Here is a 72089-nt window from a genome sequence, read left to right as displayed (position 1 = left end):
GTCCACACACTGTTTCAACACAAAATAAAGGGTTTCAGATAAATTAAGAGCGAGCTTATCTAAATTTGCTTGACTTGGAACATAAAGGGATAAATAATTTATAGTTTTCCTTTTAAATGTAGGTTCTATTAAAAGCTGTTAGTATCTTACCTGCAGCGGAAAACTAAACTATCCTTATTGGAAATTCATAAAATATATGCCCAAATTAAGGGAATGTTAATTCCAGCCTGCTGCAGCTATCCTTTTTTTTTTCAGCGTTATTATTTTCATTTCGCCATCATAAGTACAGAGCAACAAAATTAACTCATTTAAAATTGTTATTCCTTATTCCATTATTTTTTTTTTACTTGCATTTTTAAATCCTTCTTTAAATTGCATTTTCTTTTTGCATTACCCATTCTGCTAACCTTTTCCGTGACCCTTCAGGATCTAAACATGAGAGTATCTTGACTGTTCTTTTCATGGGCGTAGGTTTGCATAGGGACCATAGGGACAAGTCCCTACTACACTGGAAAAACTATCTAAAAATGAGCAAAAATGTCTTAAATTAATGGATTTGCTCTTAATTTGAGTAGGTAAATGAAATGATTTGCCAATGGAATGAGTATTTTTACTCCTAAAATTAGATATTTGGATAAAATGCACTTGAAATAAGACAATGCAATTGTGTTTTCTTATTTTAAATGTAAATTGTCTTATTCCATTGGCAACGTATCTCAGTTACCTCCTCAATTCAAGAACAAATGCACTTATTTTAAGAAAAAATGACTTGTCTAGATTTCGATTTTTTTCCAGTGTAAAACGTTGGACGGACCTACCTGTCCCTACCAACAATTAGATGCGAATACGATGTTTATAATTCAAAATACAGCTTTTTTGCAGCAGTAGAGGAGTTCTGGAAAGGGGGATATTCACAGACAAAAACAGGTTTTATCTAAAATGGAAAATTTTTATTCATTTTTTTTTTACAATTTCGGTATAATTCTTGCTCTTAGTTGGTCACTCTGTGAGCTAAAGACATCTTTTAGATTCTTGATACGCCATTATGATCAATCATTATTAAATTTGTTGACATTATGTGAATAATTGATTAATCCAATAAATTGTTTCAGCCATAAATAAAATACATGAAATGGGTTAGAGTAACTACAGCCTACATGTAGAGCTTGTAGAGTGAAGTTAATATATTAAAATCAGTTCCTCTTCTATTTCCAGGGCTCATGTAAATACAATACATTTATTTGGCGTCCCTTGAATCTATTATTTTGCTTTGTTTTAATGATACAAAGAGAACATTTAAAAGATAAGAGTGGGTTTTACCTCTGTTTACCTCTGCACAATTCTATATCTTGAAAAAAAAAGTATAAATCCACATATAACAGACATATTTAGACTATATTCTGTTGAATTGGCACAGATTTACCTACTGTCTTAGTCGCTGGTAATTTCAAATACAAACCTTTTAAAAGTGGAAAAAAGTCCTATTTCCTCTTTCATCAGAGCCAGTAAAGCGTCAGTCATTGATAAACAGCATCTGGTGTGTGTAGTGCTTATAAAATCTGTATAAATGTAGAAAGAAATGCTGCTTTTCTCTTTAAACGAAACACACCCTGATTTTCACGTCAAGCATAAAAAAACGAGCATGCGTATTTTTGCATAGGACCAATGACATCAGACCAACAGTTTCACTACCAAAGTTGAAATTAAACCTACGCCCTTGGTGTTCTTAAAATTTATTTTTCTAGTTAATTTATTTCAAATTTGATATTTCAGCACCAGAGATGGGAAGTAACATTTAAAATGTTACTTCCATTTAAAATGTAGGCAACGGCATGAAAAAAGTGGTTTCTACTTTTACTTTTATACTTTAAGTAAATTTACAAGCCTGTACTTTGTTACTTTTACTTGAGTAAAGAAGTTTAATCAGTACTTCCACTTTTACCAGAGTATTTTTTAACACAAGGATCTGTACTTTTACTCAAGTACGGAAAGTGAGTACTTTTGCCATCTCTGTTCAGCACATCCTTCTCACATCTGAGGGCGGGCTTTCCTCTGGATTGAGGTGCAAACACGCATTTCTATTGGTCCGCTGAACGTTAGCGACATTTTGATTGGTTGAGAAGCGGCGTTAGTATTGGGGATTGAATCGAAGAGAATATGATTTGTAAAACGCAGTTTTAAAAGAATTAACTTAGAAAAACTCAATCTGAAAAACTGAAATTTGGGGGGAAAAAAGGGAATATTTAATAATAAACTGTAAGAATAACACATTTTTCAAACTGACAATAACATATCATGTTACTGTGGAACAAAATCCCTTTACACACTGGAAAAATTTCAAATCTAGATGAGTTATTTTTTCTTAAAATAAGTGCATTTGTTCTTGAATTGAGGAGGTAAAAGAGACATTTTGCCAATGGAACGAGACAATTTACATTTAAAATAAGAAAACACAATTGCATTGTCTTATTTCAAGTTAATGTTATCTAATTATCTTATTTTAAGAGTAAAAATACTCATTCCATTGGCAAACTATATCATTTAACAACTCAAATTAAGGGTAAATACACTTAATTTAAGAATTTTTTACTTATTTCTAGATCGTTTTTCCAGTGTACACTTATTTCTGAGAATTTTTGACTAGATCCAAGATTGTAAGACTTGGTTACAAATCACTTGAAAAACAATCTAGAAATAAGTAAAAAAGTCTTAAATTGCGTATATTTACCCTTAATTTGAGTAGGTAAATTAGATGCTTTGCCAATGGAATGAGTATTTTTACTCTTAAAATAAGATATTTAGATAAAATGCACTTGAAATAAGACAATGCAATAGTGATTTCCTATTTTAAATGTGAATCGACTTGTTGCATTGGCAAAATGTTTCTTTTACCTCCTCGATCTAAGAATAAATGCACTTATTTTAAGAAAAAATTACTTAACTAGATTTTGATTTTGTTCCAGTGTATACACTTTTTGCAGTATCCTAGTCTGTGGTGGGTTTACTTCTCCCAAGCAGAAGCCTTATTTAACCAACAGATAATCATTTATATGGTAAAGGGGCCTGATTGTGGTATAATTGCTTGTTTCAGCTGCTTGTTCAGATTTCCCTTTTCTATCAAGCAGAACAGTATGCATAAAGCAGCAGCATAAAGTCATACATTAATTTACCCGTAGGCCATATTATGGATAATTAGGAGCATGCATGATAAAGTCACCCTGCTGTTCTCCACAGATCTTTCCAAGCATCCACATCCTAGTCGATCTTTTTATATATCTGAGTGGATATTATTTTCAGTGGGAATCTTGCTTTACTAGAAGCACGTTGAGCAGCACAGCTTCAGACAGGCCATTACCTGTCTGCATAGGAGCGTAGAACTGTGATTCCCAACACAAAGTACATCATGACTGAACACAGGATCATTCCCAGTCCTAGAAATATGGCTCGATCTTCCCCAGGCTTTAGAGCCGTCACCGTTTTCTTCTTGGCCAATACGTCCACATCACGAAATTTCTGGTAAATCGACCTGAAGACAGAATGTCAAACCGCATCATTCTTTGCATCTTTAATTAAATCAATTTTATTTTTAACCTCTGTGTAGTTAAAGTTTCTATTTTTATCATCCGAGATGTTAAAAATATCAGTTACCTGGTCTCGGCCCCTCTTCCTGCTCCTGCAGCATTCCTGGCCCCTGCTACAAAAAACATCTTCCCCGGTGACCTCGGGGCTCTTGTGCTCGCTGAAGCGGAGCAGAAATTGCTGTGAAAATTACAGCTTTTTATGAGCAGCTGTTACTGACTTTTACAACCCAGCCTACAAAATAAGCCAAGGGAATGTCAAAGAAGAATTTACCTCTGATGCATTTTTCCTGTGTAACACTATTTTATGACTCGATGGGCCCAGTTCAGTAGAGAATAAAGCTGTTTCTACCAACCCTGCACACGCTCCTTCATTATGATGTACTGGCATAGAAAGCGCTCCTCATACAGCCGACTCTACGTAAATATCTCATTTTGAGTATAAAGAAATGCTTCAAAAGGCAAACAAAATGATGGATCGCTACAGATGAAAGGTGTTCATGCTGATGGGTGTGCGGTACACACCATGTCACCAAAGAGCACAGTGAGTACCTGTAGCTCTAATTATAGAACCATTGACTGATCACAAGAGATGTTAATCACACCTGTGATGCTAATTAATGGACACGCCTTGATTTAACATGTTCCTTTGATCATATTACACTGCAAAAATAATCTAGAAATAAGTAAATAAATGTTTTTACCCTTAATTTTAGTAGGTAAATAATATGATTTGCCAATTGAATGAGTATTTTTACTCTTAAAATAAAATAATTAGATAATATGGGCTTGTAATAAGACAATGCAGTTGTTTTTTCTTATTTTAAATGTGAATTGTGTTGTTCCATTGGCAAACACTGGAAAAAGATCTAAATCTAGAAAAGTCATTTTTTCTTAAAATAAGTGCATTTGTTCTTAAATTGAGGAGATTAAAGAGACATTTTCCCAATGGAACAAGACAATTTAGATTTAAAATAAGAAAACACAATTGCATTGTCTTATTTCAAGTGCATATTATCTAATTATCTTATTTTAAGGCTAAAAATACTCATTCAATTGGCAAATTATCAAATTTACCTATTCAAATCAGGGTAAATACACTTAATTTAAGAAATTTTTACTTATTTCTAGATCATTTTTGCAGTGAAGGGTCTCACTTATCTCCTCCATCATAGACAAATTGCACTTATTTTAAGAAGAAATTACTTATTTAGATTATTATTTTCAGGGTATTCTAGGGGTACCATCATTTTCTGTAAATTTTGAACTATTTTATGGAAGAAGATTAGGGCCACTAAAAAATTTAAAAAGTTAACTGAAAATTTTATTTCTGTGTAACATGGGAAAAAAGTCAGAATTATGACTTAAACCACAGAATTCTGAATTTAATCTCAGAATTCTGACCATGAAGGAAGAGATTGTAGTATGGAAGACGATTTTTTTCAGGGCCACTGAAAAAAAAAAATAATATTGCAGTATAATATGGAAAAAAAGTTATAATTCTGAGGGGAAAAAAAAAATCAAAATTCTGAATTTTTCCCATATTACACTGAAAATTTTTTTTAAAAATCAGTTAACTTTTTTAATTTTTTCATTGGCCCTAATCCTCTTCTGTACTATTTCATGAGTTTATTTCGTAACACATTCTGCTGAAGCATGGATGAAAAGCAGTCTTTTCTGTCTCCTTGAACCCCAGTCGGCCTCGGCAGATGCCAACTCACACTGATTCTACGTTCACAGCGGACGCAGCAGGCGCTGCAGAAGCAGCGAGTTTACATGCATAGTCGATGGTTGATGCGCGTCAAGGCGCAGCAAAAGGTCCCACAACGCGTTTTGAGCAGCAGGCGCAGCGCGTATGAGCAGCTGAAGCAGCGCGCCGAGCGCGTTTAAGCATCTGATGCGCGTGACGCGCCACAAACGCTCTGCTGCTCGAGATGGAAAAATTTAACTTTTGCTGCTCGACGTGCCGCGTCAACCAATCAGAGAAGCTGATCTGGGAGCTGGCAGAAAGACAAACAGATCGCTGATGATACAGAGCGCTATGATCACTCCTAGTCAACAGTTTATTGATGCATAAATTAACTTCAAATGCAGAAATCTGCCGGCAGAATATGTTCGCTTTTATTATTCTGGTGCCTTCAGTTTAGATTATTTAAATGAAAAACACCTACCAGCCGCCGCGGTGAACCGCGAGGAGGCGACCCGGCCAGAGGCTGCTGATGAATGGGATTCCTACTGACAGCACCGCTGGTATGTGGGGGTCTGAGCGGCTCCGACAGAAATAATATTAGAAGGCAGGATAATAATCTGGATGAACTGACTGCAATGATTAAGTTTTCAGGTGGACTTTCTAACTTTAAAACATATTAAAACTACTTTATTCACACTGATCACAGCAAATATAGCTGCAAGGCAAAGAAAGGATGGAGTAGCTCCGCCCAACGCGCGTCAGACACACTTTTTCACCATACAGCCAGAACTAAACTGGTACAAGCAGCAAAAATGAAGCAGCAGACGCGATTTTGCTGCTCCTGCTGCATCCGGTGTGAACGTAGCATGAGCCTGGTTCTGATGGAGATTTCTTCCTGTTAGAAGGGAGTTTTCCTCCCCACTTTCACTGCATGCTTGCTAAGTGCGAGAGATTGTAGGGAGTCAATGAGTCACTGCAATCAGCTGGTTATCCTAAATTAAAAACATTTTTAAGAATATCACTTAAAAATACCTTTTATAGATAAATCTTATTTTTTCTCTGGGAGTCTCTCCATGTTGAATTACGATACCGCATGAAGGAGCATACTGTTTCAAGAAAGAAAGCGATGAACAAAACACTTTTTTGTTGTATACTTATTTTTACTATCATTTAATTGATAAAGTAAATGTATTTTACATTCCCTCTATACCTTTTAAATCAATGCACCCTTGTGGAATCCATCTAATTACTAAATCGGGGTGAACTGTTATTGCCAATCTACACATCTATATGTTTTGGGCTCCAGAAGAAGAGGGAAAGAAATGCACCAACTGGACTGAGACCAGGAGTCAAACCAAGCTCGACCCCTTCACGGTCTGCATGCCTCCTCAGTTCCATCCTGGGGTCTGCTGTCCTGCACCTTTTAGGCGTTTCTCTGCCCTAAAGCATCTGAATCAAATAATCTAGTCATTAGGAGGACTTTTTTAGAACATGACTACATGCTGTGGAGGTAATTCTGCAATTTGATTCAGATGGGGAAGCAGACACATCTAAAATGTGCAGGACACCAGACCTCGAGGCTGGAATTGAAGAAGCTGCTCTATAACCTCTGCAAATGAACGGCCTGCTCTGCCACCTGAGCCACCCAGTGCTATGAGGGGCATTTTAAAAATTATTTTACATTTCAATGCGTTTCCGCTGCTAAAACCACAACATTTTGCTGCACAAAATAAAGAGGAACATATTCTGCATCTAGTTGTATCTGAAATGGGAATTTTTGAAATATTTTTGCATATCATAATGATTCATCTCCATAAACATGCTGTTCTGAATGATCTTTTGCAGCCTTTTGAAAGCTGGAACTGTTAATTAATTTGAAAAATCATAATGTATTCTACCTTACACCTACAGATCATGGCAAATTTCTAGATGGCCTGGTTTTTCTGTGATCACTGTCTTAACAAGCTCCTATTTCCTCCCAAACCTTTAAAATATGTCCCCATCTGTGCCAAGAGACATCAGCTGAAATGAAGGAAAGGTGGTAATACATACAATCAGAGGGAATCCACCTCCTGTCGCTGAACTGCTCTGATAATCCGGTTTTGGGACTACAAGTGTCAGCAGTGGCTCTCCCAACAAGGTCTGGGTGGTAAGAGGTAGCAGCTGGCCGCCTCTGATTTAAACTCTTACCCCAAGTGATCTGGATGCCTGTCATGCCCCTGACTGTCATGTGAGTTCTCTCTACAATGCACGACAGACTGAAAAGCAGACTGGTCTTGCACAATCACTGCCCAATATGTGAGCGTGCCTGTTTGTGGCCCGTTCTATATTTGTTGGAGGCGCTGCTCCATAGCCAGGATCCAGGATTTGAAATATCACTAATGCAGAACTTCAATATCAAACACTGGGGGATACGAGAATCAGCCACAAGGTGTCAGTGCAGCACAAACGTTTTAAGTTTTTTTTTATCTGTTTGATTTTAGCTCAGTTTTCTATTCATAACTGCAGATGGAGTTGTGTTTACATGCTGCTTTAACAAGAAGACTTAAAAGTAACCTGATTTTTACTTTATTTTGAAAATTTTACAAGAAATACAACAAATAGCTTTTGTGTTTTTTACCCTCATCAGATGCAGAAGCTCAAACTGCACCAGAGAGCAGGTTAACATGGTCTGTACACTGATTTGTGTTCAGTCTCCATGGTAACCAGAGATTGACTGATGCGGTTTTTCTGAGGCTGATGGAGACGCGTCATTATTATTATGTTATTTTGACACCAGTCAAACCGATCCCCGATATGTGCTTCCAACTTTCAACCAATTCTTGAAGCGAATATTCATTTTTCGTCTCCTGTTTGCATAATACAATGATGTGAAATAATATGCATGTCTCAGTTTAGATAAAAGAGAATCATGAACAATCTCTAAACAAACATTGTTTGTCTCTGCAAAACCTTCATAACAAAAACAGAAGGTTTACACAAAAAAGAGAGTCTCCTCTTCCTATGTTCTCCATAAATCTGTGTGTATATATATATATATATATATATATATATTTGCAGATTTCTTTTTCAGGGAAATTGCTGTCAGGAGTCAGCTCAGCAGACCGAGGCTCCATTCCTACCCTGGATAGAGTTCTTACTGTTTGCCCCAGGAAATGTAAAGAGATATTAGCCAGAAACAGGAAGTACGAGCTATAATTTGAGGTATTCATATTGAGCCAAAAGCTTAGCCTGAATGCATCTTGGGATTTTTTTATAGATGTTGTATGCATCGTGCAGAGAGGCGGAGTTATAGAACCAACAGGGAGCAAGAAGTAGTGATCATCTGTCCGAACGGCCAGTTAACTGAGCTCACTATAAAGGCCACTATTTAATCCTCACCCTATATAGCGATTGAGGGATCTAGGGGTTAGGACAGATGTTAGGACACAGCCAAAGTTTTGATTTTTGTAGAACAGGTGATATTAAGCTCTACATCTAATCTACTTAGAGTGAAGCGGGAGAAAGAGCAATAAAAAGTCCCCTTCAATGGAATGTAGATAACGTGGTTCACCATAACAGCAGGACAGAGGCCTCCAACTACTCCATTTGTGGCAAAAAAAACCCATGGCATACGGAATGTGGAGTAAGCGTTAGAGAAAAGTGCTGAAATAGCTCAGTTGGGAGAGCGTCCCACTGAAGAATTAAAGGTCCCCGGTTCAATCTTGGATTTTGGCAAATACCTATCAGGCTCTTCAGAGGTGGCAGAGTACTTGCTCCTCCAAAGGAGGGATGAATTCTTCAAAGGATACCCTCTTTCCTTGTTGTTTCCTGTTCCCTGGGTGGCGTGGCCATAAACAGAGCTGTTAAAAGTCCATGGTTATTGTATATCTTTAAAATTTGTCTGAGATCTAAGTTTTAATATAAAATTTATATTTAAATCCATTCATTTTCCATCACACTTATTATTACTGGGGTTCTGAGGGTCGCTGGAGCATCTCCAACACCCCTTGGCTCCCCTCAGCTGTTAATGGGAGAGAGGCGGGTTATAACCTGGACAGGTCACCAGTCACCAATGACAATTTAGAAAAGCCAATTATCCTAACAATCATGTTTTGGACCATGGGAGGAAGCCGGAGTATCCGGAGAGAACCCACGCATGCACAGGGAGAACATGCAAACTCCATGCATTTAAATTCAAGATTTATATCTAACATATATATTAATATTCAAGATATATTTATTATATGTAAGACTATCATATATAGATATATGATGTAGAACTACATTTAGAGATATATATACATATAGAATTTAGATTTAAAATTTTGATTTAAAAGTTGTAACTAAATATGTAAGAAAAATCCAAACAATTTAAAAAGATGTGTTAAATAACATACATTTCTTTTTACTAATTTTTTTTTTACATTATGTCATAATTTTTGTATGTGCATTGAATATGTGTCTGGGTTCAAACATAAGAGCCAGCTATTAATGATTAATGTAAAGTGTAGCACGCCATTATGGAGGATAAAAAGTGCCAAAATTAAATAAATGAATACAGCATTAAAAAAATAATTAAATGTGTCAATAATTAATTAAATGTGGAATTAAATAAATAAATGTGTCATTCATTAATTAAAATCACGTCACTAATATAAAATACCACAATTAAATAAATAAATACAGCGATAAACAATTAATTAAATGTGTAATTCATTAAATAAATAAGGAATTAAATATATAAATGTGTCATTAATTTAATAAAATACGTCTTCATTTTATTAAAAATATATATATAATTATTTCAGTGTGCATTTAATTATTTCATGGTCCTGTGTCGCAGTGCATCGAAACCATTAAAAGAATCTGTCAAACTAACCCATCAAAATTAGGGGGCGGGGTTAACGCAAATCTAGTCGCCACCTACTTTATCAGAGTATGTTCACAACCTGTGGATCACAGTCTCTGTAATCGATTTGCTTCGCCTTAATGTGCAGGGTGACCAATCAGGTGTTAGATAACCGCCCCCTAACTTTGATGGGTGAGTTTGACAGATTCTTTTAATGGTTTCATTAAATAGCAGATTCCTTAATAACACAAGATTTATATTTTATATTTTTTTTTTTACTTAAACATATTGTTAATATATCTATTTTAATTCCTATTAACAAACCTCAATATACCTATTTTATTAACCTACTCTATTGGATGCAGATGTTTAATACTGCTTGACAGACTTTTGGGTTGTTTTCTCTAACAATCAAATTGGTAAGAACGGAACAATGTATAGCAATACTAGGTTAGTGCCTATGGAATAAATACCCATTTCAAATCCACAAATATTCAATTCAGTTTATTTATATAGCGCCAAATCACAACACATTTTATCTCAAGTCACTTTACAGTTCAACCAGATCATACAGTCAAATTGATTAAAAGGGCCGGATTTATCAAGATCCAATTTTGCGTGCAGTAATTTGCGCTCGCAAACTGGAAATTTGCGCGAGGGGCTGAACCATGGTTTGCGAGTGATTTAACAAGAGTGATTGTGTAACTGGTGGCAGGTGCAAAACTGTTGGAGACGCCCTATTTAAATGATTGTTTTGCGCGTTTTGTGGTTTGCGGCAAAGTAGTTTGTACAAACTAGTGAATTAAGAAATTTAAATCTTACAGTGACACCCCCACCCCCTCCAAAAAAAAAAAAAAAAAAAAATATATATATATATATATATATATATATATATAAATATATATATATATATATATATATATATATATATATATATATATATATATATATATATATATGTAAATATATATATATATATAAACTTTGGCAACCTTTATTCCCTAAGGTGGTATGTGGCTGAATGTCTACTTCAATGCAGTAAAAAAAAAAAAAAAAACTGGTGTAGAAAAATGCACATATCAACTGGCTCACAAGAAGTGACTGTGGATGAGATGACTACGCGTACGCATCCCCGCAGCATTGGCATGTTGCTCCACAGGCTCAGGGGGGAGGTCGGGGTTCTCCGTTAGGGCATCAGGGCGACATGGCATTTAGAACATCAGACAGCACTTCTGAAAAACGAGATTGGGAGATCCCAGCTCTCGCTGCAACCGTACGCTGGAATGACCCAGATGCAAAAAAGTGCAATGTTGCAAGGAGTTTTGTGATATCTGGTATTGCGTGGGTCCTCCTTGTGGCTGGCTCCAAATCCATTCGGAGTTCCCCCAACAGCTCCAAAATGGCAATGCTGGATAAACGATATGTTTTGATGATCGTTTCCTCCTTCATTCCAAAAATATTCACACGGAGTGAAAAAATGCGTTCTCTGCGTCTCCTTGCTTCATTTCCATGTCTCCTTCTTGCGACAATAACCGCTGCCATGTGTGCGCAATTACGCATACAGACCATTTGCACCTTCTTTTGAAACGTGTTAAATATAGAGTCAGATACCGTTAGCAAAATTGCTTTCAGGTTTGATAAATCACTTTGCGAGTGCTAAATTAATATATTTACATGTTCTCCTCCCACAAGTCGCACTTTTGCGTGTAAACGCCCCATATTGCATATTCATTGCAGACAAAGTACTAAATGGATAAGAGGCGCTATTTAGCACGTTTTAAAGACCAAATCCTTTTAGCACGCTGTTGATAGATCAGTTTGTACATTTTTTAGTGTGCGCAGTGAAATAGCTCACGTTTTTATACACGCAAACCTTTGATAGATCCGGCCCTAAGTTTTCTATCTAAGGAAAGCCAGTTGATTGCATCGACTCATCGACAGTGGAGAGGAAAAACTCCCTTTTAACAGTAAGAAACCTCCAGCAGTGTCATGGTGTTTTTAAGAGATCTGACCCACATGCAGAAAACCACTCAGAGAAACCAAAGTAAAAGTTTAGCAGGTTTATAGAGGAGTTCAAGTGGGTTAGATTCAGGGGAACTCAGAGAGCTGGTGGTGCCACTTAGAGTTTTGTAAAAATAGCCAATAGTTGCAAAAAATGTGCTTAAGCCTTCAGAAAAAAAACTGCAATTCATCTCGAAACCCGAGGGTGGCAGCAGTGATAATCTTAGGTGGAATACTTGATTAATTTGACGTTTTAATTTTAAGTGTTTCAGCCATAAACAATGCAGCAAAGATTGTTTCCCATCATTTTACTAACACAAAAGATCACTTAGGCTACGTTCACACTGCAGGCCTTAATGCTCAATTCCGATTTTTTTGTGAAATCGGATTTTTTTTGCATGTCCGTTCACACTTCCAAGTATATGCGACTTGTATGTGATCTACTGTGTGAACTGAAAGCGTTCAACCGAAGTGTCCCGCATGCGCACTCGAGGACGCGATGACGTCACATGTAGCAAGCGTCCTCAGTGTTAGCGGAAGTAAACACGACTTGTAATACCGCAGCGTATATTGCGTTCTTTAAGTTCTTCTCCAACAGGAGCAGGCACATTACGAACGAAATCTTTTTAAGAAGATCAAAAAGAAAGAGAGCCAGATTTCTTGCAATGGCGTTTTGTGGGGCAGTAATAGCAATGTCCATACAGAGCTCTCACTGAGCTCTCTATTGACTGCTCTCTGTGTTATCTTCCGCCATGGTTGTTAGTTTTTCCCACCTCCGCTTAGTAGGACGCAGATTAGTAACGTTTAGTAAAATTTGTCAAGTATCAATGACGTGTAGGTCGGATGAATGCGACCTGGCCGTACAGACACAGGTCGCATTTGAAAAGATCAGATACGTATCGGATTCAGGACCACATATCCAAGTGGCCTGGGTCGCATTTGAAAAAATCCGATCTGTGTCGTTCAGACTGTCATAAAAAGATCAGATACAGGTCACATATGGGCAAAAAAATCAGAATTGGGTCACTTCAGGCTGCAGTGTGAACGTAGCCTAAGTAGAGTAAATATGATGCATGTGATGTGGTGCATCCGGACCAGGACCAGCAGACTGAAGTTTTTCCCCAGAGCTGTCTCTTTATTCAACTCTAGTCCTCACTGATCCCACTCCGCTCATATATTGATAGACTTTCCTCTCCCACCTGCCTCCATTTTGTTATTTGCAATACTGTACGTTAACTTCTGACTATTACTACAGTAACAACTGTTTAAATGCATCTTTCACTACTTACCTTGACTGGAATATTGATTTGCACCGCTGACTGTTTATTTACAGAACCAATGTTTACATATACGTCTGCAATACCCTACTTTAATATGTAATATGCAATTACCTTCCACTGCACTTTAATTCGGAAAGCTTCTGTCCAAGTTTTTAGTTTTATTTATTCATTTTATAGTGATAGCATTGTATATCCTGCTCTTGCTGCTATTGCACTTCTGGTTAGACCTAAACTGCATGTTGTTGCCTTGTACCTGTACCTGTGTAATGACAATAACGTTTAATCTAATCTAATCTAATTTTTGGCCACCTTTACTTGTAGTTGAGTAAGATTTGACCATGAGTATAATTACTTTTACTCAAATACTAAAGTTGAGTACTTCGTCCATCACTGTCTAAATGTGTGAAATGCTCTTGCGGATACAGTGGGAGTCTTTCATGCATTGACAGAACTTTCCCATTTGCCATGAGTGTCATGATCTGGCCTGTTTGCTCTCCCTTTATTAGTCATTCCTTTCACCTGTCGTTTTCCCTCCCTGCCTCAATTATAATTTATTCCTCTCACCTGTTTCCTCTTGGTTATATTCAGTTCAACCTGAGAATTTAGGGCCAGATCATTACTTGTCTTTCTGTTAGCCTGTCTGTTCAGTTGATTTTCCGGTTCATGTCCTGGATCCTGGTGGCCAGTGGAAAGAGGGTTTTTGTGTTTGTCTCGTCTCCTGATCGTCCACTGTCCCTCCCCCGCTGAGTCCTCTGGGTTTTTGGCTCTGTACGCGGGGAGGTTCAGTTTTTATCCAAGTAAGCCTGGCTCCAAGGTGGAGACCAGTTTAAAGGTCCTGCAGCAAGTTCTGGTTCCACGTCCTGTCTCTGCTACCCTTTTCCACTGAGCCTGCTCATCTGTCTGCTCCTGTGTGTGACCACCTGTTTCTGTTGCTGCCTGATCTGGATCCTGTTCCTGTCTGTTCTGGATCCCTGACCAGGATCAGCTTCCAGCATGTCCTCTGGGACTGCAGCTCTTGGGGACAATCTAAGACTGGATTGTTAAACCAGGTAAGTGGCCAACTCAGATGATCATCTTCTGTCAGATGATCGTGGTCACTTACCTGTGTTTCTTCTGCAGAGTGTCTGTGATTGGGCGGTGCCCCGCTCCCCATCCTGCAGTGTCTGCGAGCCACAGCTCCGCTTTAGCTTTTGTTAATTTAATAAACCTTTTTGAACTTTCCTACTGACTGTCTTTCCTTGAATACTGGGTCCGTCTGTCCCTGTTTTATGACAATGAGACTGCAAGGATAAAAAGATGCAGAGGAAAGGTTGGAAATGTGCAACCTTTGCAAAGATGTTATGCGAAACAGTTGCAAGGGTTATTACAGTGAATGGTTCCTTTAGATTGTCTCAGTGGATGAAAAAAGCAATAAAAAAGTCTGACAACTCTACACTTGTTTATAAGAATAAGATCATGTTCCTTCCACTGCACAGATGTCTGCTGCTTTATGGTTGTCAGTCACAAAAAATCTCAGTAGAAACCAGTGGTGGTTGTAAAAAATATTATTTATTTATAATAAAATTGAAATCTTGATGTGTTTTTTTCAGTGTGCCTGTGGGTGTTCTGTTCTATCTATGTTTGATGCAAACTGCAATCGAGGAAAACATCCTATGCTCGTCCATCTGGACACCTGGGTTCTTAAAATCCACACTAAGTTTCCAGCAACTATTCGGCTCAAAGCCACATTGGGTTTCCCAGGTGCATACAACTGCACACACAAGCTTTCCAGTGTTTCTCTTATAATTAGAGGAAGTTGCTCTGTTCCATGCCTGCTCTGCAGAAGCCTCTGGGAGGATTTCTTTCAGGCATCTCGCATGCTTCCCATCCCCCAGCTGGGCTTAAAGCCACTGAAGCTTGTAACGACTTTGTGGACCTATATCCCATAACGCACCACAGCACTTTTGTTAGTTTATTGGAATGTTAAAAGGAATGTTGCAAAGTTTCAGGAGTGTAAGCAAAAAGTCACTTATTGACAACAAAATTCTATTTATTTAGAAGTAAATATGACTACTTCCTGTTCTTAGAGAGCAGAAAGATCTTTGCTGACAAAACAGGCCTCATACTTTTGTCAGTAGACATTTCTTTCCTCTAGTGGTGTTGTGAAAATCGAAGCGTAAGATTTATGGTGACAAAGGTGAAGTGAGTCAACAGACAGTATCTCTCTGAAAAGTGAATAATGTTTTGCATAACGTCTGGCACTATATTAGGAATTGGCTCCAGATTTCTTCTTCTGATGCTGCCAAACCCTCTTCACACAGAGGACGTGGCTGTTGGCTTTGCCTGAATGTGGGGAATTTTCTCATGAACATCAGGCAAACTGAAACAGATGAATCGCTTTTTGTGCATTTCTTTCCCATGATTAAAGAAACACTGATGCGGTTGTTCTAAAATACCATGGATTAAGAAAAGCATTTCAAGCTGACAATATGATGGAAACAGCCGGCGGAGTTTTGTTAATGGGAGGTGTTGAGTGGTTCCAGTAGGGCGCAGGTCAAAAAAGCTGCAGAGGGCAGCGTGGTGTAATAAGATAGCCTTTACAAAAAGGATTTTCTTAAAATGTGTTTCTGTTGTCTGATTGCAAGCAGATGTTCTTCTTATTTATAACCAGGGCTGATTTAATAATAGAAGGATTCTGCGTTGTAATGAATTAGTAATTTCAGACTGGAAGGAATTTTGGACTTATGGCGGTGGCTTTCTGCCCAGGGTGTCGTAGTAATAAGTAATCCGTTAGTTTTGATGAGTGGGAATTTTTTATTGAGAAGTGGCGTCGAATACTGCTGAACACCAGGGTGTTGGTAAATAAGGGAAAACTTATTTTTCTATGCTTGTTAACATTCACCATAAAAAGTCTTCAAAAACTATAGAGATATGTCTAAATTAAATTAGATAGTTTAAAAAAAACAATAAAGAAAAAGCAGTAAAGGACTAATGGACTGAGTTTGTTATTATTATTACTTATTTTTTTTAAATAAAATTCTCAGTTTTATCCTATTTATTTTTATCCTATCTATCTATCTATCTATCTATCTATCTATCTATCTATCTATCTATCTATCTATCTATCTATCTATCTATCTATCTATCTATCTATCTATCTATCTATCTATCTATCTATCTATCTATCTATGTTGGGATCCTCAGACTTGCCCACCAGAGGGCGCCGAGGATCCTCTTCTGCTCTTTGTTGTTTTCTGTTAGGACTGGAGTTACTGTTGGGATCTGGAAATTACCATCTGTCTCCAGCAGAGTGCGCCGTGGGTCTCCTGGGGCTGGAATCTTCCAGCACACCTGTTATGCATCTACTCATCAGGAGACCTCCCCTTTATAAACACCTGCCAGACCTTGCTTCGACGCCGCAGTGTTGATCTTAGTTTGGTTAGCAACCTGAGCCTCTGAAACTGAAAGAATCTTAGTTGTCTCAAGTGAGAGATCAGATTCTAACTCTCCTCTGTTTTTGCCTCACAGGGAACCTGTCTCTAGCCTGAAGCTCTGGGTGAGCTGCCTCACAGGAAACCTGTCTCTAGCCTGAAGCTCTGGGTGAGCTGCCTCACAGGAAACCTGTCTCTAGCCTGAAGCTCTGGGTGAGCTGCCTCACAGGAAACCTGTCTCTAGCCTGAAGCTCTGGGTGAGCTGCCTCACAGGAAACCTGTCTCTAGCCTGAAGCTCTGGGTGAGCTGCCTCACAGGAAACCTGTCTCTAGCCTGAAGCTCTGGGTGAGCTTAACCTGCCAATCAGCCCTGGTGAGCCAACCTGAAGATTCCTATCTGGAATTAACCTGAAGATTCCTATGTGGATATCCCCTGCTGCTCTCTGTGAAGAGCTGGAAACTCAGATCAAAGTCTGCCATGCTAAGTCAGAAGCTAGACGCTGCAGCTCCTCATGTACTCTGCTAACCAACAGTCTCTGGTCCCAGTCAAGACTTCAGTGAACCAGCCCGGACCAGTTCCAGATCCAGTTCATGATCTTGTGTTTTTGTTTCATCACCTTTAATAAACTCTGTTAAACTTTTACCCAGCCTCCATTGTGTTCTGCATATGGGCTTGCATCCTTAACCCATCATGACTATCTATCTATCTATCTATCTATCTATCTATCTATCTATCTATCTATCTATCTATCTATCTATCTATCTATCTATCTATCTATCTATCTATCTATCTATCTATCTATCTATCTGTCATGATCTGGCCTGTTTGCTCCTCCCTAATTAGTAATTTCTCTCACCTGCCCTCTTCCTTCCCTGCCTCAATTATAATTTATTCCTCTCACCTGTTTCCTCCTGGTTATATTCTGTTCAGCCTGAGCATTCAGCGCCAGATCATTTCTTGTCTTTCTGTCAGCCTGTCTGTTAGTTTTATTTTATGGTTCATGTCCTGGATCCTAGCTGCCAGTGGAAAGAGGGTTTTGTGTTTGTCTCGTCTCCTGATCGTCCACTGTTCCTCCCCCGTGGAGTCCTCTGGGGTTTTGGGCTCAATATGTGGGCAGGTTCAGTTTTTATGCAAGTAAGCCTGGCTCCAGGGAGGAGACCAGTTTAAAGTCCTGCTTCAAGTTCCGGTTCCTACGTCCTGTCTCAGCTACCCTCTTCCACTGAGCCTGCCTGTCTGCACCTGATCCTGTCTGCTCCTTTGCGTGACCACCTGGTCATGCTTCTGGTCCCAGTCAGACTCTGAACCCTCCTGGGAGCCTGTGGATGCCGGAAAGTCTGGATCCTGCCACCTGTTTCTGTTCCTGCCTGATCTGGATTCTGCCTGTTCCGTCTGTTCCTGTCTGTTCTGGATCCCTGACCAGGATCAGCTTCCAGCATGACCTCTGGGACTGCAGCACTGGGGACATTCTTGGTCTGGACTGTTAAACCAGGTAAGTGACCAACTCAGATAATCTTCTGTCAGTTGATCGTGTTTCTCCCCTAGAGTGTCTGAGATTGGGCGGTACCCCCCCCCCCCCCCCCCCCCCCCCCCCCGCCTGCACTGTCCTCGTTTCATGACACTATCTATCTATCTTTTATTTTACTTTATTTTCCTCTTTCCCTTTATTCCTTCATATCATTTTTTTATTGCTCATTGCCCAAAAAAAAATGAAATCATACCTTCCTCAATTGTATTTTTGGAATTCTTTCATTAAAAAAAAGGAATGTTGAAAGTAGTGCTTCTCTTACCTATATAGTTTTTTTGGTACTCTACCCCTCTCTGACTATATTTAGTTTGCGGTTATTAAAGTTGGAACCCACAGAAATCATATTTTTCTCCCCCGCTTGGATTGCTTTTTTGTTTGTTTCATTTCACTGTAAGTCAAATGGCATAGATACAAACCAAACCTACATAAGTTAAAATCTGATCAAAATAAAACACAAAATTGGATTTTCTAAGCGGAGAGCCTGATGTTTTTGTTCTCTATTAGTATTTCAAATATTATTAACAATATTATTTACTGATGTGACTGGTTCTTAAAGGAATAGTACACCCAAAACATGATTAGCCTTCATTTTCTACTCACCCCCATGCTGAACAACACTCTGGAGTACTTTTTTGATATCTCAAATGCATCTGGAGATCTGGGAGGCTTCTTGCTGTCTGCTGACATTCAAATAATGGAGGTCTATGGCGCCCGAGACAGAAAGGTCCATAAAAGTCCACAAAAAACGTGTCAATATTCCTCCATACTGCTCGTCCAATGTATTCCAAGTGTCCTGAGTGGGTAGCATCCAGAATTTACTCGAAACAAAGTCATTTAGAATGTTTTTAGAGCATAAACAGTAGTGTATAGGATTTCCTGAAAGCGCGCAGATGCGCGCTCACGACGCTACGGAAGCCGGCAGACCAAACCAGCGCATTCAGCTCGGCAAAGAACTCATGCTCTTCCTCAACACTGAAGTCCTCAGAAATTTTTCTTTCGTTGTTTCTTTCTTTGCACAGGTAAACAGCACATTTCTTCTTCTACGCTTGCATTATTGGCAGAGCAGACACTGAATGCGCACTTTCATCTGGCTTGGTCTGCCGGCTTCCGTAGTGTCGTGAGCGCGCTTTCAGGAAATCCTATACACTACTGTTTATGCTCTAAAAACATTCTAAATGACTTCGTTTCGAGTAAATTCTGGATGCTACCCACTCAGGACACTTGGAATACATTGGACGAGCAGTATGGAGGAATATTGACACGTTTTTTGTGGACTTTTATGGACCTATCTGTCTCGGGCGCCATAGACCTCCATTATTTGAATGTCAGCAGACAGCAAGAAGCCTCCCAGATCTCCAGATGCATTTGAGATATCAAAAAAGTACTCCAGAGTGTTGTTCAGCATGGGGGTGAGTAGAAAATGAAGGCTAATCATGTTTTGGGTGTACTATTCCTTTAAGTGACCATAGGTGGAAAAAGTTTGTTGACATTGGTGTCAATCAAAAGAAGTGAAGCTGGCCTCCACTTTGCTTGGTAGCTTGAGAAAATAATATGTGAAACATGAGTTTTGACATTAGGGTCACAATAATAGACTTCATAAAACACCTTTAGGGGAAATTAGGGCATATTCAATTCAATTCAGTTTATTTCTATAGCGCCAAATTCACAACACATGTCATCTCAAGGCACTTTACAGTTTAACCAGATCATCCAGTCAAATTGATACAAAGTTTTCTATCTAAGGAAAACCAGTTGATTGCATCGACTCATTGACTCGAATGCAATCCCTCACACTAAGCATGCTTGTAGCGACAGTGGAGAGGAAAAACTCCCTTTTAACAGGAAGAAACCTCCAGCAGAACCAGGCTCAGTGTGAGCGGCCATCTGCTGAGGCCGACTGGGGTTCAAATTCATTCATATTTCTGTGCTTTCTGTAGAATTTTTGCATTTAAACTTTAAAAGCCAAAGCTAATTGGCCCTTACTTCAATTCAGTTTACTTGACACATGTCCTGTCAAGGCACTTTACAAGGACACTTCAATCAGCTCGTGAAATCATGTTAGTTAAACATTTTCTATTTATGGAAAATCCGCTGATTACATCCAGTCATTGACTTGCAGGGTTCGTTCCTACTGGTTGAGCTTGTGGCAACAGTAGACATTTGTTCGGATTGAGTTGTTGACACTGAGCATGCTTGCAGCGACAGTGGAGAGGAAAAACTATGTGTAGCTGACCGTGACTTCTTTGGAAGGTTTGAGGCACTGAACAGCACTCCATCTTCCATCCTCCCCACCTTCTACAGAAGCACCATAGAGAGCGTTCTGACCAGCTGTCTCACTGTGTGGTGTGGAGGCTGCAGCGCCTCAGACTGGAAGAAGGTGAGAAGAGTGAGAACAGCAGAGAAGATCATCGGGGCTACTCTTCTCTCCATAATGGACATTTCATCCCAGCGTTGCGTGTCCCGAGCCCGTAACATCATCAATGACCCCTCACACCCCCACCATGGGCCGTTCTCCCTGCTGCTTTGCAGCATCTGCAGCAGGACCAGCAGGTTCTGGAACAGCTTTTTCCCTGCTGCCATCAGACTGTTAAACTGTTGAAACTCCAATCCAGGCTCTTCATCACACTTGCAACATCACATTTGCACTACAAACGTAGCTGATTTTTTATAATCGTTTTAACTAGAACACAACTCAATGTTCTACTACATTTTGCACCATATTTATTTATTTTGCACCCCACTGGAACTTTCCATAGCAACACATCTCCTACACTGTTTACATTATTGATCACTGCTGCACTTTATGCATCATCTTGCATAAAGTCAGTCTAAGTCTAAGTATTCTATGAGAATATTTCATTCATTCAGATCTAGGATGTGTTATTTGGGTTTTCCCTTTACAATTATGAGCAGTGTATTAAACTGCACTTAGAATATACACCACTGCATGCTTGGACTCGCAATGAATCCCCGGATACCCTAGCCTATGAAGGAAAAAAAGGACATTTGAAAGGGCGAAAATCGGCCGATTAATCTGGCCACTGGAGAACGAAGCCGGTGTAGGTACCAGATTGACTCGGGCTGCCAGATTGACTCGGGGGGCCTGCGCCTTTTGATGACGTCACAATACATAATTGTTTTAACGTTTGCACAATTGCGCAAAACATTTTGATTGGTCTGGACAGCTTACTAAAGTAATTATAGCGGGGTGTAGGTTTTATTCGAAAGCAGGATTGCGGTTTTTAAAAGGACAATTTTACGAAGAAATTCGCCATGGGCCTTGCGCCTCCCGATGACGTCACATTATGGCAACGCCACTCAAACAAACTACATTGAGCCCGCGGTCTGCATTTGTAACGACAATAAATTCAGGAGAATGAAGCTAAAGGGATACAAAAAATAAACTTGTAATATTACAAAAACAAAAATACTACGAATACAAAGTATATTCAGAGATTAAAGTCCCTCTGATACTGTTTAAGTGACTGAGAAACTGCAGATTTGCCACATTTAAGATGGCGGACGCTCTGACGCATCTCAGCATAGGCGCAGGCCCCCGAGTCAATCTGGCAGCCCGAGTCAATCTGGTACCTACACCGGCAGATTCAAATGCAGAAACTGGGCAGCTTATCCAATCTTGTTTATGTTTTCCCTAAGAGTTTGGTCACATATGAGTTACTGATCCCCTCCCCCTAGTGGTCTGGAGTCTAAAGTACTACTGTTATACAGAGATAGTATGAAACTATTCCTGTTTTTTTTTGTTTTTTTTTTTTTCATTTGTTAACATTTATTTCATTAACAGGAAGCCCATATTCTTACCTTCAGCTACCAGAGTATACATGTCAGATTAAATAATACTACTTATACTTAAGCAATAGTATCTAGGTGTTACTTTATTGTATGTCTCGCACCATGTCTGTTGGTTGTACTGTTCTTTTTACATCTCTCTGCAGGTGATGAAGCAGACAGAGGATGTTTTATCGTGATCTCCCTTTTATCTCCTCTTTCTTCTTTTTTTCTGATTTTCCTTTCCAGTTCTACTTACATTGCAGTGTGCATATAATCTGTAAAACTCCCTGCATAATTGTAATAAAGCAATTTATATGCATAAATCAAGCAGAACACTATGGCGATAGCCGTACTGCTCCACTTGTGAAAGTAAAATCTGTTGGTCTCTTTTTTGGCATAAAGACAGTTATTCTTATTGCCACAATGCCAGACAGGTCACTGTGTTTGTTTCTTTTTTTCCAGCATTTTCATTCGTATGTGTTTTGCGAGTTCATCTAGGTATTGTGTTGGCTACTCTAATTTTTATTTTTGCAATACATTTTACAATTGCCACACATTGTGCATTTGTAGTGTGTTGGCACTCCTCGTTCCCTACAATGAACAGCTTTTTTTAATTCAGCGTGCCTTATAAAATATTTGCCTGTTCAAAGAACTTGTCTTTTTTTTTTTTGGTTTTTAATGTCATTTGGTATCTTAGTATAAAAAAAAAAATCCACTTGAAAATATCTTTAAAATTAAGCGATTTAAGACAGGGGTCCAACAGAAGCCTGTGCCCCTCTGGCCCCTGTACTAGATACAAAATACAAAATAAATGTCTAATTATGATATGTGGTGGCATGGAAGCCGTAACTGATTAGATCCTTGGACCAATTCAATTTTTTCATTTTCTTTTTTTGTTTTAGGTTCATAATAGTAATGAGGTAATTATATAAACCTTCAGTTGTTCCACATTTAGCTTCTATCATATTGAGACAGACTTAAGTTTATCTGATGTCCATGGGTTCAAGGGGCACTTACATTTCAAATAATGAATTATTGTGCTGTTTATTGTTTGTTTCTTTTTTGTTGTTGTTGTTTTCATGCATTTGTTTACAGTCCCAATGAACAAAAACACCGGCCCCATGTTGGACCCCAGCTAAATCTTTAAAACTACTGGAATGTGAGAAAACATTTGTTACGATGAGATACAACATTGGCAAACAGATATGATCATCAGCATGAGAGCAGCCAAGAAAAAACAAATCAGTGTTAAATCCAATAGCAATGATGATGTAAGCTTGTTGTTGACGGGTGGGGGGGTGATTAATCCACTAGCGGTGACTTGCCAAGGAAAAATGAGGTGTAGTGGGGGATGGGAAGCCAGACTGTTATGACTGATTCATGATCTACTTATTAAAGCTGGTCCTTTGATTCAAATAATTGTATATATTTATCCTATATTCATTTTTATTATATATATGTAAATTTTTTAACATTTTTTTTACATGAAACTATGCTTTATTGTTTGTATAAACACGTTGAGCTTTATTTTTGTTAACCTTATGTAGGTGCCATTGAAGAAAACATTAGAGATACTAGAAAATACTTATTAAGCCCTAACTACATCACTTTATGTATATTTTCCGCGTCACTAACAGCCGCCGGTAAATAAAGCAGCAGACCATTTCAGCATGGCGGGTCGCTCCGCCGTTGCTGGCTTCTTACCGGCGGGTTTTAGCTTTAACGTTATAACCTCACCGTAGTTATGCTCTTCGCTGCAAGGAGCCGCCCTGCAATGGACTAAAGCGACAACATGGTCTGACTTTAACGTTAAAGTGAACAGAGGATACCGTGTGATGGGAGTGCTAGCACTAGTAGGTATGACGCTGTAGCTACACTGTTGTTAGCATAGCATGCTAGTTTGAGCCACTTAGCTAACTAGCTACTCCATGGGGGCAGCTGTCTGACAGCCTCATTTTGGTTAGGGGCAAACATTTATTGAAGCAGGAGGGGTTACATTACTTTAATAAGCTGTAATTATAAATAATTAATGTGCATAGAGTGTAATTAAAATAAAGTGCCCTGCATCAAAATAAATAAACTGACTGACTGGCATGTGTTGACGGCTACAAGCAGCGCCACGCCGAGCTGGTTACACACAGCATGGTCTCCTGTGAGCTTAGATTACATGCTTTCAGTTCACTTTACATGCAGCCCAATAAATAAAAATGCAACTTTCTGTCTAATAAACAATCGGCTTGCATTGGTTTACTGAACTATAAAGAGCTATAATAAATATAGGAATAAATAAGCTTTACTTCTTACCGCTTTCAGACAATTTCCATTAATATATGTCATTTCTCTGGCTGTTTATACTGACAGGTTTATTTGGTTTGATTCTATTTTATGTTCAGGTGAATTTAGTTAGTTTTGTTTGATTGATCTTAAATAGTCTCTTTTGTGCGTATTTGGTTGATTCATTTATTGTTTTTCCAGCTTTTTTATTGTCATTACTACGACGGAGTATTAGGGCCAGGCTAGAGATTTATTTATTTTTGATAATAAAGTCATAATAGTCATAATATTAGGAGAATAAAGTCCTAAAATTATGATGGAAGTCGCGACGAGAATAGTTATAAAATTAGAGAATACAAAAATAAAGTTATAAAATCATGAGAATAAAGTTGTAATATCATGAGAATAAAGTCATAAAATTACTAGAATAAAGTCGTAATATTACAAGAGTAAAGTTGTAAAATTACGAGAATATAGTCATATCATGACGAGAATAAAGTCATAAAATTACTAGAATAAAGTAACATTTTGAGAATAAAGTTGTAACATTACAAGAATAAAGTCATAACATTTTGAGAATCAAGTCGTAACATTACGAGAATAAAGTTGTAACATTTTGAGAATAAAGTCGTACATTACGAGAATAAAGTTGTAACATTTTGAGAATAAAGTCGTAACATTACGAGAATAAAGTTGTAATATTTTGAGAATAAAGTTGTAACATTACGAGAATAAAGTCGTAACATTTTGAGAATAAAGTCGTAACATTACGAGAATAAAGTTGTAATATTTTGAGAATAAAGTCATAGAATTACTAGAATAAATTCGTAACATTTTGAGAATAAAGTCGTAACAGTACGAGAACAAAGTTGAACATTTTGAGAATAAAGTCGTAACATTATGAGAATAAAGTCATAAAATTCCTAGAATAAAGTCGTAACATTACAAGAATAACTTAGACAAGTTTAATTTCAAAATTAGTGTGTGGTTTAAGGGTCTTACTCAGGGATCCAGAGTGGCAGTCTGTGGGAGTGGGGCTCGAACTCAGAACCTCAGGATTCTAAGCTCTATGCCCTAACCGCTAGGCCACAACTCCCCATATTTATTGATATTTGTCAAAATGTATTTGTCAAAAATTGTCTGAAATGAATTCCTATTCATTCATTAAAAAAAAATAAAAATAAAAAAAAGAGCTGAATACGATGCTGATTTTTATGGAATTTACAGCATCTGATTGTGGCACCATGAGTTAAGCTGCGAAATCTATGATTTGGTGTTTGATTTTTAACAAGTATAACACTTTGAATCATTCAAAGGTAATAAGCTTATGTATCAGATTATTAGGTACTTCATGCCTTATAATTTAATTAAAAGAAACTAATTCTAATTATTTCCCTAATGTTAGTAAGTTCTACATTACATCTTGTGGGATCTTCAAGTTTAACTAATTTAATGTGGGTGTTATTTAAAAAAAAGCAACAAAAGGTCATTGCTAAGGATGCTGGCAGTTCAGCTCTACATACTAACTGTAAAATTTAGTGGAAGGAAAAACTGCATCAGAAAGAGGTGCATGGGTAATATCTGATGAGAGCATTTAATGATTAAACATTGTTAATCCATGTTTGAATTAAATACCTCTTCAGAAGCGCCCTAGCTGTGTAAAGAGATACAGGCTTCCCAGAGATCCCTGAAATCCTGGAAAGTTGTTAAATTAGAAAGAATAAGCTGGAAAGTTTTTTGAAGATAGCAATAAAAATAGTGACTGCATTCATTATTCTCTGTTAGTTCAACATATTCTCATTATAAGTTCGTATGAAATCGTATGAAAAGTTATTCACAGTATTTCGTATGTTTTTGACGTTTTTCTTCCAAAAAATAGATCAGTGCGCATGCGCAGCCAGACAGACGAAAAAAGCAGATCCGCGGACGGATGTGAAACTGGGAAAAACAGTGCAATAATTACTTCTTGATATCTCTAACTACGTTGCTTGCTGTTTTGTATCTTAGGGTTAGGGTCAGGGTTAGGGTTAATTGTATGTTAAATTCTATTTTATTGAATGGTTCGTTAGATGCGCATGCGCAAGGATATCTTGTCTCGAGGCAAGACGTAAAAATACGACGAAATACCACGAAAAAAACGTCAAAAACATACGAAATTACTGTGCATAACTTTTCGTACGATTTCATACGAACTGATAATGAGAATACACTGGTTAGTTTGGCAGTGTGTGCTTGTACTTCCTGAACGTAGCTAACGTGTGCATAACAGGAAACAAATCAGTGCACGCTATCTTTGTGTTGACGAATTAAAGAAATGGAAATCACATTAAATTGGTGATCAGGTTAACATTTAATACTGGGCCTGGTAAAGGATGATTTCAGAGCGCATGGATGACCAAATGTGGCTGTTAGTTATGCTTTTTTCAGTGCTTAGAGATCATTTATTTCGCCTACGGGAAAAATGAAAACATGCTGAAGAGCATCAAGGCTGCAACAAATCGCTAAACATACCTATGAAGGCTGGATATGAATGTTGACTTTATTTCTTTTCAGCGTTTTACTGTCATTACACTGTCACAAGTACAGAGAAACGAAATTCGCTATCTGCATTTAACCCATCCGCTTGGGGAGCAGTGGGCTGCCATTGTGCGGCTCCCAGGGAGCAGTGTGGGGTTAAGATTCTTGCTCAGAGAGCCAGTGTGGAAGTCAGTCCAAAGGCGTCAGTGTTTAATAATGTCGGCGCAGCGTCATGCTTCTCCACCACCTTCTAATGCTTTTTTGTTAATAATATTGTGGGTCTTGTTTATACATTTAAATCCTGCTAATCCCACAAACAGTACGTCATCAATCCCTCAGCCCATTATAGCAGTCAGCTGATGGGTCAGGGTGTAACATAGGGGGAGCTGATGTCAGCCCCATCGGTGCATGAAGACAGAAAAAAAGTGCACCAGTCCCACTCAGTAGTTCTTAGGGAGATTATTGTAAAAAAGAGACTTTATGTTTGATAATTCTTTCGGAAATTGTGTCTAAAAAAGAGCACAGAGGATTAGAATCCAAGCTGCTTGATGTCCAGTGAGTTTATCATACAGTCTGTGATGATTTGAGGAGCAACATCATCTGCTGCTGTTTTTTTGTCACTGTGATGAATAACAAGCAAACTGTTCTGACCTGAACGCCACTGAAACAATTTTGGCTCCTAAAATGAATGCAGAAGGAATTTGAATTAAGAACTGAGTTTATATTAGGGCTAAACCGTTTTATCGTGATTAAAATCACTAGAAAAATCCATCCATCCATTTTCAAACACGCTTAATCCCAACGGGGTCACAGGGGTGCTGGTGCCTATCTCCAGCTGTCAGGGTCCACCCTGGCCAGGTCGCCAGTCGCAGGGCAGCACAGGACAAACAACTATTCACGCACACACTCACACCTAAGGAGAATTTAAAGAAGCCAATTAACCTAACAGTCATGCTTTTGGACTGTGGGAGGAAGCCGGAGTACCCGGAGAAAAGCCACGCATGCTCAGAGAGAACATGCAAGCTCTGTGCAGAAAGACCCCAGGCCAGGAATCGAACCCAGAACCTTCTTGCTGCAAGGCACCATTGCTACCTTAATTAGGAATTAGGAATACTGCACATTTTTCACCTCCTTTCCAGATACCTTAATTTGAATTATTGCTACTTGTTGCATAGTTTTAGCTTCACATGGTTAAATTTTCTTTTACAAAAAATCTCCTATTCAGCTGCTTTTGTTGATATGAATTGGTCAATGAAAGGAAATAAGCTTTAGGCAGGCCCTGTGATTTATGGTTTGCATCAGCTGTAAGAGCTGCAGCTGTAAGAGCTGCAGATGCCGATTTGAAAATATTTAGATCTGTCTGTAGGAACTATAGCTCAATAAACGGCATTGAAAGCACTTTTCCCTGGAGTTTTTCTCGTTAGCGATTCGTTCTTCTTCTTGGATTAAGAGCAGGGATGTAGCGAGAGACGGAGACATCCTTCATGATCCATGATAGAGCAGTTTAAAGCTCAAAGGGATGAAAGGAGCAACTAGGCTGCAAAAGGTTCACCCTTTTGGATATTTGCTAAAAGTCTCACTCTGTCGAACTCTCTGCAGCCTGAATGAGCTACTGAGCAGCTTTAACATGTCATGGAAAATAAAGTTTCCTTCGAAAACATCTCTGTGGTTTGTTGCTCCAATAATGAAAAAAGCTCACTTTGTGTGTTACTTCAACATGAAGGACTTCTGCACCATCTTTAAGTTTCTAATCAGTGCAGAATTAGCCCATCAGACGGAACGTTTGGGTCTATCTGTGCTCAGTGTTGTTAGGCATACTTTAGCCTTTTATGCTATTCCCAACCTTTTCAACTGTATTTAATAAATAAAAAGATGCATTTCTTATCTATAAACAGAACATTATTAGTCTGTATGTGATTCGTCGATATAATACATTTCATTTAGTAAACTGAGTTACTGAAAATATATTTCACTGTTTACATGAGGTAATGGTCTAAATGTTATATATCCATTTAATATTTCTTTTTAAATGGATAGGTAATCCTACAAATATATATGTCTTAATTATTCTTTTTAGTTTTTTTTTAGCTCTTAATAAGCTCTTCTCTTTTTTTGTGGTACATATATAAACGCAGTAAAGGTACAAAGCAATGAAAGGAGATCTGACAATAAGGAGGATATACTGTAGATCAGCGGTCCCCAACCACCGGGCCGCGGACCGGTACTGGTCCGACGGCCATTTGGTACCGGGCCGCACAGAAAAAAGGATATATATATATATATATCCATATATATAATTTATCGACGAGCAGAGTCTGAGTGATGTTTTATTTTGAAAAATATAAAAAATTGCGATATAATTTCTACGGTTTCAGCGACCAAAACAAAGCTACGGAGCAGACTGGACATCAGGAGCACACTTCGTCTGTCATTTTCTCCGATTACGCCTAGATGGGACCGGCTTGTTGTTTTATTTTTATGCTGTTTGTATTTGATTTAATGCCAGTCGTATCATTTTACTTGATCGTATTTAACCACCCCCCCGGCCGGTCCGTGAAAATATTGTCTGACATATAGCAGTCCGTAGTGCAAAAAAGGTTGGGGACCGCTGCTTTAGAAAGCAAAGGTGAAAACGAGGATCTGAAGATAAAATATCAGAATGTATATTTAAATCTGTGTGCAACTAAAGGAGTAATAAGTAATCTATTTACCATATAAATAACCAAAATCATTGTCATTAGTCACATAGGATGGAAGTAACATTACCACACTGGAAAAAATTGAAATCTAGATAAGTCATCTTTTCTTAAAATGATTGCATTTGTTCTTGGACTGAGGAGATAAAAGAGACAGTTTGCCAATGGAACAAGACAATTTACACTTAAAAAAAGAAAACACAATTGCATGGTCTTATTTCAAGAAAATATCATCTAATTATCTTATTTTAAGAGTAAATATACTCATTCCATTGGCAAACTATCTCATTTACCGACTCAAATTAAGGGTAAATACACTTAATTTAAGACATATTTACTTATTTCGAGAAGTTATCAATTAATTAATTCATCTACAGTTGATTGATCTTATCAATGGAGTAATGATTAATTGATAAGTGGCTATTTTCTTGAAAATCTGTGTTTTCCCATATCAAAAGAATATTTCCATTAACATTAGCAAATAAATATCTTTTTACAACATCATACATTTAGAAAGCATTACACCATTAAATTTTAACTATTTTTTGTGCCAGCTGTATAAAATACTGACTGAATTAACCAAAAAATCTTTTCTTACAAAGTAAAAAACGTATTTATAAGATTAAAAAAATAGGACACTGTTAAGTTACTAAATAAAAAAAAAGATAAAATATGTGGAATACTTATGATTTCCAATGTACAGAGATGTAAAATCATAATTAATAGACGATATGTTGCTCTAACATACCGTCAGACTATTTGACATTTCGTTGCCATGAAGTGGACGCTCCCACTTCATTGAAACCAAGTGGAGGTATTTTAAAAAATGTGTCTACGAAGTGCATTAAATCCATCTGGCGGAGTCAGGTTAGGATATTCCAGGAAGCCACCTATCTGGTCTCTACTGGTTACATTAAAACAAGTTTTTAGTAACTTATGGATCCACGAGGAAACACTGTTCTTTGTTTACATTTCATAATACTGTGATTTTTAGACACCAATGTGCTACAAATGACGGTTTGTTTAATTTTTCAATGTGGCACCAAATGAGCTGCAGTGTTTAAGACAGCATCACTATCTTCCTTTTTTTTTGTTAACTCACACCAATGAGGTAAATGTTGAATATTCAAGTTTGTCTTTTTCTCATTTCCAGGCTCCAGAGACGAGGCCGCCATCATAAGCAACTGAAGACTTATTGATGATCACATGGGTACTGCATCGTCTATTTCTACCCTACATTTGATCCAAATTCCTGTTAGAGGTTGAGGAAGGGTGGCATAGAGTTTCAAAGCAGAGCGATGACTAAATTTGGTTATGAATATTCAGTTAAAGGCCTTTTATATTTATTTTGTTGTTTCACATCAATAATTGGTTACTCTGAAATGTTTTCTCAGAAAAAAACTGCCCTCTCATTTCAATATAAATCCATGAAACGTTAAGCTTGGAATACAGACGAGGTGAAAGAATAAAATGTCCTTAAAATATCTGGACTGGCTTTATAAAATAATAGTCATTATAAAATGACTTTAGGGATGGAACGGTTTATGAAAACCGTCCGAACCGTTCGGTTCGACTGTCTCGGTTCGATTCGCGTGTGTTGCGTTCGGTTCATGCGCTGCTCTTTTTTCTCATAGGCGAAGCGTTTACACTCCAGAGCAGCAGGTGGCGGTACTGCGACCAAAGCCAACCACCAGTAGTAAACAAGAAGAAGCGAAGCAGCTTAGCCGGGTTGAGCAGAAACCCTTTATTTTCCAAATCAGTTGTTGTGGAGAATTGTGTGGGTATTGCGAGTGGGAAAGAACAGGAGTTGGAAGACGCGCCAGCATCACTTTATAGGTCTGCTGTATGGGACCACTTTGCATTTAGAGTGACCTACGATGACGGCGGAAAGAAAGTTGTGGATAAAAACAGTGTGCAAGCATTGAGCAACACGTTTTGTTTATGCTAACAGCAACACGACCAACATGTCAGGCTAACAATCAACATATACACTGGAAAAATGATCTACAAGTAAGTAAAAAAATTACTAAATAAAGTGTATTTACCCTTAATTTGAGTTGGTAAATGAGATGGGTTGCCAAGGGAATTAATATTTTTACTCTTAAAATAAGATATTTAGATAAAATGCACTTGAAATAAGACAATGCAATTGTGTTTTCTTATTTTAAGTGTAAATTGTCTTGTTCCAATGGCAAAATGTCTCTTACCTCCTCAATTCAAGAACAAATGCACTTATTTTAAGAAAAAATGACTTATCTAGATTGAGATTTTTTTCAAGCGTTCCGAACCGAACCAAAAACCGTGACCACGAAACCGTGAACCAAACCGAACTGTGGATTTTGTGAACCGTTCCATCCCTAAATGACTTATAATAAAAATCTTAAATAAGTTTGTTTTCAACCCTTATTGTTTGATTTGCTTTCTAAATCCCAAAGTTTTCGAGGTATTAAAAGCAATTTAAAATGGCCATCTAACTGTAGCCTCTAATCAACATGTTTCTGTCATGATGGCTTACTGAATTAACCCACATGCAGAACACACCACGGAAACAGGAGTAAAAGTTCAAACAGTTTATTAAGATGTTCACACAAGTAAATCATTGGAAACAGGTTCTGGTCTGGGACAGACTTCATGAGGGTTCTCTGTAGAGAAGGTATAGTTAGGTTAGCCAGGGGGTCTGGGGAAATCTTGACAGAGTCTGATTCAGTGTTGTACCTGAAGGTATTCAGACAGACGCGGTGAGAGAGGGAACCAGTTGGGTCCAGAGTTCGTTGTTGCAGCAGAGAGCTTGCAGCGGCAGAGCTTGTCCTCAGATTCGAGTATAGACCTTGAGGATTTGCCAAAGTTCTCTCCTGAGAACTGGAATCAGACAGAACTTGTGGATCTTCAGGTTTGGCTTGTGAGGGCAGGCAGACAGGTCTATGAAGCAGAGAAGACAAAAACGGGTTAGATCTCAGGTTACCCCTCAGAGTATCAAATAACAGACTTAGCAGGCTTGGCTCAGGTTTTGCTAACCACAACTTGGCAACACTCTGGCGCTGAAGACAGGTCTGGCCGCTGCTTATGTAGCTGGTCTCCTGATGGGCTGATGATCCTCAGGTGTGCAGGAGGCTCCAGCTCAGGAGACCCATAGCGCTCTCTGCTGGAGACAGGTGGCAGATCTCCAGATCCCAACAGTTTCTGTCTTTATATTTGACCATTCTTCCTGTTCATGCCTTCAAGTCCCAACTTTATATATTTTATTCTTTTTCCAATGTTGTATTATGTCATAGTAAAAAAAAACCTTTATTAATAATTCTTATTCCTTTCTAAACTTTATTCTCTCCCTGTTTCCCTGACAACGTCCCTCATCCTCTTTCTCTCTTTCTGCTGCATATTTCAGTTCACCAGAACATAATCTACATTTTTTGATTGATGGATCCATTTAAACCAGTTGGTTTCCTGGAACTGAAGCCTCTTGCTCTGAACTTGATGCTGGATTTCTTACTGTGGAAGTTATTCCTTTCTTTATCGCACCCACTTTGAGCGGTGCAAGAGTAAAATTGTCAGTGAAGCAAAACCACCACATGATGCAACCCCGCCATCCTTGACTCTGGGTGTCAGGGTTCAGCATTGTGCCGTGGGAAGGATTTTCATTCCAGTAGCACCCGGATAGCATGTCAGAGTTTATGGGAAGATTTATGGAGTAATACACAGGGTAATAGTAGAAGATAACCTGTCGAAGGCTGCAGAAAACCTGCATCTGTTATAGCAAAGTATGCACTCAGGAGTGCTAAAAACAGATTTTAAATGGTAAAATCTTACATATATTCCTTCTCTTTTTGTTTTTAAAGTGTCCTGTCTGTCACTTAGTTCTAAGAATTGCTGTCCCAGTGCTGAATACTATTCTGACAATGTCCTTTTACCAGTGCACTGTCATGGCTGCTGCAATAGAATATCCTGAAACTTGCTGAGTTCAAATCGGGAGGACCAAACTGGACTTTCTGACCGCCTCATCTGGATGGTGCTGAATGGATTCCAGCCCTTTGGATCCAGTTAGTCTTGGATGTCAGCCTTTTGGGACACAGCAGAACAAGTGTTGACCCATTCAGTGGGGTGGTAGAATGCAAACAGCAGACGTTCTGTCCTCTTTTTCCTCCCTCCTTGTTTATTTCCACACTTCCATTCAAACAGTGCAGGTTCAGCATGAACGAGCATAAAGCCAAAACACATGCACTGTAGGAATCATTTCCAGATGTAGGTTAATGTGTGGAAACTGGTGACCTCCAACTCTAACTTTTAATGAAAATCTGGGATTTAAAAAAAACATCTTTCTAAAAATGTGCTTAATTTCAAATTATGTGTAAAGCAGCTAAAGCAGTTTTTGTGCTTTTTGTGTTTTGCAGGCTACTGACCTGTGCTGACCCAATGGTTTAATCAACAGGACTAAAGATGAGCATAAGCAGCGATGAGGTCAACTTCCTGGTTTACAGATACCTCCAAGAGTCGGGTACGTCTGATAAGCAGAACTGCATGATGCAGTACTTTTTTGTGCTGTTGCTAAAAAAAAAAAAGTTGCAACTTTTTACAGTCGATTAAAAATGATTTCAACGGTGCTGCTATACCGTCCTCCTCTGGGCGTTCTGCTAACAAGCTCTGATTCCTCTAGGCTTCTCCCACTCAGCGTTCACCTTTGGCATAGAGAGTCATATCAGCCAGTCGAACATCAATGGAGCCCTGGTGCCCCCTGCCGCCCTCATCTCCATCATTCAGAAGGGCCTGCAGTATGTGGAGGCTGAAGTCAGCATCAATGAGGTTAGCCTCCCCTTAAAACATCCAGGCTAGTTTGGTTTCTTTATACATTTTCTCCACATTGCTCCTCGTGTGATCGACAGCAATCATTAGACAAGTTTTACTCTACCAGGGTTCCCGCGGGTCCTTAAAAAGTCTTAAAAGGCATTGAATTCTTCAAAATAAAACTAAGGCCTTAATTGGTATTAAAATGTCTTAAATCAGTCTTTCGTAGGTCTTAATTTTTAAAACATCATAAATAGGATTATTTTTAATACGATTGATTTTTTGTAATCTAAATAAAATGTTACATTTGACAATTTTTTTTCATTATAAAAAAAAAAAAACAGCTCACCATTATTGATTCGTCCCGATAGCGGAACCAATAAAAGCGTTGTTGCGGCCGGGACATTTGGGAGATGCACCATTAACTTTTTGTCTGGAAAATATGATCAAGTGTAAATGTAACCAAAATTGGCTCCAGCCAAGAGTTTCCTCCATGGCTAAAACCAGGGAACATACATGAGGCTCAGTGGATTTTGTGCAAGAAGTCATTCAAGCTCAGAACGATGGGAATTAAGGCAGTGGAGTCGCACATGCGAAGCACGAAACACAAAGCGTGAAAATGGAGTTACGGAGAAACAGCCGGTATTTCTCAGTTTAGTTCCACCCTTGTCTCTGCAACGCCTCCACTTATCACCAAATCAAACATACTAAGAAAACCATAAAAAGAAAAATAGCTGCAAAAAAGACTTAGCACTGGTTATGTTGTGGCTTTAAAACTGATTAGTTTTGTTCCCTGCTAAAACAAAGTTTGCGAATTCAGTTAAATAATTGTTAAAATATATCCGTCATTTGTGTGTTTTTAGCTTTCTTCCTGTATGGAAAGCTTTTCAAAATTTGAAACATTAGTGCAGTGGTTTATGTTAAAATAAACCTTTGGGTTAAGTTGTTGCAAGCAGGATTTTCTTGTGTTTCTTGTAAATTTGGTCTTAAATTTTTATTTCAAGTGGCATTAAAAAGTCTTAAAAGTCTTGAATTTAACTTGCCTTATGCTGTAGGAACCCTGTCTACTGTAAAGCTTCCTCTTTTCTGTCTAGGACGGGACCTTGTTTGATGGACGACCTATCGAGTCGCTGTCTCTGATTGATGCTGTTATGCCAGATGTTGTCCAGACCAGGCAGCAGGCCTACAGAGACAAGCTAGCTCAGCAGGCGGCGGCGGCGGCAGGCAGCAGCTCAGGAACACAGGGGACCTCCAAGAATGGAGAGGGGGCCGCCAACGGAGAAGAAAACGGATCACATACCTTAGCCAGTAAGAAAACTTAGGGTTGTAAACATGCCTTGATGCTGCTGTGAGGTTCTCTCTAGCAACACTCTTCGGTGTGGAAGCTGTTACTAAGCATAGAAGATTCTTAGCTACAAATTATCCTTTACATAGGCAGACCAACTCTTCTCTTTGGCATAATAATATTTAGTGTAATAATTACCTGATTAGCGGACAGTTCCTCCAGTTAGCGTCATTTTGGTCTAATAAGATGTATGCAGTGTTGATTTAGACAATGCATAAAAATTCATACATTATTTCAAAATGCATGAATTTTCAACAACATTTTACCTCGATTAGTTAATTAAATAATACTTTACCCATAACCCCAAATTATGGACAATATGAACTGCTTATGGCAGATTAAAAAAGAACTCTAACTATTGATTAAAACCCTTTGTGGTTTGATAGAGGAGACCTCTGCTCCTTAAATAAACAATTATTCTGATAACTTCCACACAACTTGCACAAAATCTAAAAGCTGGAAGAAAATCATTACTTCCCTCCGGTGAAGTGATGTGACAGCTTGTCAGTAGAGAGTTTTAAAAAAAAATGCAAAAAGCAAGAAACAGGAGTGAGCTGCAAAAGTCTGTCAGGCATTCCCTCTCCCTGATTCTGAGTAATTTACTCTGAATCCCTGATTTTCATGTGAATGTGCTTTACTGGAGGCATCCATGTTTCTCAAAGAACACTACTGCCACCTACTGGTTTGTGACGTCACGGTGCGGTATCAGCTGTTGATCAAGTCCCAGTGCTGTATCTGGTGTTTGTCACAACGTGCTATTATCCAAGTCATCTTGAAAACATTCTTCTTCCAAATGTTGGCTACATATTACGTGTTTTTTCTCTGGCCAGAAGTTCGATGGCAAATCCTCCGTCTTCAAGTTGGCAATCCCAGGGTTCCCGTGGGTCCTTAAAAAGTCTTAAAAGGCATTGAATTCTTCAAAATAAAACTAAGGCCTTAATTGGTATTAAAATGTCTTAAATCAGTCTTTTGTAGGTCTTAATTTTTAAAACATCATAAATAGGATCATTTTTATTACGATTTATTTTTGTAATCTAAATAAAACGTTAAAATTGACAATTTTTTTTTTTTATAAAAAAAAAGTGCTCCCCGTTATTGGTTCGTCCCAATAGCGGAACCAATAAAGCGTTGTTGCGGCCGGGACATTTGGGAGATGCGCCATTAACTTTTTGTCTGGAAAATATGATCAAGTGTAAATGTAACCAAAATTGGCTCCAGCCAAGAGTTTCCTCCATGGCTAAAACCAGGGAACATACATGAGGCTCAGTGGATTTTATGCAAGAAGTCATTCAAGCTCAGAACGATGGAAATTAAGGCAGTGGAGTCGCACATGCGGAGCACGAAACACAAAGCGTCAAAATGGAGTTACAGAGAAACAGCCGGTATTTCTCAGTTTTGTTCCATCCTTGTCTCTGCAACGCCTCCACTTATCACCAAATCAAACATACTAAGAAAACCATACAAAGAAAAATAGCTGCAAAAAATACTTAGCACTGGTTATGTTGGGGCTTTAAAACTGATTAGTTTTGTTCCCTGCTAAAACAAAGTTTGCGAATTCAGTTAAATAATTGTTAAAATATATCTGTCATTTGTGTATTTTTAGCTTTCTTCCTGTATGGGAAGCTTTTCAACATTTGAAACATTAGTGCAGCGGTTTATGTTAAAATAAACCTTCGGGTTAAGTTGTTGCAAGCGGGTTTTTCTTGTGTTTCTTGTGAATTTGGTCTTAAATTTTTATTTCAAGTGGCATTAAAAGTCTGGAATTTAATTTGCCTTATGCAGTAGGAACCCTGAATCCAATGATGAATCCGTCCATGGAGGATCAGGAATCGGAAAGGCGAAATAAATATTTTTTTTTTCCACTTTTACCCGATGTATTCCAGCATCCAGCTGCCATGCACGTGGGCATTGTCAGTTTCACTATAGCTCTGGTGAATTTCAACGGTGAAGTCCTCTGGAAATCTTCAATAATTGTTGTTGATTGCAGATGTGTCTAGTAGTTCCCATTGATTTAGCTTGTAAAGCGGGGAGAATGGCGCTAGGCTTACCGCACCGTAACATCACTGCCGGAAGATGAAAAATGGACGCTCCCAGACTCAGTGATCACAACGAAAATTATTGCTTTTATTTTTTTGTATTGAGTAGCGATAAAATTAATTAAAATTAAAGCGAAAATATTAGTTTTAGATATAAATAATGATCTATTGATTATTGCTCGCTGACTGGACTTTTCCTTTAAACATGGCACAAGTATCATCCATCACTGTAGAGGCTGGATGCAATAAAGCAGTCATTTTACAGCTCTTACAAGACCCTAAAGGGTCAGGAGGCCTAAGGATCATGACCCTTTGAAAAAAAAGATAAATAAGACTGGAAGACTGCAGAGACCACAGGCTGAATGTTGGTGTTCAGTAAAGAGGGAGTTAGAGGTGTTAATATGTGACAGCTATTAACACTGATACTAGTGATAGCAATGCTATTCTTAGTCTCTACAGTCTGACAGTAAATTACATAACATCGGTCCTTATCTTGCTGCTGTGTCCCTGTCTGTGTTTATTAGGAATGGAAATTTTATTTTCCTCCTTGATGTTCTCAGCTTAGAGCTGCTGTAGATCCGTTCATTTCATTAATATTCACATTTTCTTTTAAAACGGGAACCAACCCCCCCCCCCCCCCCCCCCCCCCCCCCCCTCCCTGCTGCTTAATGGTAAAACTCTCTAATCTCTTAATAACATTACCAGCACCTTGATTGAAATTCACTGCCTTCCCTCTCTTGTAGATAACCACTCAGAGACGATGGAGGTGGACCAGGATGTGGAAATCCCACAGAATAAAGCCGTGGTCCTCAGAGGCCACGAATCGGAGGTTTTTATCTGTGCCTGGAACCCAGTAAACGACCTCCTCGCCTCCGGGTCAGTAACATCTATGTCTGCGCGCTCTTCTCTAACTAAAATAGAAAACGTCCTTCTAAGGGTTTCCTTCCTCTAACCGTCCTGCCATGTTAAAAAAATAGTAAACTTGTGGATTTTTATTGGAGGACGATTCTTTGCATGATGACAGCTTAATGTTCTTAATTCTTTTCTTGTTTTGGGTAAACTTTGAACGAGGATCATTAAACCAAATTTGCTCATTTTTTAAGATTCTTTTCAAACACACAGTTTCCAAAGCTACCGAAACACCACATCTGTGCGATGTTAACATCCTGTGGGCAGAAATCACACCTTGGGTTTGACACTCAGTGTAGAAATTACGTCCATATAATCTGCCGTCTACATGTTTGTCTGCTTCTTCCTCATGTTGGCTCGTACAAATTCAAATCTGTGAAATTAGAAGGTCTCTGAGTCATATTTTAAAGCAGCACGCTTTCCTGCGGCCGGTTTTCCACGTCCCTGGGCTCATTAGCGCCACTCTGGAGAGAGAAGAATCTGAATGATTCAAACTACCTAATATAAACATGAGTCATCATGCAAAATGACCTTTTTGACCTTTTAAATATGTAATAATACTAATCCTTCTTCTAATTCAAAAAAATATCAGTTGTTGTTGTTTTTTTTTTTTGATCCATGAATGTAGGAATTTCTTGGAATCATACTATACTTTCAGTGGAAATTGTTTGGCTGTTTTTGACATGAACACCCACAAATGTGAGCAGCAACATGCAGATATAAGATGCCTATAGAAATACCACACCTGTACGGAGAGAATTTTGTTCTATCATTGTTGGAAGCAAAGAACATATTTTATTAATGTAAATGTAAAATAAATTACCACCACCAAAGAAAGTAACAAAAAATAAATAGATAAGAAAATGATCTGAGAGTAACTTTTATGTTTTCTCTAAATTTAAATGATTTATATTTACAGTTCCATTTTTTTATTTACACAAAATGCATTTTACAGCTCACATTTTCTTCACTTAAATTATAAGTAGTTATAAATTATCTTTATATAATAAAATCTGAATAAAACAGCTAACTTACTTTAATAACTTTTTTTAAACAAATTTGTTTTTCATTATTGCATTTTTTTGTAGTCCCATTTACAAAACGCATCATTCGCTTTCAATAATATTGGAACAAAATTCTTTCCATACCTTGCAACTAATCTTGTAATTTGGGTCAAGATAAGAAACAATCTGCAAAGTTTTTTGGGGTGTCTGCAGTTAGCCTGATGGATTTGCTCCGCATATCCATCTGGAAACCTTCAGTTGAAGGAATTTTGGGAAGGGGCGAAAATACTGGTTAGCTGATTGGCCTATGTTGGTGATAGACGGGCCAAATAAACCAATCAGATCAACAAAGCATATGACGTACTAACAGAGCGATGATGAAAACACAACCACAAGCCAGGCTAATCTTGCCGAACCAGTCGGGAGAAGAGCAAAAACATCTTTTCCTCTGAGAAAAGCCTCCAGAGCAGTGTTTTGCTCTTCTTTCAGTGAAGAAATACTCTGTAATTCCGATAAAACTTGCTCGATAGCCACGCTAACGCTAGTTTCATCGGCTGAAGCCGCCATGTTCTTTAGACTGAACTGTCGCGCTTCTCGTTGCGTCACACCTCAACCCGCCTCAAAGCCAACGCTGATTGGACGTTCGTTTGGTGAACGGCTCCAAATGTTCTTTAACGGAGAGTCTCCAGACTGATCTGCGAGTTAAACCTTGAAAGCTCGCGAGATCAGGTTGGTCTCACAAGGCTAGTTTGCAGTAACTGATGTGCTTCAAATTTGCGACCTGGTCAAAAACATTATGGCGTTATACTGCAGTCATTCTTTTTTTACTAAAGTGCTCTGTGGGCGTGGCCTCATACAGTTCTTGGTGTCTGCATGAAATGGGGAGCACCCGCTCGGGGAGGGGACGTTTAAGTGAGGGAAAGTGTCCTACTTGCAGGTTAGAAAACTAGCACCAGAAAACAACTAACATCTTATAAAAAACAAATACTCTGTAGCACAAGTATTTCATCACATATATCCCTAAATTGAAGTATTCGTTGGCTCTTTCTGAAAACACAGTATAGAGGTAAGTTTCCACCAGTTATGGTGAACATATAGATAAGGAATTAATTTTGTTCCATTATAGTAGCAAGATGGAAAACTTCTTAAGGAAAAAAAAGTTTAAGAGATGTGTTTTTTTTATATATATATATTTTCAAATTGTATTTTTAAAATCTATTTTTCCAGATAGTTTTTTATGAATTTCATTCAAATTTTCTTTACTTGGTGTTTTTTTGCCCTGGAGTGAGAAGGGAAGATGCATTTCCATTAAGTCCAGATTGAACATTAGCAAGTTTGAAAAAAAAAAAAAATTCTATAAAAAAGTAAAAAAAAAAATCATTTTAAATGTGTAAAAAGTCAAATTTGTAAATAAAAGGAACAAATAAGCTTGTGAAAAAAAACAATGTTTTAAAATTTCAAATAAAAATTGGATAAAAATATAAAAAAAAAAATTTAAAAGAACAGCAAAGTTACTCTCAAACATTTTTTTGATTTTGAAAATTGCTTTTGCGTTTTTTTTTTTTTTTTTTTATTCTTCAGTTCTAAAATTTGTTTTTTTCTGTTAATAAAAAACGTAAAAATATTTTTAATTTAATTACATTATTAAAAGTATTCGTTCCTCATAACAATAATGAAACAAATTTGACTATCGGTGGAACATTCCTGTAACCGTAAGGCTCCTCCTAAAAGAACAAACATAAAGATGAACCACCTTATGGTTGAATTGTAAGGACAATTCAAAGTATTTTAACTGAATAAAACAGTAAAATAGAAGAAAATAAAAGCAAATAAAGAGTGCAAATGACCTTTTTTTGCCTGTAAAATGTCCCTTTCCTTTTTTCTTCAACAGATCATGTGAAAAAGGTTTATTAGGCATAAAAAAAAGGGTTTTGCATATGATGGTTTGGGTTCAGGTTTCGATAAAATGCCTTTAACCCCAACTCAGCTCAGGATCTGTGATGGTCAGTTCTAAACCATTTTCTTGTAATGATCTAAGAAGTGGGCTCCCTCTTTTGGCCAATGTTTGACGCCCCTGGATTTTCTCGCTCTACAGGTCGGGAGACTCGACGGCACGGATCTGGAACCTGAGCGAAAACAGCACGGGCGGATCCACCCAGCTGGTTCTGAGGCACTGCATCCGGGAGGGCGGCCAGGACGTTCCCAGCAACAAAGACGTCACATCGCTGGACTGGAATGTGAGCGTTCCTCTCTTTTTTTCCACTTCTTTGCATCAGGGTGCACACATCTTTGTCTAATTAAGTAAATAGCCAGAATACCTTGCAAAAGTATTTACACCCTTTAAAAGTCTGTATTTTAATGATTTTATTTTATAGGCTGATTTAAACTGGTGCATAAATGTAAAAAGGAAGCAAAGCGAGTTTTTAAACTTTAGGGTGCAGGTTTCTTTTTTTAGTGAGCACTATTTATCCCGAAATTTCTAAATTAAGGCCTCCTTTCAGAGGTCACAAAATTAGCAAATGTGAAGACGCAGCTGGGAGAATTGTTTGACAGGAAATCTTTTAAGGATGGATTCCACCCATTTGGTCTTTGTGCATGAAAAAGAAAGCTGCAGGTCGTCCTGCTTGGATTTTTACTGCTGAAATTTGCAGCGGAGATGGCAAACGTGGAAAGTGTTGAATGTCTCCAGAAAAGTAGCTACATTTCGCCTGAAGCCCATCGTTCCGTCGTGCAGTGGGGGATGCGTCACCTGAGCAGGCTGCATGTAGTTGATAGGGAATGTATGGAGCTGAGTGCGGAGAAAATCTGAGAGAAGCTGCAGCAGCAGGGCGATGACCGTAAACATGCCGCCGGCTGAATGGTTTACACCGGGCTCACACTGATAAGGCTGCAGCTGGGATGATTACGCGAGGAGGAAGTTGGGCTGGACACCACAGAGGCCCCAGGGTCGAGTCAGGAACCAGACAAGAGGAGTTGGGCTGAATTTCAGAATAAAATCAACCCACAGACTGATGCTAACATTGGTAGTTGAAACAACCCAGAAAACAGAAGAAAGGGACGTATCTTTGAGGAGGAAGAAGGTTATTTATGAGCAGGGATGAGAAAGAGAATTGAACCCATAGTGGGCGCCATTGTGCAGCCTGAGCATCAGCTGCATTGAGGTCAGTGTGAGCCCTTCGTTTGGTGTTAGTTAACATCCAGACTTCAGTATAAAACTCACCAGACTGATCCTCATTGATCTCCATGTGTGTCTTCTACCCAATTTGAACCGTTTGGCTTTTAAAAATATGCACAAATTTCAATATTTGCTGTTGAAGTTAATACAATTTAATAAAACTACATCACACTTTGATGTTAGCTACCACATTTTTATTGGTCAAGACTGAGCATTGTTGTTAGGCTTGAAGTGAAGACGATTGAATCTTTAGAATACAATTTTAAAAGAATGGAATTCATAGACTTAATGTGAAAAAAATTAATAAAAAAAATAAAACTATAGAATATAAAATCCATCCATTATCTGACACGTTTGTCCCAATTGGGGTCGCAAGGGGTGCTGGTGCCTATCTCCAGCTGTCAATGGGCGAGAGGCGGGGTAAAATCTGTAAATAAAATAAAAAAAAAACATGTAAAGATTAAAATACAACAAAAGAAAACAAAATTCCTTTCAAAATGTTTTTTTTATAAAGAACTATTTTAAAGTTTAATTCTTCCTTCTTTTTTTTCAAATTTCCATTTACGTTCCTTCCTTGCAATAATAATGGAACAACATTCACTCCATATGGTACCACTGGCTGCTAACATTGACATTTTTCTCATGGAACTAAAAGAGAGAAAAAGAATCGATTGATCGGATTTGGTAGGGTTAGAGGTTTTATCATCACGGTAGAAGTATTTTTAGAAACTGTGGCTGATGTTCTTCCTCTTCAGAGTTAAACTCTACTTAAAGGAATAGTACACCCAAAACATGATTAGCCTTCATTTTCTACTCACCCCCATGCTGAACAACACTCTGGAGTACTTTTTTGATATCTCAAATGCATCTGGAGATCTGGGAGGCTTCTTGCTGTCTGCTGACATTCAAATAATGGAGGTCTATGGCGCCCGAGACAGAAAGGTCCATAAAAGTCCACAAAAAACGTGTCAATATTCCTCCATACTGCTCGTCCAATGTATTCCAAGTGTCCTGAGTGGGTAGCGTCCAGAATTTACTCGAAACGAAGTCATTTAGAATGTTTTTAGAGCATAAACAGTAGTGTATAGGATTTCCTGAAAGCGCGCACCTGCACGTTCATGACGCTACGGAAGCCGCGGCAGACCAAACCAGATGAAAGTGCGCATTCAGCGTCTGCTCTGCCGATAATGCAAGCGTAGAAGAAGAAATGTGCTGTTTACCTGTGCAAAGAAAGAAACAACGAAAGAAAAATGTCTGTGGACTTCAGTGTTGAGGAAGAGCATGAGTTCTTTGCCGAGCTGAATGCGCACTTTCATCTGGTTTGGTCTGCCGCGGTTTCCGTAGACTCGTGAACGCGCTTTTAGGAAATCCTATACACTACTGGTTATGCTCTAAAAACATTCTAAATGACTTCGTTTCGAGTAAATTATGGACGCTACCCACTCAGGACACTTGGAATACATTGGACGAGCAGTATGGAGGAATATTGACACGTTTTTTGTGGACTTTTATGGACCTTTCTGCCTCGGGCGCCATAGACCTCCATTACTTGAATGTCAGCAGACAGCAAGAAGCCTCCCAGATCTCCAGATGCATTTGAGATATCAAAAAAGTACTCCAGAGTGTTGTTCAGCATGGGGGTGAGTAGAAAATGAAGGCTAATCATGTTTTGGGTGTACTATTCCTTTAAGGCGTCGTTATAATCCTGCAGCAGTGTGGCGCAGTGAGCTTGTTGCAGATATTTTTGATTCATGCTCAATTTTGAAGCGTTGTCTGCACTATGTTATTCCACGCCACAGAGCAAGAGGGACAATCACAAACTAGCTGTGCGTCTAGATACGGTCGAGGCGGTGAGGAAATGATGGCAAGTTTGTCCGACAGTTGAGGGACATGAGGGTGAAAAAGAGCGAGGATCCAGGTGGAAAAAGGGTCCCAGCGTTCTCACGCACCTCCCTCTTCTAGCTGGTCCAACTTCTAGAGTCATTTTTCACAATGGCGGTCATACAGACAAAAGAAGCTGGTAAGGTACCAAACAGGAAATGCGGATAGTGTAGAGCAGATGTAGATTTAACCAATCAGAGGCCTCCTGTCTGCAGCACTGTCTGCGGTCGCCTACAATTAGGGAGAGGTGCAGCAGAGTGTCACTGCGACGCAGACGACCTGCTTTCTGAGTATAAACCAGCCTTTAGCATTGCTGTGTTGTTTAAAACATAACAGCAGTATATCTACTGGGGAAAATTGCTGTTTGGTTTTAACCAAAAAGGTAAACAGGTGTATTTAGTTTTATAAAACCATAACTTAGCCTTTCAAAAAAAGTTAAAAAAGGGGGAAAGTTTTCTTGTCCTTCTACCTTGATTTCATTCTTCCTTCAACAAATGACTGCTTTTTACACTTGCAAATAGAATGGACTCAATGTGTAAAATATTTTTTTTAAAGTAGCTAAAACCAAAGTGAAAAAGTTTAACGTCAAGGCCTGAACCTGTCATTTCATCGTGGCTTTCTTCCAGAGTGAAGGCACGCTACTAGCCACCGGCTCATATGACGGCTTCGCTCGGATATGGACAAAAGACGGTAACGCTCACAGCTCCGCTTACATCACAGCTACGCCTGCATAGCTTGTTTTTCTTGTTCCCCTAGTCGTCTGATTGTTGTGTGTTTTCAGGAAACCTGGCCAGCACTCTGGGTCAGCATAAAGGCCCCATATTTGCACTCAAGTGGAATAAGAAAGGAAACTTCATCCTCAGTGCCGGAGTGGATAAGGTAATGCCTTTTTCCAGCTGGAGCTTTTGCCATTTGAGTATTTTGTTTTCCACGCATGTTCCCGGGTTTGGATCAGGTGCTCTAAGACATATGGCCTTCTGCTCTTTCTTCAAAATGTGAAACGGATTAGTTGGAATAAAACCCTCGAAGATCAGGAAGAGGAAATATAACAAGTCATTGAAAAAAAGGAAAGACCTAATTTCTGCAGACTCCTGAAAAAAAAACAATGCATCGCCTCCAGGATGGAAACACATCAGCTCTTTGATGCTCTGTGCAGAAGAGAGCCCGGCTCACACTCTGCCAGAATAATGCAAACCATTATTAAACACTGCCATCTAGTGTACGCAGGCGTAACGACATGTATAGGGTCATGAGTCACTGAATAACCATGACAAAGAAAGTAGTATTTTGAAAGAAACAGAAACATTGAAGCTATTAATTTTGCCTTTAGAAAAATATATTAAATAACCTTTTTATAATAATGTTGTTTATTCCATGTATTTATGTAGATTTAGTAGACTTTAATAATAATAGTAATTTTAATTAGGGCTGCAACTAACGATTATTTTAAAAATGGATTATTTTTTCGATTAATCGATGAATCGGACAAAAAATATTTTTTATATCAACCTCTTTATTCCAAAATAAACATTTTAGACAGAACAAACAAGCACACAAGTACAGGTTGCTCATTAACTGGACTGGTGCAATATGAAAAATAAATGTTTGTGTTAAAACTACGCAAACTTACATGAGAAACGTAGCTGTACATCCACAAAATATAGGCTACTTTGTTTCATAAAGCGCAAAAAAGACATTTTTGTTTTAAAAAGCCCCTAAGGGGTTCAAACAATAGGCCCCCCCATTTCAACAAATGCGTTTTTTTAGACTAGAAGAGTTCTGCCTTTTAAGACAGGAAAGTATAGCAGGTAAAGTTGCTACTTGAGAAAATACTGAACCATAGAGATAAAAATAGCCCTGTGATTCAAATTATAAATTGTATTTGGAATAAAAATGAGAGAACTAGGGGTGCTAAAAAACACATCCTCCAAAGACAGATATTTACATGGGAATGTGGCAGATAATTAATTGACATATTACTGATCTTGCTGGATTTGATGCTTTACTTCCATAAATTGCAGGATCTTCTTTACTTTATCTTTGCCAGAAGATTTAAACTTTAAAAGCCTTGCCCTCATAATTTGAAAGTTAATTTATTTATAAAGGCTATTTTAATTATTGTGATCAATTTGCGCCGTCAATCCCGGCGCATGCGCGCTTCATTTGCAGTCTGGACGCTGAAACATCCTGCGGCTCTGACTGCAGCGCTGAGAGGGATTCCTGCGGGAAAACAGGGTTGGGATGGGGGAGGCGCCCCACGGCAGCAGCTGCTGCTGCAGGACAAGAGTTGGAACGATACATGCTTTCACGTAAGAGTCTCCAAAAGCCGCCAGTAACACCGTAAAAAGTCGCCAGATTTGTCGCTAGTCGCTTTTTTAAAAAAATAGTCGCTGGAGGGGTCTGAAAAGTCGCTGAGTTGGCAACACTGCACCCGCGGCGCAGGCTCGCTCTGCCGTAATTTTTTTTTCCTCCCCCCGTTTCAGTCAAGTGGATGTGATGACGGCGGCGGCTGATGACGCATTAATCGCGCGACACAACTAATCGATGAGGAAATTCGTTGCCAACGCTTTTAAACGTCGATTTTTATCGATTTGATCGATTCGTTGTTGCAGCCCTAATTTTAATAGATTTTAGAAGCAATTTATATGAATTGTTATTTACTGTTTATTTCTTATTTGCTGATCTTAGTGGCCTCTGGGGATCAGCAGAAGCAGGATCGACAGCTGTAAACACAGGGACATGTGGGTTACACTAAGAAATATCACCCTACTTTAAGAAAATTATACGTATTTTCATGACCATAAGGCGCACCGTACTAAAAGGCGCAGTCTCAGTTATGTGTGCCATTACTGTATGTAACACACACATAAGGCGCACCGGATTATAGGGCGCGGGTTTCATATACAGGTACATGTCCTCTACTACGTTTAAATACCTCTACTGCGTATTTAAAAATAGAGCGGGAGCAAAACTGAGTATGTTTCTGCTTTATTCATGTGTTTATTACAAAGTATTAATCAAACCCATCAAAGTCATCATCCTCTGTTTCTGAATTAAACAGCTGCGCTAAATCAGACATGCCAATTTCCCCTTCTTCGCTGTCACTTTCCATGCAGCGCGGCTCCTCGGAAATGATGCCGGCATTTGCAGAAGCTCGACCAACAGAGCCAGCAGACACGTTAGCCCAAGCATCAACAATCCATCCGCAAACGGTGGCGTAACTTGCCCGGCGCTGCCTTCCACTTTTCGTGAAACTGTGTTCTCCGTCGTTCATCCATCGCTCCCACGCCGCTCGCAGCCTTACTTTGAACAGCCGGTTCACGCCGATGTCGAGCGGTTGAAGTTCCTTTGTCAGACCTCCCGGAATAACAGCGTTCATTTGTTTCACCATGTTTTTCACATCGGCTGTGAGATGGGCACGCATGGAGTCACAGATTAACAGCGATGGTGATGCGTGGAAAAAACCACCTGGTCTCCTTACATACACCTCCCTCAGCCACGCTTTCATCTAGGGATACACGATATAATCGGCCCCCCTATCGGTATCGGCCTTAAAACTGAATATCGGACATCGGCCACCCCACCGATATTTAACCCGATATTTGATCAGCTTCTGAGTTTCTAAAGTCAAAAAAAGAAAAAAATACTACTTGAGAGTAAAGAGACGACATGATGTTGCTTCACTGTGACTCATGCTCCCGTCTCCTTCCACACAGACGACCATCATCTGGGACGCACACACAGGAGAAGCGAAGCAGCAGTTTCCTTTCCACTCAGGTGAGTGACATGAGTCAGCTGGTTTGTTCCGCTTGACTTTTTCACGCCGCCGGCTGTTTTTAGACACAAGTTACCTTGTGCCGCACTGCAACAAGACGCTAGCAGTAAGAAGCTGCGTTTCTCTCTGTCATCAGGTCGTTTTTTTTTTTTTTAACAGCCTGATAGATGTCATCATAAAGCAGCTAAGATTATCTCCTGTAGGTTTCACAATAGCCCCGTGTGTCCCGATGGTGAAAGGGGGATGTTTTGTCTGCATGATGCCTTTCTGCTCTCTGCCTCCCCTAACAGCACCGGCTCTGGACGTAGACTGGCAGAACAATAACACATTTGCCTCCTGCAGCACAGACATGTGCATCCATGTGTGTAAGCTGGGCCAGGAAAGACCCGTCAAGACCTTCCAGGGACACTCGGTATGACAGCCGTCACAATACTCATCCACAAGTACTCTGTGGGCCACATTCAGTCGACGCAGTATCTTCACCCCCTATTGCTGTTTAGACACACCTCAAGGTTTCAGAGCATCACTCTAACCTCAATACAAGACATTGGAATTATTTATTTGATGTCATTTGAAAACCAAGCTGGACCTGTGTGAAAATCTTTATTATATTGAGCATGAGGCATTCACTGATCTAAAAATGATCTGAGTGTTTATGAGCAGCTCTCTTTTATAGGAGTTTCTGTTTTCTTCTGGTACATATGATTCCTATCTTATCTCTTCCTGTTGCTGTTTACATTGAAATGATCTAATTTCTTTTTTTTTTCCTGTGATAATGTAACATTTTGATTTTTTTCTTTTTTTTTTCTTTGTCCCCAAATACAAAAAAATTAGGAAAACAACTGTTTTTCTCTCCTTTGTCCTCTGCAAACACCGGTTCTTACCAGGTCATTACTAACATAACATATGCAAAGATAACCTTATCTTTAGAGGTGTCAAAAGCAGTGTTGGGCACGTTACTTTGAAAAAAGTCATTAGTTATAGTTACTAGTTACTTCTTCCAAAAAGTAACTGAGTTAGTAACTGAGTTACTCCACAATAAAAGTAACTAGTTAGTAGTAAAAGTAACTATTGCGTTATTTTTGCGAGTGTATGAAATTAATAACTGGGGATGTCTAATTCTGAAATCCTGTGTTTGGGTTGTTATAGATACTGCAACATGTAGCTACATCCATCTATCCATTCATCCATCCATTACTCCGTCCATCCATCCATATTTCTCTCTTTCTCCATATAGGCTAATGATCGTTCACGCTCTCCGTAGTTCCCCTGTGGTGCGAGCACAGGGCGGCTGTTACGCGCCTTTAGCGAGCATGCGCATTTCCTGTCGCTTGCGCGGTGAATCGTGCCGCCGCGCTCGGCGGAGATGCAGAGGAAACCGTATCTGATGGGGAAACGCAGCTCGACGTAACACCGGTATTTCCATCTGGAAAACGTTGTTTTTGCTGCTGGAGTCCTCCTCACTCTCCATCCTCCCCTCTCTCATGACGCGCGCACGAGTCCTATCATGAAAAAAGGTTAATTGTGCGACCTGAGTAACGTGCAGTAACGGGGTGTCGGCAATGGTAACTGCGTTATAGTTACAGTAAGAGTAACAATTTTGATTACTCGTTACTAAAAAAGGTAGCGGCGTTAGTAACGCCGTTACTTTCAAGGCCGTTACTCCCATCACTGGTCAAAAGTATTAATGATTATTCCTCAAGTAGAAGTAAAAATCCTACTGTTTAAAAATAGTTTTGGAGAAGTTAGAGTATCAACTTAAGTTTTTTTATTTAAGTAAAAGTGTAAAAGTACAATTTTTAAAACTACTTAAAGTGTAAAAGTAAAAGTAATGCAGGAAAAAAATGTTAAGGAAAGATACTTTAACCTTATACTGGTTACTGCACTAACCTATTAAAGAAACATTTTTCTAAAATTCTGGATGATAACTTCCTTATACTGAAGTTTCTTAGTTTTATAACAAATGGTAACAGTGTCGAATTTAACTGTACATCATCTTAAAAAAACAACTTATTTTAGTATGTGGGTAACAATAAGTTGGTGCAAGACAGTGTTTTTTTTTTGTTTGTTTGTTTTAAATATCTACAGGCCATAATAAATTTGTACTTAAATGAAACAAAAAAATGAAACAAAATTAACAAGTCTATTTTAAAAATATAGGGAGTAGAAAGTAGAGATAATTGCAAAAATATGTAAAGATTAGAAGTGAAAAGGTGTCCAAAAAGAATTACTCCAGTAAAGTACAGATAGCCAACATTTCTACTTAAAGGAATAGTACACCCAAAACATGATTAGCCTTCATTTTCTACTCACCCCCATGCTGAACAACACTCTGGAGTACTTTTTTGATATCTCAAATGCATCTGGAGATCTGGGAGGCTTCTTGCTGTCTGCTGACATTCAAATAATGGAGGTCTACGGCGCCCGAGACAGAAAGGTCCATAAAAGTCCACAAAAAACGTTTCAATATTCCTCCATACTGCTCGTCCAATGTATTCCAAGTGTCCTGAGTGGGTAGCGTCCATAATTTACTCGAAACGAAGTCATTTAGAATGTTTTTAGAGCATAAACAGTAGTGTATAGGATTTCCTGAAAGCGCGCACATGCGAGTTCATGACTCTACGGAAGCCGGCAGACCAAACCAGATGAAAGTGCGCATTCAGCGTCTGCTCTGCCGATAATGCAAGCGTAGAAGAAGAAATGTGCTGTTTACCTGTGCAAAGAAAGAAACAACGAAAGAAAAATGTCTGAGGACTTCAGTGTTAAGGAAGAGCATGAGTTCTTTGCCGAGCTGAATGCGCACTTTCATCTGGTTTGGTCTGCCGCGGTTTCCGTAGACTTGTGAACGCGCTTTCAGGAAATCCTATACACTACTGTTTATGCTCTAAAAACATTCTAAATGACTTCGTTTCTAGTAAATTCTGGACGCTACCCACTCAGGACACTTGGAATACATTGGACGAGCAGTATGGAGGAATATTGACACGTTTTTTGTGGACTTTTATGGACCTTTCTGCCTCGGGCGCCATAGACCTCCATTATTTGAATGTCAGCAGACAGCAAGAAACCTCCCAGATCTCCAGATGCATTTGAGATATCAAAAAAGTACTCCAGAGTGTTGTTCAGCATGGGGGTGAGTAGAAAATGAAGGCTAATCATGTTTTGGGTGTACTATTCCTTTAAGGTAACAAAGTATTTGTACTTTACTAGACACCTCTGCTTATATTTCTGTAACCTTAAATTTGGTCACTTCTGTAATGATTTTCTTGCACAGTTTCTTAATAGTAAAACACACATAACTAAGAGTATAAACTCTATATATCTTCATTTTCTTTTTGTTTTAATGGTTCCAACTGTAGAATGAAGTGAACGCCATAAAGTGGGATCCCACCGGCAGCTTGCTCGCCTCCTGCTCTGATGACATGACACTTAAGGTCAGTTCACACTGAAAAATAGGCTGTTTTTTGTTTTTTTTTAAAGCCTCATGTTGAACTCAGTGATTCGTTTTGTTCATCTCTTCCTGCTGCTGTAGATATGGAGCATGAAGCAGGATTCATGCGTCCATGACCTCCAGGCCCATAGTAAAGAAATCTACACCATCAAATGGAGCCCCACCGGCCCTGGAACAAACAATCCCAGTGCAAATCTCATGCTGGCCAGGTCAGAATTTATTCATACAAAGCCGACTTCGTTGGCTTTGTGCCTCCGTATAGAAGTTCATGAATTATCCTAAGGATGTATACAAATAATGGATACAAATTAAGTGTTTATTAGATAACAAGTTCTTTAATCCAATTATTTAATAAGGTCTTAAAATGAATTTCTGTCAGGGTTGTAGGTTACCGTTGTCCAATAGAGGGCACTGCTGTTAATTCTTAAAGGAATAGTACACCCAAAACATGATTAGCCTTCATTTTCTACTCACCCCCATGCTGAACAACACTCTGGAGTACTTTTTTGATATCTCAAATGCATCTGGAGATCTGGGAGGCTTCTTGCTGTCTGCTGACATTCAAATAATGGAGGTCTATGGCGCCCGAGGCAGAAAGGTCCATAAAAGTCCACAAAAACGTGTCAATATTCCTCCATACTGCTCGTCCAATGTATTCCAGTTTCGCACTTTCGTCTGGTTTGGTCTGCCGCGGTTTCCGTAGACTCGTGAACGCGCTTTTAGGAAATCCTATACACTACTGTTTATGCTCTAAAAACATTCTAAATGACTTCGTTTCGAGTAAATTCTGGATGCTACCCACTCAGGACACTTGGAATACATTGGACGAGCAGTATGGAGGAATATTGACACGTTTTTTGTGGACTTTTATGGACCTTTCTGTCTTGGGCGCCATAGACCTCCATTATTTGAATGTCAGCAGACAGCAAGAAGCCTCCCAGATCTCCAGATGCATTTGAGATATCAAAAAAGTACTCCAGAGTGTTGTTCAGCATGGGGGTGAGTAGAAAATGAAGGCTAATCATGTTTTGGGTGTACTATTCCTTTAAGCAAATCCTCACTGGAATTTAACTAATGTCAGAGTGGAGTCATGCTAGAGCAGAAACATAAATGGATCCAGACTTTGGTCGGTATTATTTCCACTGTTTGATGGTGTTAAAATGAGGAAGTTATGTCCCCTAAAAAAGCCGTTGCGCCTTGGGGGCTTCCTCACGGTTCTTTTCCTGGGAGCAAGTTATTTACTACTCTTAATTCAAACTGGGTAAAACCAAATAAAAAGGACTATAAAACAGGAGTAAAAAAGTAACAGAGTTTATTCCAGATCAGGTCGTTATAGGACAGAAAAATTGCTTGGAGTTTGCACAGCTGTGGGCTCAAAAATCACGTCCGCGAGCGTCCGGCAAAGATTGAGCCCCGAAAAAGGTCAACTCCTGCTTCTTATAGCTCATGAGTCTATGTGTTGCATCATGTTGATGTTTAGCTGTCCGTATCAGAAACTGACACGCCATCCATGTCTTGAACTTCATGCAGCTTGCTTCTATGCTTCAGGGTTACAGATAGCTCTCCTCTATCAGACCGGCTCCAAGATGTGCCCATATCCTGTGTTTTATTAAAGGCTGTCCTGATTAGATGACCTCCGTACACACAGTAACATCCACAATGTGAAGGAAGGCCTTCTACTCTGTCTAATCTGGCTAACAGAATAACAACGCACACGATGTATAAATAATAAACCTAACAATGGAGACATGGATGCAGAAAGAACTTCATCTATTTCTGTTATGAACATTGGAAAAACTGCTTCAGTAATAATCTGGGGCTAAAACAATTAATCGGAATAATATTCAACTAATTTAGTAATTTATTAATCGTTAAGTGGAGTATGGAGACTTTAGCTGACAAAGCAACCGACTTAAAGGAGTAATTATGCCAAGTTTGTAAAAAAATATAGAAATATTTTGCATTTAAGGTTAAAAAAAAATTAATCTGTAAATCTGCTCTATTCAGTTCAGAGTTTCACCTGGTTTCATTTTGTAAAAAGTCTTCTTTAAGGAACATTTTTCTATCCGATTATTAATCAATTAATTGAAAAAATTAAATTGACCGATTAATGGATTTGTAGCCCTGATTATAAGCATTTCTTCTACAACAAATAGATCTTTGAGCTCCACTAGGAAGTAGTGATCATCTAGCATTTAATGTTGTGATTTAACAAAAACAATCATTAACTGAATTTACGAGCATCTTGTGTTCAACCTGGACTTTGCTTTGCTTATCCAGTAGGAAGTGTTAGTTATAGCAGTTTGCTCATAAACCAACATTACTGTAAATGCTACTGTATAATCCAAACATTAACTTCAAATGGCACTGACCTCTAGAGGCAGCAGATCACAATCTTATAAAAGGAAGCTCTCGCTTTATCCAAGGTTAGAATTTATGGGATACAATAATTCCCTTTGCAGATAACGCCTATGCCCGACAGCTATCTGGCTAACTAAATACAAAACACCCATCAAAGAAAATAGCTACAAATAAGCCAACTAAATGATTCATCTAAATTAAAAACAGTTTATAGACAAATTATTAACGTCTTAGCTCAATTTATGGAGTGAATTTTGTATTATTGTTGTTGCAAGGAAAAAACATGTTATGTAATTGGAAAAAAAAAAAAAAGCATGCTTGTAAATGAAAATTTGAACAATAAAAAATCAATCCAAAAATAAAACTTTGAAAAGTTCTTAATTAGGGGTGGAACGGTTCACAAAATCCACGGTTCGGTTCGGTTCACGGTTTCGTGGTCACGGTTTTACGGTTCGGTATATGTTTATTGTTACACCGAAAAATAATAAAAAATTATAAAAATTTATGAAAAATAAAATTTTTTGAAATTAATGAAAAAAATCCAAAAAAATTAATGAATTGTAATTATTTTTAATGATTTGCGGAAGCCCTGGATCATTTCCGCATGTTTTGCTGCTTTGAATTTAATCATCTCGCGCATGCTCTCTACCATCTCCAAGGAACTCAGAGCGGACGGGAGACACAGTTGAGGCTGTAGGCTTTGCTTTGTGCAGGCGGTCTGAAGCGCAGCGGGGCGGAGCGCTGACGGAGTATGTGGGATTTCGGGGTTAGCATGACATGTTGGTCATGTTGCTGTTAGCATAAACAAAACGTGTTGCACAATGCTTGCACACTGTTGCACTTTTATCCACAACTTTCTTTCCGCCGTCATCGTAGGTCACTCTAAATGCAAAGTGGTCCCATACAGCAGACCTATAAAGTGCTGCTGGCGCGTCTTCCAACTCCTGTTCTTTCCCACTCGCCATACCCACACAATTCTCCACAACAACTGATTTTTTTCTGCTACACCCGGCTACGCTGCTTCGCTTCTTCTTCTTCTTGTTTACTACTGGTGGTTGGCTTTGGTCGCAGTACCGCCACCTTCTGCTCTGGAGTGTAAACGCTTCGCCTATGAGAAAAAGAAGCAGCGCATGAACTGAACGAAACACACGCGAACCGAACCGAGACAGTCGAACCGAACAGTGCGGACGGTTTTCAAAAACCGTTCCATCCCTATTCTTAATAAAAATAGTCTTTAAAATAGTTCTTTAGATTACATATTTTCTAATATTTCAATGTGTCCGAACGTTCTCCCTATCCCCTAAACCCCTCAATCACTATATAGAGTGGGGACTTTATAGTGAACTTAGTTAACTGACCATTCGGACAGATAATCACTACTTTACGCTCCTCCACTTGTCATGTGACTCCACCTCCCCGCACGGTGACTGTGCCATCTTTGTTATGTATCATCACAACAACAAATCCCATAATGCTTTGCGATAAAAGCATTCCAGGATATATCTGCACGTCCGGTGACCATGGATGAACGCTACTTTTCAAGGTGCATTGTGGGAAATTTTAAGTCCACTACTTTTTCATTCAATAGAGGTTTGGACACATCTAAAATGGCATTGTCATGGTTTTGGTTCTGTTGTGCTTTACTTTGCTCCATGTTTTCTAGTTTTATTGGTTTAATTCCTATTTTGTTGTAGTTTCTAGATTTATGTTAGTTCTCAGGTTTTTCTGTTTTCCTCTGTTGCCCTCTTGTGTGTGTTCAGTTCACCTTGGCTCCCTCGTTGTCTCCTCACACCTGCTCCTTGTCAGCTCGTTAACCCTGCCTTTGTCTCAGTCAGCTACATATACTCTCCCTCTGCTGTCACTCGTTGTTGGTTCCTTGTTGTTGCTGGTCCTGTCATCGCTGTTCTCTGCTCACCTCATCTCTCCCTGGCTTCTTGTGCGTGTTTTCCCCTGATGTCTCCATGGTTCTAGTCTGTGTTACATTTTTAGTTCCTGCCTTTTTTAGCTGTTCATCATTAAAACTACAAGATATAACCTCAGCCTCTCTGCCTCTGCATTTGGGTCCACAAACATCAACCAAGTGACAGGCATAACCACTATATAGTAATTAGGCTGACGTTCGGACACAGCCTTTATCTTTTCAGTTTTTTTTTTCAATTTATAATTTTTCGCGTGTATTTTTTCATATTTATTTTCTATGGGATCTCTGTTCCCATGCATAGAGATGTCTGTGGCATGCACTCATTTAACATAGGCCTACTTAATCCTACAATAATATGATATTTAAAGTTGATTTATTAAAAAATGCTTTTCAGTAAAAGTCAACAGCAATAACTCCAATAACAAGCGATAATTTCATTCAAAATTTATTTATTAAAAATGCTTAACAATTCCTGTAGTGAATGAAAAGTATAATGAAAGAAATAATGTCTCATCTAAACATCCCTCACTTAACAATAAAAGTTAACAATAACTCTCAACTCCCAATAACAGATGATACTCAGCCTCAGCAATTAACAAAATAATGTCTGTTCTGTAGGCTATTGGAAAAAATAAATTAACAAATGAGCTAATTAACAAAAAATACCTCTTGTGTAGCAAAAATTATAAAAAATGTACCAAAAACGAACAAACATATCAATAGACTATCTTTACTTTCGGTGTCCAGGTGGCTTTTCAGATCCCTTGCACCTCCATTGGACACAGAGACATATGTGCACAAGGCCTCCCATTTGTTTCGATCCGGTCTGAAAGCGGGGAAACTCTTTCATAAATCGTCGGTAAACATACATTTGCGCTTTGGCATGTTGTTGGCGTACTGACAGCCACGCTATCTATATTCTGATTAAGAACAGGGCTGCCCGGACTGACGCGGCTCAGGGATTACGTCACACGCAGCGTCGTGCGCAGTGCCCTAGTGCCTGTAAATTTAATGGTCCAATTAAGGTGATTTAAAAAATCATGACATTTCCTCACTTTCTAAAAAAAACCCGGGACCAGACGTGAAATACGGACATGTCCTGGGAAATACGGACGTTTGGTCACCCTAGCTGTGGGGATCTAACCACTGAGGCAACACTCCCCCAAAAGTATAGCAATCCATCAGCCCCCGGGTTATGGGCCAAGCACGCCTCCGCTGTTCCACTCTGCTCAATAACACACAGTTTCCAAACTTACAGCTCCACATTCATAACCCTGCCCTGACGCCTTATCCACTGTTCCTCCTTTTAAAGTGCTTCATTTGACTCGACTGTGCGTCTGTGGGACGTTGAGCGTGGAGTTTGTATTCACACTCTGACCCGTCACCAAGAGCCCGTTTACAGCGTGGCCTTCAGTCCCGACGGCAAGCACCTCGCCAGCGGCTCCTTCGACAAGTGCGTCCACATCTGGAACACACAGGTTGGAGAAAAATACTACTCTACTCACACATGGTAGACCAAACCCTTTAGTGGGAGAAAATGATCACAACAGTCAGTCTTCTTAGAGTGTGTTTTTATTTTTCTGTGTGTGTCGCAGACGGGGGCTTTAGTCCACAGCTACAGAGGGACGGGTGGGATCTTTGAGGTTTGCTGGAACGCCACAGGCGACAGAGTAGGAGCCAGCGCATCAGATGGATCGGTGAGTTTTCCGGTTTGTGTTTTAAGCGTTGGATGTAGGTAGAATTTAATACGATGTCTGAATGATGTCTCTGCTTCAATTCTGGCTCATACTCACTCCTGGTTCTCAGCCTGCAGTGCTGGGAGGTTTTCTTTTATGATTCTGGGCCCAAACAGCTGAGAGGAAAACATGAAGCAGGCCTAAACTTGCATTAGATTATTGAAACGCTGCAGTACCAGTCATGGAAACTAGATGGAGCCACCAGTGCATGAAGGAGAGGAGACATCACTGCTATAGATACTGTTAGAAATAATACATTATGATTAACCCATAAATGTCACACTAAATTAAGTGACCCATAAATGTATATCTCTTATAATTAGCTTCTTTCTTTTTTAACCTTTGTAATAATTACCTTGTTTATTTATCATCTGTAATAATCTTCAACTTTATCTATTTATTACTTATTTTTTAAGTATTTACTTATGTGGATGGTATAATATTTTTGTCTGCATTATCCTTTATTTGCATTTTTTTTAGGGATGCACGATATAATCGGCCCCCTATTGTTATCGGCACTTAAAACTGAATATCAGACATCGGCCACCCCACCGATATTTAACCCGATATTTGATCAGCTTCTGAGTTTCTAAAGTCTAAAAAAAAAGAAAAAAATGCTACTACTTCTTCTTCCTCAAAAACTTCTTTTTTACAGACTTAAAAACTTCTAAAGACGAGGGAAAAAATATTGATACATTAAAATATCCCAATATCTTCCTATGCTGATATATTGCCATTTAAAAACACCATATCAATCTCTTTTACTAATGAAATATTGCTATATGTCATCGTTATGCTACGAAATCCCCCGAAAATTCACAAAATTTTGCCATATTTTTATATGTTGATATATTGACGCGGTATCGATCTATTTTACTAACAAAATCTCACAGGAATTTGCAAAATATCACGAGAGTTTGTAACAGAATGATGAAAAATTTCACAAGATTTTGAAAGTAAAATAGATCGATACCGCGTTTTTAAAAATCTATTTGATATCAGCATATGAAAATATATTTGAGTATATTATTTTTCAAAGTGTCAGAAATGGATAACAAAACTGTTATTTTCAATGACTACTTATTTTTGTTCAGCTTTAACATCGGTATCAATATCGGTTATCGGCTACATGAGTTTTAAAATATCGGCATATCGGATATCGGCCAAAATCCCAATATCGTGCATCCCTAATTTTTTTAACCCTATTTATTTCTTCCGTTCTATTTATTTCTGCCTGTCGTATTTACATTTCTGTCTGCATTTCAGCCTCATGCAAATTAATAAAGTAATTATGAGGCAATTAATTATAAGTTAATTATTACAAAAGCGAGTAAATAAAAAAGCTAATTAAAAGAGATATATATACATTTATGTCTCACTGTATAATTGAATTTCTACCTACATTTATTTATTGTATTTTGGGGGCAATTCATTGTATGCTTATTTATTTATTGAGCATCTATTTATTTATGTATTTATTTTTAATTATGGCAGGATTGGTCCTCCATACTCAACCCCATGGAAAATTAGTAGAGGGGGTGGAAGTGTGTGTTTTCCATCAACAAACCCAATAAATTACAGCTGTAGAGGAGATCTATGGAGGAATGGGCCAAAATAGCAGCTATTGTCTGAGCAAACCTGTAATAGACCCATCATTGCAAACAAGGCCGATGCTACAATGTGACCCCCCTTTCTGTGGGTAGGAAAGAACTCATTGCTTAGCTCAATCTATAGATTGTAATAATTGTATTAAAACACAAAACTAAGAGTGTAAGCTTGTCATATCTTCTTTTTCTTTTTGTTTTAATGGTTCCAACTGTAGAATGAAGTGAATGCCATAAAGTGGGATCCCACCGGCAGCTTGCTTTCCCCTGTTGGTCTTTCCTTCTACAACTGCTTCCTGAGCAGTTTATAAATCCATTTATAATGTGATCATTTATAGAGCGCTTAATGGAAAAAAAAACCTCATCTCCATTAGCAATGTTTGTCTCCATTTACTGAATGAAGTCATGTGTACCAGGAAAGCTATGCGTAGATTCTATTAGGAAGATGTTGAAGCCAAACAGAACTGATCCAGGATCAGGATTATTCATAACCTTGCAGAGTTAAAACAATTCCCTTTAATGACCCCCCCTTTCAGAGACATAGGCCCCGTCCACACGAAGTCAAACCCTGGCCTAAACGCACAAATTTTTCCCCAAACCAGCCTCTCATCCATACGAAGCCGGCGTTTCGGGGGTCTGTAAACAATCTTTTTTTTATTCAGCATTCAGAGTGGGAAGATTTTGAAACGCCGTTTTCGCGTTTATCTTTAAGCTCTAACCGCATTTTTTTTTTACACGCATGCGTCATAGCGTCGCCTCTAAACACGCATGCGCGACACAGTATCACAACAACAATGGCGCCGTACTGTGTTGAATGGTTGCTGCTCATGCTACTCACCCTGCTGTCGGGCTTACAACAGAATCTTCTTCTTCTGGAATATCTCCAGGAAGAACAGAGCAATATCGACCACATAGTTCAGCACCTGAATTTGACTTAACCACGAAATGGACCCGCAGGGCAACCATGTATAAATATTAGTGCGCATGCCCAACATTTCGTCGCCTATTTTTGCTTTGGCACCACAGCGCCACTTACAGGCCTGGCATACATTTTGCAGCGTTTTCATGCATTCGTGTGGACGATCACATTTATTTTACGTCTCCGTCTTTACGACAAACGTTCTGGAAAATATTAGCGTTTTGTGTTCGTTTTGACTTCATGTGGACAGGGCCATAGACAGGTATGGGGCATTGCAGGCTAACAAAAGAAGCCAAACGACCCCCATTCCAAAGGGGCCGACCCGTTCGTCTGTTTCAATTTGTATTTTTTTTTTTTAAACAAAAACCAGGCTTTGTTTTTGTTCCACTCTGTGAAGCCTCGAACTCAACGCTGTTTCTGACATTTTGAATTAAAAAAAACTTCTTGTTTGGGAAGAAAAACGTCTTCAAACTTGGAAACAACGTTTTCTTTTTTTTGGAATGACTATGACCTGGATGTTATTTAGATTTCAAATCATTCTGGCCTAAACATGTATATAAATCTACTCTTTATCAGATCATATTGTCCCAAAATTTAGAGAATTTCTATTTAAGAAAAAAAAATCCTGTCTTAAAATCTGCATTTTTTTTTTCATTATTTTATGCAGGCCAGTTAGTTCTACGTCAGCCTGAACACCTAAATTCGGCCAATCATATATCAACGGTAATCTGTCAATCAAATTTTTTCGCTTATAGCATCTTGATTCATATGTCGCAGCTAATATACGCAACGGTTGAAATAAGAAATCAGAATCCTTTCCTTTCCCATTGAGTTGCGTCCCAGTGTTCACGGGGATGGACGTCTGTGTCTTCGGCAGGCGTAGAGCTAACAGAACTGGCAGCGTTGCGAGGCAAGGGCTCAAACATGTACGGCTGGAAGCCTTCTACACCAAACCAAGCTTCTGCCGCCCTGGCGTCCTCTTCCGCAACATCTTCGTCCCCGCTTTCCTCCTCTAAATAAAACATGGATGACGGAGGAGACTCATCCACGACCTCCGACCCTAAACTCTCCTCCTCTTGCATGTTTCCGCTGTCCATAGCGTTCCTTGACAGTGTCGTTTCTAAGTTACCAATTAGTGCTACTTGGTCCCAATGGAATTTCCCATTGGGAACCTGCTAGCACTAAGCTGCTAACTGGTTAGCTAGATGCTTCAGAGACACCGGCCACAATGAAACTTGCTTGCAACCTTCCGCCACAACAATCCCGCCCCCCGGGAGAATTCGGAAATGGGAACAGCCGCTTCCCTACGACTTTAAATCAAAGGCAACTGGATTTTTTTCCAGTTTGTAGGAAAGTCATTCCAAAAAAGTTGAAAATCAATCCCCTGGACTTTGTTTCCAAGTTCAAAGACGTTTCACGTCCCATCCAGGAAGCTTTTTCAATTCAAAATGTCAGAAATAGCGTTTAGTACGAGACATTAATTCTCCGAAAAGGTTTCAACACCTATTTTTACATGCTTAAACACATCAGCGCTTCGACTAGAGTCTTTGACAGACCTGGAGAGGTGTGAAAAGGGTTTCAGAAAAAGAGAGCAGCAGTTCAAAATAAACATGTTTTGTGGTTTTCACCCTTTATTTTCGTATTAAAAGATGGCTGATAATCATTTGTTTTACTCTCAATAATCAGTGGAAACATCTTTACTGGATTTAGCAGCCAAATACTTCTTTTAATAGCTGAGCCTTGATGATTTCTCTGAGCTCCAAGTCTTTGACTTTGGAAGGCCTCATTGTCATCACCCTAATTTTCAGCTTCCTCCACTGATTCATCTGTATCTACGCTTCTATGACTGAAAACATGAAAATTCTAAAAAATTTAGTTTAGCACATTTTCCCAAAGTAAGACTTGTAGTATGACCCAGATGAAGTTATCTGTGTGGAGGCAGTGCAATGATCTATAGTGTAGTCATTGCTCATTTTATACTTATTCTAATAATAAAATAGGTGTCATTTGTAATTTAGGCTTTTGGAAATTCCTCAGTAAAGGATTATTTTCGAATCCAATACATGTGATAATAATCCACCTCTCCTTGGTGACGCTTTTGAACATTTCTCTCTGATTATTTTGCAACTTGCAGAGCTCGCTCCTCATGCACAATTTTGGAGCAATGAGCTCCCCATAGTGTCCAAAGTCCAAAATTCTCCCAGCGCTATAGGAGACTCGCTTTCAAGAAACTGCGGTTGTAGCTCATTGTCTGCCTTGCTCCAGTGTCTGTTTTGTAGAACTTTTTGCAGCAGAATTTTTTTGCAGCTGATTTTTTTTCAGCTGAACTTTTACCAGATTTTTACCAGATAAAAATTGAGTGTAAGGAATTCAATGTCTAAAAAAATTCAGTGTTTAAAATTCGTTGTTAAAAAAAATCAGTAAACTGCTCAGAGATTGGACCAAAAAACAAAAAATAAATCTGTCTGGAGCCGCAAAAATGTAAAAGTCTTATATATGCCTCATATGGCAACATGGGCTTTAAGTTTATTATCCCACTATAGAAAGGGACTATGTGGGCTTAAATATATAATAAGCATTCATGATTAAATGTTTATCCTGGAGCAAATGTTACATAGTAGCATGAGGTGAGGGACGAGCAGCTGTCTCAACGTACGTTTTAAGTTTGGTTTCATTGGTGAAATTATAGAAACACAATAAAGGAATCTCTCTGGTGGACGTGTTTCTGTTGGGAGGAGATTATTGAGTCATGAGGAACCAAGCAGGAACTGACACCCATCAGAGCTGTGCTCTCTAACCCAGAAAACCCACATCCTCCGTCACCATCGATCCTGGATGTGATTTATATTTTTAGGATTGGGGGAAAAAAATGGAAGAAAGTTCACATACCTGCATCAGAGAGCTACATGTTTGATCTGTAGACGCTTTTCCATCCTTTCAACAAAACTAGCAGCAGTAGTGGAGTTTGGAGATGCAATCCTATCTTTGTGCTCCTTAATTTATCCAGAAGTTTTCTCTCCCTCCCAGCTTGGTGGCCGGCTGCATATTTAGTCGTCCCTGGAAATGCCTTTCCACATTTTTATTTTTGTTTTTTGCTAACCTCTCATTACAAAGCAGAAATGCAGGCAATCCTTTGGCATCAATAATGAAAGAAAACGGTTCGCTCTATTTGAATCATCTTTTCTCATCTTTTCCCTTTGAGAGTCACGGTCCGAGACACACATGCAGCTTTTGTTAGCCTGGCACCGCGCCGTGCTGGTTCCAAGTTATGACCACAGAGCTCTACTACTATGACTCAAACTATTGTTTCAATTTATTTACTATACAAATGTTTACAGCATTGGAAAACAGAATTAATTTAATATATAAAAAAAGAAATCGATTTTCATACATTTTTGAAAAAGCTCCAGGGAGCCTCAAGGGGGACGCTAACGAGACCCCCAGCCATCAGCTCACTAAAAGCAATCAGTCTGTGGGTTCCCTCATGTCTGTGGTTTCCGATAGTTTTTTGTATGACTGTGCATCTCAGTGTTTTCCCATAACAACTGGTTTCCTGTTGATGCTGGGCTGCGACGGCTGAGCAGAAACCTCTTTAACCTTTTATGGCTTTCTGTTTTGCAGGTTTGTGTTCTAGACTTGCGAAAATGATACTTGCGTGGGGGAAGAAGCTATGGACCGACTAGGAATGTGTACATAGCCAAAAAGACTGTCGCCGTCTGTCGGCCACACTGCTGTAGCCGTATGGGATTCTACGGCCGGAGCACGGACCACATCGCGGGCTCGCCGTCTCTCACACCGTTAGACGTCGGTCATCAGACACACATAACAGGTCCAGAGTGCATGGATTGGAGGAATCTATCTCTGATCATTTGGACCCCACAGCATCCAAATCTCCAGGGTCTTTCTGTTTGTTTGATTTTTGCATTTTCATATATCGAACAGTTTTATTGTTCCCTGTTGGTTTGTGCATATTATACCCATCAGATTTGCTGAGCTGCATAGAGCTGAATTTGGATCTTTACTGGATTTGTTTGATGAAAAGTAAGCAGGAGGAAAGAGAGGAGATTCAGACGGTCATTCATTTCTTCTCATTTCGAGATTTATTGATTTCTATTTGATTTCTTGAATTAAAGTAAATAACATTCGTTTTCTGGTTCTGTCTAAGACCAGTGGTTATATGGAGTGAATTTTGTTCCATTATTGTTGCAGGCAGGGAACGTGTAAATGGAAATTAAAAAAATGAAAGAAAACACATTCTGTAAATGGAAATGTAACAATTTTCTTATTCTTTTATCTTCTTAATAATCTCAAATTGTATTTTTTCCCAGTTCCTATTTTCCAGAGTTTTACTAATTTTATATTTTATTCCTGAGTTTTTATTTTTTTTTACCGATGCATTCATATTAAACAGCATTTGATCAGGTTCTCCTCGGCTTTCCTCTGCAGTGAAAAGCAAAGACGTATTTTTATTGGTTTGGGCAAAATACGGAAGGAGAATTAGGGCCACTGAAAAAAAAAAAAGTTAAAATTAAAATTTAATTTCAGTTTAATATGGGCAAAAAGTCAGATTTCTGACTTTTTTTCCATATTAAACTGAAATAAAATTAGAAAAACCAGTTAACTTTTTTTATTTTTTCAGAGGCCCTAATCCTCTTCCGTAGTAAAATACAATTTGAAAGCAATGTGATTTGTGAGACCCAGTCTAATAAAAGAAAATTGACAAAAGAAAAGAAAATAATTTTTAGAAAAAAGAAAATCTATAAAACATGACTGAGCCGTTCCTGAGGTCAGCCCAAGTTTTCATAAGTTCCATCGTTCCATCTTCTCAACACGTCTCAGCACCTTCTATGTTCCATGATACTGCCACCACCGTGTTTCATTCAGGCTGATCTGTATGTTGCCCTCATGTTTACCTACCAACCAATTCTGATCACTAATCAGGTTCATTTTAAAACTGATTGGTTGTTTTGAATTTTATTTTGAGGGCGTTGGAGTAAATGAGGCTTTTCCCATTTGCTTGAAGCTACAGTTTATGTTGAAATGTCGTTTTAAAAACCTGATCAGACACATGGATTAGCTTGACAGGTTGTGGGAATTTCAAAAGTCACGACTACTTCTGCAAAGTGCTTAATGAGACAATAATCAGATCGCGTATTAGAATATTTGAGACGTAAAGCGAGAATCGCTGATCTGTTGCCGGGACAACAGATGGTCAGGTTGGTGATCCAGCTTCCCTTAAAGGGGAACCGGAACCCTACTGCCATGTGCGGTTCCACGGCAAAGCCGTCTGTGTCTGGTAGCTCTAATTGTTTTTGTTTTCTCTGGTATCTGAACGATAATCAGACGGTTTTGCTTCAACCTTTCTTTGAAAGAACAACTTCTGACGGCCTGGGCAGCACCTGTTGCCTCCCGTTTTGTTTCTGACCTAAACGCAAGTTCAACCCTTTCTGTTTGGTAACTGAAACGCACTTGACGCAGGCCGTCCACGCGCCAGTGCGCTGTGATAGATGGTGCTTTGTTTGTAGTGTTAAGAATTTGCATTCGGAGATAAGTCTGCTTTTTATAAAGCAAACATGCAGCGTAGGAACTGTGGTTACTGTGTGTCACTGAAAACATCCTATAAAACACAAATAAGCAGTCATAGCTGCATACCAACTAGCAGGCTTTATTATTTTTATTTTGTTTGCACTTTAGTCTAAAATGGGTAAATGAAATCTGGAGGTGTTGATTCAACCCGTTATAAATGATCGTATAAAGCAGTCGGTCCTCGAGGGCGGCTGTCCTGCAGGTTTTAGAGGTTTCGCTGCTTTAGCACGGATGGTTATGATGATTGCAGTTGAACAATCAGCTTTAATTTGAAATCAGCTGGAGGAAGGAAACCTCTAAAACCTGCAGGACAGCGGCCCTCGAGGAGCGACTTTGGGGATGCCTGATATAAAGGACCATATTTGTTTTGGGGTCCATCGTTCAGCATCATTTCCTACTCCATCAACTGAGTGGAGGTGGTTGTGGATCAACACCTATCAGCTGACTTGTTACAGATCCTTTCAGAAATGTTTCGAGCTGAACTGGGGATTTATTTATAGGATCTGCTTTGGTAAATCCAAACACCACTGCCGCCAACCACAGCGTTTAATGCTGGTTTTATTTGTGACGGCAAAAAATACCAACGTAAGATCCTGACTGTACTCTGTCGGCCCTTGAAGATTTTTGTACTTATCGAAAAACATTTTGTAATTTTTGATTTGTTTGTAACAAAGTCCTCAAAATAGAAAATAAAAAATGTGTCTAAATCAAACTGTTGGTGTGTTACAACAGAACATGTAAATACCGGTTTTCAGTCCTACATTGTACTTTGTCACGGTTGCAGCCTCCTGACTTTTGACTGTTGCTATAATCACTAAGATCTTAAAGGAATAGTACACCCAAAACATGATTAGCCTTCATTTTCTACTCACCCCCATGCTGAACAACACTCTGGAGTACTTTTTTGATATCTCAAATGCATCTGGAGATCTGGGAGGCTTCTTGCTGTCTGCTGACATTCAAATAATGGAGGTCTATGGTGACCGAGGCAGAAAGGTCCATAAAAGTCCACAAAAAACGTGTCAATATTCCTCCATACTGCTCGTCCAATGTATTCCAAGTGTCCTGAGTGGGTAGCATCCAGAATTTACTCGAAACGAAGTCATTTAGAATGTTTTTAGAGCATAAACAGTAGTGTATAGGATTTCCTGAAAGCGCGCACATGCGCGTTCACGACGCTACGGAAGCCGGCAGACCAAACCAGCGCATTCAGCTCGGCAAAGAACTCATGCTCTTCCTCAACACTGAAGTCCTCAGACATTTTTCTTTCGTTGTTTCTTTCTTTGCACAGGTAAACAGCACATTTCTTCTTCTATGCTTGCATTATCGGCAGAGCAGACGCTGAATGCGCACTTTCATCTGGTTCGGTCTGCCGGCTTCCGTAGCGTCCTGAACGCGCTGGCGCGCGCTTTCAGGAAATCCTGTACACTACTGTTTATGCTCTAAAAACATTCTAAATGACTTCGTTTCGAGTAAATTCTGGATGCTACCCACTCAGGACACTTGGAATACATTGGACGAGCAGTATGGAGGAATATTGACACGTTTTTTGTGGACTTTTATGGACCTTTCTGCCTCGGGCACCATAGACCTCCATTATTTGAATGTCAGCAGACAGCAAGAAGCCTCCCAGATCTCCAGATGCATTTGAGATATCAAAAAAGTACTCCAGAGTGTTGTTCAGCATGGGGGTGAGTAGAAAATGAAGGCTAATCATGTTTTGGGTGTACTATTCCTTTAAGGTCTAGAATAAAATCTATTTTGATAATATTGTGGTTTGTTGTTTTTGAACGTCTGCAGCTCTCTGCACTGCAAAAAATAGAAATCTCAATAACTTATTTTTTTCTTAAAATAAGTGCGTTTTTCCTTGAATTGAGGAGATAAGTAAGACACTTTGCCAATGGAACAAGACAATTTCCTTTTAAAATAAGAAAAAATTATTTTATCGTCTTATTTCAAGTAAATATTATCTAACTATCTTATTTTAAGAGTAAAAATACTCATTCCAATGGCAGATCATCTTGTTTTTCTGCTCAAATTAAGGCTAAATATACTTAATTTAAGAATATTTTTACTTATTTCTGGATTGTTTTTGCAGTGTGGGTCTTACTGCTTACCCAAAAAACCACACACTGACACCAGTGAGCACCGGCTCATCTGCACATACACTATATTGCCAAAAGTATTTGCTCACCTGCCTTGACTCACATATGAGCTTAAGTGACATCCCGTTCCTAATCCATAGGGTTCAATATGACGTCGGTCCACCCTTTGCAGCTAGAACAGCTTCAACTCTTCTGGGAAGGCTGTCCACAAGGTTTAGGAGTGTGTTTATGGGAATTTTTGACCATTCTTCCAGAAGCGCATTTGTGAGGTCGCACACTGATGTTGGACGAGAAGGCCTGGCTCTCAGTCTCCGCTCTAATTCATCCCAAAGGTGTTCTATCGGGTTGAGGTCAGGACTCTGTGCAGGCCAGTCAAGTTCATCCACACCAGACTCTGTCATCCATGTCTTTATGGACCTTGCTTTGTGCACTGGTGCACAGTCATGTTGGAAGAGGAAGGGGCCAGCTCCAAACTGTTCCCACAAAGTTGGGAGCATGGAATTGTCCAAAATGTCTTGGTATGCTGAAGCATTCAGAGTTCCTTTCACTGGAACTAAGGGGCCAAGCCCAGCTCCTGAAAAACAACCCCACACCATAATCCCCCCTGCACCAAACTTTACACTTGGCACAATGCAGTCAGACAAGTACCGTTCTCCTGGCAACCGCCAAACCCAGACCCGTCCATCAGATTGCCAGATGGAGAAGCGCGATTCGTCACTCCAGAGAACGCGTCTCCACTGCTCTAGAGTCCAGTGGCGGCGTGCTTTACACCACCGCATCCGACGCTTTGCATTGCACTTGGTGATGTATGGCTTGGATGCAGCTGCTCGACCATGGAAACCCATTCCATGAAGCTCTCTGCGCACTGTTCTTGAGCTAATCTGAAGGCCACATGAAGTTTGGAGGTCTGTAGTGATTGACTCTGCAGAAAGTTGGCGACCTCTTCGCACTATGCGCGTCAGCATCCGCTGACCCCGCTCCGTCAGTTTACGTGGCCTACCTCTTCGTGGCTGAGTTGCTGTCGTTCCCAAACACTTCCATTTTCTTATAATACAGCTGACAGTTGACTGTGGAATATTTAGGAGCGAGGAAATTTCACGACTGGATTTGTTGCACAGGTGGCATCCTATCACAGTTCCACGCTGGAATTCACTGAGCTCCTGAGAGCGACCCATTCTTTCACAAATGTTTGTAAAAACAGTCTGCATGCCTAGGTGCTTGAATTTATACACCTGTGGCCATGGAAGTGATTGGAACACCTGATTCCAATAATTTGGATGGGTGAGCAAATACTTTTGGCAATATAGTGTATATCTTAGATACAAATCATTACACAGTCTGTATATTTTGCGAATAAGGATATTTAAAGCAGATAATTATATATAATGCACTTGAAATAAGGTAATATATATATATGTTTTATATTCTTAAGTAGAAAAATCCTATTCCTTTTGCAGATTATTTCATTAAAGTGCAAATAGATGCATAAAAGGAAATAGTTTTAGTTGACTTTGCAGTGTTTTTTTTTTTCCCTCATGACTAATAGTAAAAACGGCTGGCTACTTTCACTTGCAAAGTTATTTTTGAACAATCGCTGACATACTAAGTAAAGTTTACACTGGAAAAACGATCTAGAAATAAGTAAAAATGTCCTAAATTAAGTGTATTTACCCTTAATTTGAGTAGGTTAATGAGAAAGTTTGCCAATGGAATGAGGATTATTACTCTTAAAATAAGATAATTAGATAATATGCCCTTGAAATAAGACAATGCAATTGTTTTTTCTTATTTTAAGTGTAAACAATCTTGTTCCATTGGCAAAATGTCTCTTTTACCTGCTCAACCCAAGAAAAATTCACTTATTTTAAGAAAAAATTACTTATCTAGATTTAGATTTTTTCCAGTTTATTACTGATGTCTATGTCACGCCGTCTGGATTCCTACAGGGATCTTGCAGTGGTGTTAATATCACCACATTTCTGCTAGGTAGCTGCAGCGCTGAGCTCTGTTACAATATTATTTAACTATCTAGTCCCAGTTTAACGAATGAGAAAATTCATGGAATAAACAAGGTTCCCTTTAAAATAATTAATTATTGTAAACTTTTACTTTTTATTAGATTTTTTTTTTTTAGCTTTCTTATTGTCATTACACTGTTACAAGTGCAGAGCAATGAAATGATCTCTTTTGGGAGCAGTGTGTGGTTAAGGGTCTTGCTCAGGGACTCAGAGTGCAAGTTGTGGGAATCAAACTACAACTTGCAACCTCAGAGCTCAAGCGCGCTGCTCTAACCACCAGGCCAACACTTCCCCTAACTAGAAAGGATAATAAATTTTTTTATCTCATTCAGTTTTTATTAATTCACACAAATGTTTACTAATTTTTTCCCATGGGGTAACATGTCCCGCATGACACCCTCACTGCTAACCCACCACCCTTGCTTTTTCCAGCCTCTTTGAACCACTGTTCGTAAGATCAGACACTGGAGTTGGTCATTTCAAAAAAAGGTACACTGCAAAAAATAGAAATCTCAATAAGTTATTTTTTTCTTAAAATAAGTGCATTTTTCCTTGAATTGAGGAGGTAAGTGAGACACTTTGCCAATGGAACAAGACAATTTCCTTTTAAAATAAGACAAAACAATGTTATTGTCTTATTTCAAGTGAATATTATCTAACTATCTTATTTTAAGAGTAAAAATACTCATTCCATTGGCAGATCATCTTATTTGCCTGCTCAAATTAAGGGTAATTATACTTGATTTAAGAATTTTTTTTACTTATTTCTAGATTATTTTTGCAGTGTAAAAAACTATTAACTGGACTTTTTCTCCAAGTTTGAAGACGTTTCGCTTCCCATCCAGGAAGCTTTTTCAATTCAAAATGTCAGAGATAGCGTTGAGTTAGAGGCTTTATAGAGTGAACAAAAAAAATAAAGCCTTTTTTTAGCTTAGAAAACATGCAAATTGAACCTGACGAGCGGATCTGCCGCTTTGGAAGGAGGACGTTTGGTTTCCTCTGTCATTACAGCTAACCTTTACTAACCAGCTAGCCTAGTTAAATCTTTCTGGGTTAGAGATGAGTCATAATTTTTGCTCTATTGAAGGAGTTATCACTCGTAAATTTGCATCTGTGTATTGGACTTCAATTATGACCTAAGTGTCTTTTCATGGTTCTTTATTTAAACCCTAAAAGCCCACAACAGCGCGCCGTCCACAAGGTGTGATTTTGGATATTGAAAAAGGTCTGAATTAGCTTTTTAACCCTGTAATGCCAAATGTATCGTATTTGATACATACGGTTTCTGAAATGTTTTGCGTCTGACACCTTTTGCATAATTTAATGGTAAAAACTTTGCTCAAAATCCTATTGTACACAATCAGATATACCTGATAACAGAGGGCAGAAGACTACACAAAAAATATTCTTGGCTTATCGCATAGTAATAAATTATTAATGTCAAAAATGTATTTCTGTTTTTTCTTTTTACATATTTTGTTAAAAGGCCAAATAAGGACTTCAAACCAAAAAAAAGTTATTTTCTGTTTCGTTTTATTCTTGGATCGGGCTTTAAAGGGTTAAGTTTTTCTTCCCTGAAACTATAAAAAAATAAATTTTAAGATTTCAGAAGGATGTTTAATGACTCCTTTATATTTATAAACCCTGATATTTATCTAGGGCTCTGATATAAACCTGTTTTAAATGCTTCTTTAATTAATTTACTGATGTCTCTGATGCATTTCTAGGAACTAATGATATCATTTCTTTGTACTAAAGATATTTGGGTGCACATTCAGTATATTTGCACCAGAAATCTAATTTTGGCGATTCAAACACAATTACCACATCACCGCAGGACTTTATGCTGCACTGGTTTTAGAGTGCAACTGAAAAATTCGCACATTTTTAAAAATA

General features: G+C 38.8%; 2 protein-coding genes across 5 annotated transcripts in view; one reads left to right on the top strand and one right to left on the bottom strand.

Annotated features, from left to right (window-relative positions):
• LOC119782526 (calcium-activated potassium channel subunit beta-2-like) overlaps nt 1-7548 on the bottom strand; it is an 8870-nt gene extending 1322 nt beyond the window's left edge. The window contains exons 1-5 of one of the 2 annotated variants that reach the window (XM_038283524.1): nt 7321-7542; nt 6304-6374; nt 3649-3741; nt 3356-3526; nt 1-9 (exon numbers count right to left, since the gene is read on the bottom strand). The exon at nt 1-9 is cut by the window's left edge and continues 187 nt beyond it. In XM_038283524.1, the coding sequence (XP_038139452.1) occupies nt 1-9; nt 3356-3526; nt 3649-3707 (239 nt within the window). In that variant the 5' untranslated portion in view covers nt 3708-3741; nt 6304-6374; nt 7321-7542. Of the gene's footprint in view, nt 10-3355; nt 3527-3648; nt 3742-6303; nt 6375-7320 lie in introns of both variants that reach the window. The other variant, XM_038283523.1, reaches the window with a different exon arrangement.
• Nucleotides 7549-23752: 16204 nt separating this feature from the next.
• On the top strand, nt 23753-64716 carry LOC119782558 (F-box-like/WD repeat-containing protein TBL1XR1). 3 transcript variants are annotated; one of them, XM_038283576.1, is made up of 16 exons: nt 23753-23961; nt 30745-30801; nt 33977-34080; nt 34240-34385; nt 35462-35675; nt 38492-38624; nt 41757-41898; nt 45344-45407; nt 45499-45596; nt 48434-48494; nt 48783-48904; nt 51852-51926; nt 52025-52152; nt 57538-57703; nt 57821-57922; nt 64106-64716. In XM_038283576.1, the coding sequence occupies exons 3-16, from the start codon at nt 34023-34025 to the stop codon at nt 64130-64132; spliced, it is 1536 nt and encodes a 511-aa protein (XP_038139504.1). In that variant the 5' UTR covers nt 23753-23961; nt 30745-30801; nt 33977-34022; the 3' UTR covers nt 64133-64716. The 3 variants fall into 3 exon arrangements, with proteins under 3 accessions (XP_038139504.1, XP_038139503.1, XP_038139502.1); XM_038283575.1 differs by lacking the exon at nt 64106-64716 and adding an exon at nt 59456-59725 and having other exon boundaries at nt 23753-23957; XM_038283574.1 differs by lacking the exon at nt 64106-64716 and adding an exon at nt 59456-59724.
• The last annotated feature ends 7373 nt before the right edge of the window (nt 64717-72089 follow it).

The sequence above is a fragment of the Cyprinodon tularosa genome, unplaced genomic scaffold (assembly GCF_016077235.1).
Source record: "Cyprinodon tularosa strain WSP-4 unplaced genomic scaffold, ASM1607723v1 ctg195, whole genome shotgun sequence".
NCBI classification, from domain to species: Eukaryota; Metazoa; Chordata; class Actinopteri; order Cyprinodontiformes; family Cyprinodontidae; genus Cyprinodon; species Cyprinodon tularosa.
Note: the sequence above shows the minus strand (reverse complement) of the source record. Positions and strands in the feature narration are given on the sequence as shown.

What these genes read in the sequence shown, in the direction of transcription:
- LOC119782558 (XM_038283575.1), top strand. Translation starts at nt 34,023, where the DNA reads ATGAGCATAAGCAGCGATGAGGTCAACTTCCTGGTTTACAGATACCTC. An exon ending in GCAAATCTCATGCTGGCCAG is followed by an intron (nt 52,153 to 57,537) that starts GTCAGAATTTAT and finishes CTCCTTTTAAAG; the next exon opens with TGCTTCATTTGACTCGACTG. An exon ending in CCAGCGCATCAGATGGATCG is followed by an intron (nt 57,923 to 59,455) that starts GTGAGTTTTCCG and finishes TAATTATGGCAG; the next exon opens with GATTGGTCCTCCATACTCAA.